Below are 60,948 nucleotides of genomic sequence, written 5' to 3'. Positions count from 1 at the left end.
CTGTTTGGACAGGAGATGGAGAACATGAAACTGAGATGGAGGTTAAAATCAAAACCCGTGGGGGTGGGGGAATGAACTTACGCTTTTTCCTGCCCCGCCTTGTCCCGACCCACGTCTTACCCTGCCCTGCCCCGTCTCTAATTTCTTTAAGGATGACAATCGAAAGAAAACGAGCCCTCATCCCCAATCTTTTTTTTTTTAGGGATGGCAATAGACCGAGGAAAAATGGGGTCCCATTTGGCCTAGCTCAGTTTGGACAGAGGGTGGAGGACATGAAACAGAAATGAAGACGGGGATGAAGGTTAAAATCAAAATCCGTGTGAAGGCAAGATTTTGAGACGGGGCGGATTGGGAGACCGGTTCACTGGCATCCCTACCCATATTATTGTATCTCTCTATGGGGTTCGAAGTTAACGTCCCAACACAAGGTGCTGCTCTCCTGCCAGACAAGCGGAGCCCCCCCGTTGGTTTATTCTCTCTCTCTCTTAACAAAAAATAAGTGGGAGGGTTGGGGTTTTATCCCACCGTCTCTCTCTCATCCCAACTCTGCTTTTTATTTAGTTTCAGCACTCGAATCCAGTTTTTGGTGGTTGAATTTTAATCAGTTGAGCAATGGGAGGAGTGATGTTGGGCATGCCTGGACCATGGGCCGACGACTGCCACGAACCTTCTGATCACTACACTACAAAGATTGGTGGATTGCCCGTTCGTTCTCTCTCTCTCTCTCAATATGGCTAGTGTTGTTTTGAGTTTGTGCAACTGTTGGTCTTTTTCTGCTTATTAGGATTGGCCTCTTCCAAGGGAAAGCATAAAGGATGAGTTGCTAAGGTGTGCCGTATGTAGTGGGCATCTTTCACTCGTTGCACAGGTTTTTGCCATATTCTTATTCGTTTTAGCTATCGGTATGGTTTTGATATCCCATATTATATATTTCCTGGAGTTACATATTGCTAGAGCCATGATTTAACTTTGTAGGTATATGCTCCGATTGGAAGTAGTGATTTGAGTTTAGAGGAACGTGTGCTCTATGTGTTAGCCTGTCCAATGCCAAAATGTGGGAGCAACCCGCTTAGGTAATCGCTACTTCTATTATTTGTTTACCTTGGTTGGTGATGCTTGCAATGGAAATTTATGGTTGAAATTTTGTGAATTTGGGGAAAATGGTAGTTGGCGAACTCTTCGTGTTCAAAAATCCGAATGTGGGACTGAACCTAGTGAGGCGATTAGTACCAGTCAAGTTGCGGTATCAAGTAGCTGTGATAAGTGGGGGGAGGATACATGGAGTTTTGAAGATGATGAAGAAGGTTGTGATGATGCGAACTTGGATATGGGTGAGTTGGGCAAGGCGCTTGCGGAAGCTGCGTCTGTGGCTTCTCGTGTGGAGAAGAAGAGTGATGCCAATAATCACGTTAATTGCCAGGTGAAGCCGAGCACAAGAGTCGTTGATTCCTCTGTCCCAGGTGTGTGGTCTACCTGATGTTGCAAATTTCTGTAATCACATTCATTTTGATATGTTTTCTTTCCATGTTCTAGACTGTTTTCCATTAGACATTGCATTTGTGTAAAATGTTGTCTGTGTTCTAGCAAGAAGCATTTGGTTCCTATTACCACGCAGGCATGTATATGAGTTGCAGTTCAACCTGATGAATATGTCTTTCATATTTGCGTCTGAAAAGTGATCTAACAATAAAATTGGGCAAAACAATCCAGGTAGGTAGTATATGAAATTTAGAGTGATTTCATCTCCCTATCTATGGTTGAGGGTAGCCGAGAACCATGGAAACTCCTCTCCTAAGAAAAAATGGAAGGAAGGTTCCTCGGTTGATAAATATCTAAAAAATTGGTTGTTCCTTCTTGGTTTCTAAGAAATTAGCTGCCTTCGTGGTTTCTACAAGTCTTAAGTTGAACCACTTGATTGTGACTGTTTGGCATGGACCATGAACATATGAACTTGTTTTCGTTGCATAGTATATGATAACACGGTGATAACTCTGACTTTGTTTGAAGAAAAATAATTTGGAGAAGAAGATAATGAATGGATCAAGGATTCAATTCATGTTCCTTTGCTGTCTTCTCCAAATGTAAATGGATGTAGAAAGTGTTTAGGAGTTTCAGTTCTTATACTTTTTTATTGGTGTTTTCTCTGGAAGGAGAGAAGATGTCATGATCCTTGTGAAAGGATTTCAGAGCAACATTTGGCATTGTTGTGTATCTTACACCTCATCGAGGTTAGCAAACTACTACAGCAGGAATCTTGTAGTTTTGCCTCAAATATGCCAATCTTGGGCTATATAAAGAAGAGTATATATAGTATTTCATTTCCTTAAGATATGATTGAACCCTGGTTAAGAAAAATAGCTATTATCAAGAAATGGTTTGATGCATTTGTGCTACATCTGTGCTTATTTAGCAACATTTTGATCACCTTTTGGTTTAGACCATATATCTATGCCTTTGTGAATGCAAATACATTATCTACCATTTTCTTATATTTATGGAATTTTATTACTTGTACAACTTGCTTTTGTACCATGTTATCATTGTGTTCAAATCATGACCTTGAGTATCAAACTTGATAATATATTGTCCATCAGTTTTTGGCAACTTATTTTCTTATCAGAATTTTGAATTTCTGTTTCATTAGTTTGTCTTTTGGCTGCAGTGATGCCTTGCTTTTATATCTATAGCAAGGAAGAATCATCCTCGCATGATGTCAATTCTATTTCTGCTGCATGTTCAACCATTTCTATCAAGGGAAATGAACAACACTTTGATTCTTCTGAAGAGGAGTTATGGGAAGCAGAAGCATATGAATATGATAGAGCCTTGGATGTTGATAGGACATATATGAAATTCAAGAAACGGTTGGATCTCTATCCAGAGCAATGCTTCAGGTGTGCAAGTTTCTAATCCTGTGGTAGTTAAATTTAAATGTTATAATAAAAACTGAAAATAAATGGTGCAATGTGTTTTACCATTTACATATTCTCAACTGTCTACTATGATACTTATATTTTGATTTTCTCTTTTTGGTATTTGCAAAAATGAACATCACATTTAATTTTAGGATATTGAAAGTTCAACTTGTATGTGCTCTATTATTTTATTGAAGATGTTGCAAATTCGGATTGATGATGCTGTACTTTGACATCATTATTAACAGGTCTATTTTGTTCATTTTGCCAATGTACTGTTGTCTCAGGAAAATGTATGACAGTCACAAATATCACAGAGATATTGGAAATCTCATCACAACACAAGATTTTTAAAAGCTCACCTATTTCTGATATATATAAATTTTAATTTTAAATTTTTTACATGTTTTTATTATTTTCTTATATTTTTAGGTGTAATTATAACGAGATTTTCCTGATGTTTTCCCAGGAAAAGAGAAAACTTCAACTTATTGCTAGATTTTCGTTTTTTTTTAAACAATCTGAAAAGTGAGATTTTTGACTGTTTATAAGTTCGGTACTTTCTGTTACCAAATGTATGTATCATGTATTCATGTATGTGCTCTAAAATTTTCTTTCAGTGCTATGAACTCAGACTGATACTAATGTATTTTTGACATTCCTATGTAATGGCTATTCTATTCATTCTATCGAATGTTCTGTTGTGTCAGAGAAATTTACAAGCTGGGTTATTTTGATCTGCTGTTTATGTTGAACTTTTTTGTTATGAAGCTCCAGGCCTACATGCATTAGTGAGTGTGCTTTATTGCCAATGTGTCTTTTTTTCTTGATGCATGAGAATCTTACTGGAATGGGCTGTGAAGCCAAACTGCAAATTTGTCAGTGCCTTCATAGCAAAGCTTATGAGCTAGATATTTGTTTATATCGCACTATTCCTTTTTTTCAAGTGTGGTTTTAAAAGGAAACAAGTCTCATGTGCGTTGACTGCAGTATTGAATGTGTCCATATGCATGAAACATGCATTTTCATATTGTTTGTGAGAATCTGCCACCATGTGTGTACTATACGATATTTAAAAGTTTTGTAAGCATGTAACATGCCTTCAAAGTTTTTTTTTTGACGTAATGCCTAAGATAACAATCTTACTTATCATTTGAATGAAGATATAATTTCATCAGTTAATAAAGATGATGAGTATGAAGGATTGGTTATCCCTAAATGGTTGTGTATGATGTATTTTCTCTCTTTTTTTCTTTGTCTATCCCTAAACTAGATCCCCTTGTTTATTCCACAGAAGTTTGGCATTAGTTGTAGATGGGAAAGACTTAGGATGTATACTTATAGTCTGAATTTTTGAGAACCCCATGTTTCTTAGGGCAAGCGCAGGTGATCGTGAACCTAGCAGCTACGAAATTCGGAGACTGCTGTGGGTGTCTGCATTGCACTTATATAACACTAATAAGTTGTTAAGGTTCTTCAGTTGCTTTGCTTCCCTTACTGTGGCTAGCTCGCCTTGTTGTGTGCTTAGGATGATAGGATCAAATGGTGACAAACATACTGCTCATTAGCCATGTCCGATGAATATGCAACCTCATCCATGATGAACTTTTGGACACAAAATATGTTAAACCCTAGTCTTGTGATTTCGGCTTTTTGGTGTTGGAGATTCCAAGAATGGTATCTACCATTTATCTATCTATATGATGAATGAAACTCTATTTTCTTTATTAACGTCTCTTCTGTTGGGGAATAAATTGCATCCATTCTTCTGTCCATGCGATCACATGAACTAGCCCGAGAACATCTCTCTCATTTTTGATAGCTGGAAGAAACTGAAGTGTCTTCACACTTGCACAGGTACTTTTATGGTGGAAGGCCTCTATTGGCTTCAGGTCAGCTGCAGGAGCCTGGCATTTGTGTGCTTTGTGGTGGGCCTCGGCATTATGAAATGCAGCTGATGCCGCCAGTATTGTATTTTTTGAAGCAGGCGAGTGATACTTCTGCTTCCGTGTGTTCAACAGAAGACTGGAACTGGATGACCGTCATCATATATACATGTGCAAAGGTGAGTTAGCTTGCATTCATGTGTAGGATGAGGCCATATGCTGGAGATTGCAGTGCGGTGAGATGGTGCTTAGGTTTTGAATTTTAGTTGGCTACTCATGAGACGTAACATTGTCATTGCTGGCATCTGAGCACATATATTGAATATGGAAACCTTTTTCGATATTGCAGAGCTGTTCCCTGGATGTTGGTTCAGTTGATCACAAAGGCGGACGCTGGACTGTGGCAGAGGAGACTACCATGATACAGTATGAAGGTTCATTGCATGGCTCTGCTAGATTGGTTGGCCTTCTATAAAAATGTCTTGCCCACCTTTTCCTTTGGGTTCGACTATATATTTGTGTAACTATAGGTTTTCAAACTGAATTTTGAGTAAATACTTAAGGTAATAAGATGTTTGCTCTTTTTTCTTGTACTTTCACAATGAAGAGGTTCATGTGATGTTTATGGTCCTCACCTCACCAATGTGCACCATGGTATGAAGCTGGCTAGAAGGATTCCTGTATGTCCCTCTCATTATTGATTGAATTATTTGCAGAATATGGTAAACCTCTTGCTATGTAGAAAACTAGGTTGTCACTGTGTTGCTGAGCAGTGAGCAAACCCTCCCTGAGCTTGTGCTTATCATTTGTAACAAAAAAGGTTTTTGGTGCCATCCCTGAGCGGGAGATAAGTTGTGATCTTGTCATACATAAACAGAATTTTACTAAAAATAACTGCTGAAATTTGCTTAATGCATGCTAATGTAGGTGATTACTGGTTAAACTAGTCTTTGGGGATAGAAAGGATGCTCTCTCTAGCCCACGAGGGCTCTGCCCACTTGTGAATGCCACCAAGCTGAAAGGAAGCCACAAGTTCAAAACTCACAGGTCCGCTTCCCTTGCCGCAAGGTCGAATCTCGGAGTACTCATTGGTGGGCGAAGGGGATCTGAGGTTTTTACACCAATGAACTTGCGAGTGCAGCCGTTTTCCTTGGTTTCCTTAAAAAAACAAAAATTAAAAAGAATTCTCTCTTTATGGAGGGCATGGAGGGGAGAAAAATTTATGAGCCTTTATGTTTAAGCAAATGGTGCATACTTTGCGCTAGGGCTGCAAATGGCTAAGATATGGTTGGATATTGATATTTTTGGATTTGGATCTTTCAAGTAAAATCCGAATGAACATTCGGATCTGTTCAATCGATCACTTTTGGATTCACATCATTATTTTAATTCGGATTTGAAATTGATCTGGATCAAAATACGATATGTTTGCATATTTTACATGTAAATAGCTTGTTTATTTTATTTATCCAGTATTATCACTTGTAATTTGGATTCAACTTTACTTCATTAGATCTATTTTGGATCCAGATCTGGATTCAGATCTACTGTTTGCATTTCAGATTCAGATTTAACAGGATTCACCCAGAATCTGACCCGTTTGCACCCCTACTTTGTGCACTCCACTTGGAGCAGTTAGACACCTGACAGGTTTCCCGTCGTTAAAGAAAAAAGGGTGGCACCGTATACCCAATAGGTATCTCCCTTCTACTTAAATAAGCTGTTATGTCTAATTTTGATCCAAATACATATTTGTATCCAGTTTAAGAATCCGTATCCTGTTTACTTTCAAGTGTATTTTGCTTGATCTGAACTGATAGATGTGTTTATCATTGTTTACTCAATAGAGAACATATATTTGATTAAGATTTTTTAGGCTCTGATGTGCATTTTAAAGAGGTAAAAATCAATGACTGATATTATATTAAAATCTGATAATAAAATATTTACATTTTTTATCAAAAATTTACAAGAATGCTTTTTATGTAAATAAACAATGATAAACACATCTAACAGTTCAAATCAAGCAAAAACTACAATTTTTTTCCTATAACAGAGCTGGGCGAATTAGGGTGTCCTCCCATTTACAAAGGGCGTTAAGCCAATTCAAACAGGCCCATACTACCAAGCAGTTATGCAGCCACTCATACCCGGTGGGGGTTCGAACTTGCAATGTCCCGTTACATGGTGGTGACCAATGTTTTTTTCTTTTGAAGAAAACTTAAAATTTTATTGAGTGGAATATTGATGATGAGACATCAACCATAAAACAAAATGACATTCGATCGACCTGGTTAATCTTGTTGAGCTAGATGGCAATGTTGATGTAATCAAGGCCGTCTTTAAGCCACTTGATGGAACCATAGTGACAAACGTTTTTATCGGCAGAATCTGTTTTTTCAAAAACTCGCAAGAAATTGATTTTTTTTCATAAATCTCACATTTTTTGGCTAAATCACGGCAATAAAATAAATAATTTAAAAATATAAAAATTATTTGTTATAAGAAAATATTAATAACAAATATTTAAAAAAAAGACAGTTTTTTCATGATAAATAGCTGTTTAAAACATAAATATCGTGTTTAAATCATGGTATTTATGTTTTTTCATAAATCTCACGATATTTTGAAAATCTCGCAAGAAATTGCCGTTTTAAACTTTTAGGCAATTTCTAGTGATATTATCACGAGATTTTCATAAATTTTGCGATATTTGTCACTATGGATGGAACACATGGTTGTCAACGTTGTCAGTATCGGAATCAGACCTGTATTCCGATTCTCAAGTGAATCGTTCTGAATCAGCTAAAAAATAATTTAAAAGCATTAAGAGTCAATCAGAATGTGACACATGTTAAAGCCATTAAAATATTATTAAAATAATAATAAAAATAATTTCAATGTTTTTATATTTATTAAAAAATAGCCGATTCATGTTTAAAAATAATCTTTTTATCACTTTTGAAAAAAAATCAAACTTTCGTGTCGAATCCAAATCCCGCATGCACGAGTCCGTCCATCATTGTGACATATGGCATCAAGGGCTATGAGAAAATCGTGACTCGTGAGACCCGTCTGCAAGGTAAGCAATCCAAGCCGCTTGGGATGCCGTTCATTCGTCGCATGGACGAACGGCATCAGAAGCACCCCCGGTCAGGTCAGGTGCACGGTGCACCCCTGAGACGTCGACCTGACCCGCTTCCAGTGCTCTCCCGTCCGTACCGTTGTTCCTACTCGGCTGACGTGGCCTTACACTCAGAAATCAAAACTTCAGGTCAACTGGAAGGAACGAAATAAACTAACCGATCACGAAACCCTAACGCCCTCAGGGAGTTCGAAAGAAAAGGAGTCGCGAATCGCGTTTCCCCTCCGAAGAGAGATCCCAGCGATTCCCAACAGAGTGGACCCTGAGACTGAGAAAGGGACAGAGGCGGGGACGTCTTCTCCAATCTCTCTCTCTCTCTCCGCCCATGGCGGCTCCCGTCGTCCGCTTCCCGCTCCTCGTCGTGTTGGTTCGAGCCACGGGAGTCCTTGTGGCCGCGTTGGTGCTCGTGTGGGTTATGCATTTCCGTGGAGGAATGTCGCTCATCTCCCAGGACAAGTCCCTCATCTTCAACGTAAGCTCTCTCTGATCCCGCTTGCTTCTTTCTGAGATGCTTATCATACTATGTCTTCTTGGATTTTGAGCTTATTTCTGGTTCTTGATCCTGTGAAGTGGCGGGGGGTAGAGAATGAGTAGATCGGAATCCGAACCGCGTTTTCATTCTGTGATGCTGTGTGGTTTAGTGTTCTCTCTCTTTATGATCCCGCTTGCTTCTTTCTGATATGCTTATCATACTGTTCTCTTGGATTTTGAGCTTATTTCTGGTTCTTGAGCCTGTGGAGTGGCGGGCGGTGGAGAATGAGTAGATTGGAATCTGAATCTTGTTTTCTTTTTGCGATCGCGTGTGATTTCGTGTACTCTCTCTCTCTCTCTTTCTGATCCCGCTTGCTTCTTTCTGATATGCTTGTCATGCTCGGTGTTCTTGGATTTTGAGCGTGTTTCTTGTTCTTGATCCTGGGAAGTGCCGCGCTGAGAATGAGTAGATCGGGACCTGAATCGTGTTTTCTTTTTGTGATCTTTTGTGATTTAATGTTCTCTCTCTTTATGATCCCTCTTGTTTCTTTCTGATATGCTTGTCATGCTCTGTCTTGGATTTTGAACTTGTTTCTGGTTCTGGATCCTGTGAAGTGTTGGACGGTGGAGAGTGAGTAGACCGGAATCTGAATCGTGCTTTCTTTTTCGATCTTGCGTGGTTTAGGCTATGTTTGGGCGCGTTATCCTGTTTCATGTGCTTAGTTTTGACCAGATTCGTTTTGGGTGATTGCCTATTTCTCCTTTGATTCATCTGAATAGCTTCTGCATGCAAGCCTTATTTTTCATGAAGTTCTTTTTTTTTTTTTGCTTTTCTTTTTGAGCTAGTGAAATAAACCCATTTTAGGGTTTATATTTTTGTAGGGAAGATTGACATGGTTGGCACAATTAATTTGTGTTCAGGCTTATTTCAATGAAAGTTCAGAACTCGATGCCCCGCTTAAACCTTAGGGTTGGTTAAATTTATGAAGGTCAACAATTTTTCATGTGATGATGGGAAGAAATTTTCTCCTTTGCCGTCTGAGTGATTTTAAATTCAGATTACCATTAAACTCTTTCTCTATCTTACTTGGTGGTTGGTTCTGCTGTCAATCTAGGTACATCCTGTACTAATGGTTATCGGCTTCATACTTGTTAGTGGTGAAGGTATGGTAGTTTCTCTTCTAGTATATAATGCTTATTGGGTTGAATTTTTAAATTATTTTGCTGTCTATCACAGGGAAGTCTGTAAAATTAAGTTAAATCAAATTGGATAACTTCAGATAAATCATCATGTTTCCTTAATTCTACTCATATCTGGATCCTGAAACCATTTCTTGCCAATCAGCTCCTCTGCATCTTTGTAGATACTAAATCAAAGCAAAACAAAGCAACATTCTTTTACTTGTTCTTGGTCATATATAGTCATTATGGTGAAGTTCTTTCAAACTCAAGGAGGATGACACAAATCTTGTGCCAAACAGAACTTAGCAATGAACTTGGACATGGTGGATATTGGAGGGTTATTTGAAAATTCTGCGACCATTTATCCTAGTTGGTGAATAGCCATGTTAGGGAACATTATGTTTTGTTTCTCTTGCTATTGAAGAGATCATGTTAGGGGCTTCTCCAAATGAAAGACCATAAGGAGTTCAATATCTCATTGATAATTTGATATTGATAGTGATTAGGGTAAGGTACACAGTACATATCTATGATATAAATGTTCAATTGATAGTTTGCAGAAGTTAAATGTATCAATGAGTGACTTCTAAAGGGGATTTGAATTGATCCATAAATCTGTTGAAACATTGCTGGAGCCTATGACATACTTGGCATTGTGATGCAGTGCTCGTCGGGGAGGAGAGAAAACAGATGCCCACCGTGAATCGGTGTGGCTCAAGCTTATTATTATTTTCAATAAGTTTCAATAAACAGGGGAAGACAATCAATAGTAAGGAGTGAAATGAAAGCAGAGTGCAAATAACAAAAGGAATAAGCAAACTATAAAGAATGACGGCTGAATCTTCAATGTCCTCTACGCAACCCTAGGAGAGGGCCTTTTAAAGGCTATTGATGGACCCGGGTCGCGGGTCCAGCCTTGGACCTGATCCGCGATCCGGGTCAACTTCATTTTGCTGCTGGCTCTGCGACGTGCGAACTCCACCACGCCTGGAGTAGGTGCGCAGGGGTACCTCCCTGCGTCGCGGCTCCGTACCTGCAATGGGGTCATACACGTGGATCCGGTCATCTGCCCTTTGAGGCGGATCGGGTGGCACGATGGGTCCAATCGGGTCCTGCCCTGCATAATTCTCCCCTGGTTGGGAAGAAGTCGACTCTGACGACTTGTTGTTTCCACAGTAAGCATATAGATCAATCACGTTGAAAATAGGGGAAATATGCCAATCATCGGGCAGCTCAAGGAGGTAGGCATTCAAACCTAATCGCCTAAGGATCCTAAAAGGGCCATACTTCTTAGGACTTAGTTTGCTATAGGTGCCTACGGGAAAGCGCTCGGGATGCAAGTAAACCCAGACGAGTTGACCAAACTGAAACTGGACATCACGACGACTCTGATCTACGAAAGCTTTGTAGGCCTCATAGTTTTCGACAAGTTTGGCATGGACCTGTCTGTGAATGTCACGCATATATTCGACGGCATCAAAAGCATCTGGAGCTGGAGCTAGAAGATCTGACACAGGGGCTAGATCAACGACATGGGTGGGTGACCGACCATACACCACTTGGAACGGAGATTTACCTGTAAAACGGTTAATGGAATTGTTATATGCGAACTCGGCTTGAGGCAATACGAGGTCCCAAGTTTTGACATTTTCCCCTATTAGGCTCCGTAATAAGTTTCCTAAGGTGCGGTTCACGACTTTGGTTTGGCCATCGGTCTGGGGGTGGTACGCACTACTGAACTGAAGCTAGGTCTTCAATAAGGCCCATAACGATTTCCAAAAATGGCTTATAAAACGCGTGTCACGACCAGAAGTGATTGTGTGGGGTAGACCATGGAAGCGGGCAACGTCCTTGAAATAATAGGACGCGACTAAAGAGGCATCAGTGGTTCGCTTACACGGGACAAAAATAGCCATTTTGGAGAACCAGTCAACAACGACTAAAATTGAATCAAAACGACATGGCGTTCGGGGGAGGCCCACAATAAAATCCATGGATACGTGCTCCCACGGCCGTTCAGGAATGGGTAACAGAGTATAGAGACCACTATTCTGACGATGACCCTTGGACACTTGACACACATGACACCCTTGAATGAACTTGACAACATCTTTTCGCATTTTGGGCCAAAAGTATCCTTCATCTAACAGAGCGAACATCTTATCATGTCCGAAATGCCCTGCTAACCCTCCTTCATGTAATTCAGAAATCAACTGAAGCCTAAGGGAGAAATCAGGCACACATAATTTGTTCCCACGGAAGAGGTAACCATTATGAATGCTAAAACGGGGGTCAACGGTGCGATCTGAAGAGATGCACCCCTCCCAGACTTGTTGAAAATCAGGGTTCGTGGGGTATAATTCCTTGCACTGTTCGAACCCAATGACCTGACATAGTCATCAGGAGGTTGTTCTTCCTTCCTACTAAGAGCGTCAGCCACCTTGTTCAGGGTACCCGATTGATGGCGAATCGAGAAGGTGTACTCTTGCAAGAAACTGACTCACTTGGCATGACGAGCACTCAACTTCTTTTGACTATTCAAATACTTCAATGCCTCATGGTCCGTGTACAAGACAAATTCCTTATAAATGAGATAATGTCTCCAATAACGAAGGGCTTGTACCACGGCATAAAACTCAACATCGTAAGTGGAATAATGGCACCTGGCACCTGGCCTGAGTCAGCTTCTCACTAAAGAAGGCAACAGGTCTACGATTCTGACTCAAGACTGCGCCAATTCCCACCTTGGAGGCATCACACTCAACCTCAAATACTGCACTAAAATCAGGGAGGGCTAAGACAGGAGCACTAGTCATTTTCTCTTTGATGATCGTAAAGGCTTTTCCCGCAGTAGGCGTCCACTGAAAACTAGTACCCTTGAGGCACTCCGTGATGGGGGCCATGAGGGTGTTGAAGTTTCTCACGAAACGTCGATAAAAAGTGGCTAATCCGTGAAAACTACGGATCTCTCCGATAGTCTTTGGGATAGGCCAATCTACAATCGCACGAACTTTCACGGGGTCTGCCTTAACTCCATCAGATGACACAATAAAGCCTAGGAATACGACACTGGATGTCATGAACTCACACTTTTTTGCATTGACATACAATTTTTCTCCTCTTAAAATTTCTAAGACCTGACGCAGGTGATGCAAATGGTCAGATAAAGATGAACTATAAATCAAAATATCATCAAAATATACCACGACAAACTTCTCTATACAATGGTCATCATATTCATGAAAGTACTTGGGGCATTGGATAGCCCAAATGGCATGACTAACCACTCATACAACCCATCACGTGTCTTGAATGCCGTCTTCCACTCATCCCCCTCTCGGATACGAATATGATGATACCCACTTTTTAAATCGATTTTGGAGAAAATGGAAGCACCAGCCAACATATCAAACATATCATCCAAACGAGGGATGGGAAAACAGTATTTGACAGTGATGCGGTTTATGGCTCGACTATCTACACACATGCGCATGGACCCATCTTTCTTAGGGGTGAGCAGGGCGGGTACCGCGCAAGGGCTCACACTTTCACGAATAAAGCCCTTTTGTAGTAACTCCTGGACCTGCCTCAGCAACTCGGCATGCTCCGAGGGATTCATACGATACGCGGGGAGATTGGGGAGACTCGACCCTGACACAAAATCAATAGCATGCTGTACGACACGCATGGAAGGAAGACCATCTGGGAGGTCATCTGGCATAATGTCGCTAAACTCTTCGATAAGGGGGCGGATGTCCGTAGGAACTGGTAACGACGTACTCACTAAAGGCTTAGCCACCACAGCATAACAATAACCATTCTCCTGACATTGGTTCAAGAAAGAGCGGTAGGATAGTCCAGCCAGTCGGGGAACTCGCTCAGGCTTATCTACCGTGGGAAACCCCATCTCCTTGATGGGGAGAAGGATTATCTTATGACCCTTAAATATGAATGAGTACGTGTTCCTACGACCATCATGAATGGTCTTGCGATCAAACTGCCAAGGATGACCCAACAGGATGTGACACACACTCATAGGGGCTACATCACACCACACCTCGTCGTGGTAGTGCTCCCCCATGGAGAAGCGAACTAAACAACGCTGGGTGCTGGGAACCTCGTTTCCTTTCTTGAACTACACCATCTTGTAGGGGTGAGACAGTTTCTCGGTTTTCAGATTCAAGGTAGACACAACGCTTTCGGACACCATGTTCTCACAAGCACCGGTGTCGATAATAACATCACATGCGTAACCCTCATAGTTGCATCGGGTTCTAAAGATGTTGTTCCGTAGCCATTCTGCAGGGTTCGACTCACGGGGTGCGGTCAAGACATGATGAATGGATAATCGATTGTCAACGTTGCCGTCGAACTCTACGACTTCCCTCTCATCCTCATCCTCGACCAAAGACTCACTCTCACTCTCGGATGCTGACTCCACAATACCTTCGACGAGATGGGTGTTTTTGCCCACAGTGGGGCACCTAGACGCGACATGCCCTAGCTCCTGACACCTAAAACAACGGATGGTAGAATCACTAGGTTTGGCTTTAGACCGTGTATTGAATGCGGGTCATGACTGATCAGGTTTGCTAACGTTTGCTCTAGTCTTTGAGTCACTAGGGGAGCTTGCTCCCCTGGTTGGGAAACCTGGCTTAGGTCGACTAGTGGGTTCACTACGAGAGGTCCTATATTCTTGCTTCCTCCTCAGCTTGTCCTCGATGTTCATGGCATAACTGCTGGCCTAATCTATTGTCTCAACTGTGACATAACTAAAATCATCAGAAATGGCAGGACGACGACCTGAAATGTACCTTGTGACCTGCTGGCGGGCAGTTTCCTCGATCTGCACACGTAGGGAAAGACGATGGAGCTTCGCAGTATACTCTGCCACAGTTCGGGTGCCTCGCCGCAGGGTCAAGTACTCCTTGTAGGCTCTTTCTGTGTGATCTGACAGCACAAATTTTGACTACATCAATCTTTGCATCTCCTCCCATGACTGTACGCGCTCTGATCCCTGCCGCTCTCTCGATCGCTGCAGTTCCACCCACCACGTTTGTGCTAGGCCTCTCAGTCGAGTAGACGCTAGCGAGACACAACGGTGTGGTAATCGAAGAAGAACTGCACGACATACGACCAGTCGAAGAACTGCTCTGCGTCGAATCGCCCTGCAAACTCCGGAAGATCCAGCTTCACTCCGTAGGTCGAGGAGTGTTCTGGTACTTTCTGCTGTCGCGACTCCACCATTCCTGCAAGATACTCGTTTCAGGAGGCGTCGTCGTCCCATATTGCTTCATCGTCTGTGGTGCGGCACTACTCACCTGGATGCTGGTGTTGACGAACTCCACTGAGGGGTGGTTGGTGCTCAGGTCGCATTGCTCCCCGCTGATTCTGCCTCGGTCTGTCCTGCCCGTGGGCGGGAGCCACCTGCGGCCGACGTTGGGGCACCAGAAGGATAGGAGGTCCAAGGTAAGCGGTGTGGGACGGGTGGTCTTCAGGTTCTAACTGGGTAGGAACAGGGTAATACGGGTTTGGGCTATGATAGTGTTGTTGGATCGGGTGAGGTATCAGATGTTGGGTAGGTAGGGGTTTAATGGGTTGGTTGGTGTTTGGGTATCAGGTTAGGTTGGGATAGGACTGAGATAATCCGCTCGATTGGATATGGATCGGGCATAATCCTAGACTATTCGTCGGACCCAGATTTGGATAGGTTGGATCGTGGGTCGAGTTGTGGGGATAAGAGGCTCGGTCTGAACTCGATCCGCGATCCATATGGTGATGGGTCTGGTCTTGACCTAGCTCAAATCCAAACTGGAGCTCCGTCCGGGTCCGATATGGGTCTGGGTCGGTAGTGGATCCATCATGGGGATAAAAATTAACGAGTTGGACCTGATTCGGGACAGCCCGCGAACCAGACCCAACTGGGTAAGTCGGATGAAGGGGTTCTGGGTCCAGACCCGCTCTCTGAGACCCAACAGACGGTCCCAGCGACTCGGGCCTGGGCCCTGTAGCCATGAAGGCTGGACCGGACCCTCCTGGGTTCGATCCAATCAACAGGGCCCCCCTGTTCCAGTGCGCGGGTACGCGAACGCTAGGCCTCCGCGCGCTAGGTCAGGGGGGTAGCAGGCTGTCTCCCCGGGTCGGGTCGACAGAACAGGGCCCGATGAGAGACCCAGCGAAACGCTGGGGCCCTGTCGTCCCGTCTCGACCTGTAGTGCAAAGCTATATATATATATATATATATATACACATACACACTATGTGAGAGACACATTATGCATGAAATACTTGCTTTGCATATTGATTCATGTGGTGAAAAATGTATATATGATTTGAATCTTGTGTATAACTTGAACTACGTAAGAGTTATGTATGTTGATGTTTAGTTGTTTCATATTATGAAATGTGCATGTTCACATATACAAAATACAACAACAACAACTACGCCTTCATCCCAAAACAATTGGGGTCGGCGATATGAACCAAAAAAGAAAATCATTTTGGGTCTTCCACATGAATCCTTCTCCTCCAATCATTTCTATCCAATGCCATGTCCTCGGTGAGGTTCAAAGCATTCATATCCTTTCCTATCACCTCCATCCATGTCTTCCTAGGCCTACCCCGACCTCTTTTAACTAATATATTTTCCCATTTCTCCATCCTTCTAACTGGAGCATCATTAGGCCTTTGCCGAATATGTCCAAACCACCGTAAACGATTCTCTCTCATCTTATTTTCAATGGGTGTAACACCTACCTTCTTACGTATCTCCTCGTTCCGAATCTTATCTTTTATTGTATTTCCACACATCCATCTCAGCATACGCATCTCAGCTACACTCATTTTTTGAATATGATGTCTCTTGGCAGCCCAACATTCCGTATCATATAGTAAAGCGGGCCTAATAGTCGTCCTATAAAACTTTCCCTTCAACCGCAATGGCATTCTACGATCGCACAATACTCCAGTTGCACTTTTCCATTTCATCCACCCAACCTTTATCCTATGATTTACATCTCCATCAATTTCTCCATACTTTTGAATGATAGATCCCAAATATTTGAAACAATCATCCACCGATACTTCTTGCTCACCAAGCTTCACTACACTCCCATCACTACTTCGTTGCTTACTAAACCGACATTCCATGTATTCTGTCTTACTGTTACTCAACTTAAAACCTCTTGCTTCCAATGTCTGTCTCCATAATTCTAACTTAGTGTTAACCCCAGCTCTAGACTCATCAATCAAAACAATATCATCAGCAAACAACATACACCACGACACATTTTCTTGAATTGATCTCGTAAGCTCATCCATCACTATAGCAAATAGGAAAGGGCTTAAAGCAGATCCTTGATGTAACCCAACCGTTATAGGAAAATTGGTTGTCACCCCTGCACAAGTGCGGACATTGGTTACTACTCCTTCATACATATCCTTAATTATACTAATGTACTTGAGAGAAACACCTTTCTTCATCATTGTCCACCAGAGAACGTCTCTAGGTACTCTATCGTATGCCTTCTCCAAATCAATAAAAACCATATGCAAATCTTTGTTCCTCTCTCTATTTCTCTCAATAAGTTGTCTAAGAAGATGTATAACTTCCATAGTTGATCTTCCAGGCATAAAACCAAATTGATTCTCCGATATCATGACAATCTTCCTCAACCTAGACTCAATCACCCTCTCCTAAAGTTTCATAATATGACTCATGAGTTTTATACCACGATAGTTTGTGCAATCTTGTATATCACCCTTATTCTTATATAGAGGCACCAAAGTACTCTTCCTCCACTCATTAGGCATCTTATTTGTCCGCCAAATCTTGTTAAAAAGATTTGTCAACCATTCTAAACCTTTCTCTCCCAAGCATTTTCAAGCCTCGATAGGTATACCATCTGGGCCAACTGCCCTTCTTGATTTCATTTTCTTCAAAGCCTCTGCAATTTCTTTCTTTTGAATCTTGCGCATGAAGTCACGATTCATCTCATGAAAAGGAATGGACAAGTCTCCAAGATCTTGAGCATGACTTTCATTAAATAGCTTATCAAAATAATCTTTCCATCTCTCCTTAATCTCCTTATCTTTGACTAAAACCCTTTGTGTTTCATCTTTGATACATCTAACCATACCCAGATCCCTCGATTTCCTATCTCTCATCTTTGCAAGCCTATAAATATCCTTCTCGCCCTCTTTGATATCCAACTTGTCATAAACCTCCTTATATACCTTATCCTTCGCGTTCCGAACTACTTTTTTAGCTTCCTTCTTTGCTATCATATACTTCTTCAAATTCTAATTATCCCGACTCTTACTTAGATTTCTATAACACTCTCTTTTAACCTTAATAGCTAATTTGACATCCTCATTCCACCACGATGTATCCTTACCTAGCGGTGCACCGCCTTTAGACTCACCCAATACCTCCTTAGCCACCTTTCTCATGCCACCCGCTATCTTATTCCACATTGATTCTGAATTCTCCTCGAGACACCAATCAACTGCCTTAATTACCTTCTCTACAAACATTCCTTGTTTAGCTCCTTTCAGTGCCCACCACTTAATTCTAGGATCTATCCTATGTCTATCCCTTTTGTGGCATTGTCTAATTCTAAGATCTAAAATTAAGACTCTATGTTGTGTAGCTACACTTTCTCCCGGTATAACCTTACAATCGATGCAACAACCCCTATCTCTCTTTCTAAGTAGGAAAAAATCTATCTGACTCGTATTAACCCCACTTTTAAATGTTACTAGGTGAGACTCTCTCTTCCTAAACCAAGTGTTTGCTAAGATCATATCATAGGACAAACCAAAATCTAAAATCCTTTCTCCACTTTCGTTTCTTTCTCCTATACCATAGCCTCCATGGATACTCTCAAATCCATCCCTACTAATGCCTACATGCCCATTAAGGTCACCGCCGATGAAAAGCCTTTCTCCATAAGATATCCCTTGTACTACTCCATCTAAATCTTCCCAAAATTGATGCTTAATTGAATCATCTAAACCTACTTGAGGTGCATAAACACTAATAATATTAATAATCTCCGAACCTAATACTAATTTAATAAGTAAAATCCTATCACCCTTCCTACGGACCTCAACTACATTATCTATAAACTCACGACTCATAACAATCCCTACTCCATTCCTATTCCTATTTATTCCTGTATACCAAATCTTATATTCCCAAGGTTCTATCACTTTTGCTTTCTCACCTACCCATTTGGTCTCTTGTAAACATAAAATATCAATCTTTCTCCTACACATAACATCTACTAACTCTACCAACTTACCAGTTAAAGATCCTATGTTCCAAGTGGCTAACCTAATTTTATGGTCTTGGACTAACTTCTTTACCCCCACCCATCCAACAAAGTGAGGGAACCCTTGCCTATTTGACACCACACTCGGGCGTCGGTGTGACGCGTCGCTTCCGGGCGACGACCTAGCAACCCTTGCCCATTTATCACTGCCTCCGGGCCTATAGAGTACAACGCGTCGCTCAGTAGGGAACGCCCCAACAAAATTCTCATATTGATTCATATTCATAAGGTATGACTAAGTTTTTATGCTGGCTGTCACAGGCCTACCGCAACCCTCCTCCTTTATCCGGGCTTGGGACCGACAGTGGATAACTAAACAGTTATACACAAGCGGAGTTAAAACTCATGTTTTGTTTACACGTATGCATGCATAAAACTCATGTTTTGTTTACACATGCTTTGAGACTCAATTTACGAAATGCAATGTTTCTTGTAGCGATTTAAATATCATGCGATATGAAATTATGAATGCATGCGATAAATGCTTAAGTTCAATAGTGAACTATGGTTCATGAAACTTTAATGGTTAAATGTGTGATTTTATGATTTAAGTGTCATATAAAGTGATGTATGATGTAATGCATATTGATTGTATATATGTTTGTGCCCATGTTGGTGGCTATCAACCCTGAGAGTGGTCAATTGTATTGATGCATGCATCAAATAGTTTTCACTGGATATGGTACTTGTTGAAGAACTATTCACAAAAGATTCTCTATGAGGGTGTTCATGACTAGGTCAGGTAATCCGTCTAGAGCGGTAAGTCTCTGTAAGGAAGTACATTGTCCAAGAGCGGGTAGCCCACTAAGACGGTATATTCCTGTGAGGAAATGCATTATCTAAGACCAGACATACCATTTGTGTAGGGTGGTAACTCCTTGTGAGGTTATACATTTCTTATATAGAGGCACCAAAGTACTCTTCCTCCACTCATTAGGCATCTTATTTGTCCGCCAAATCTTGTTAAAAAGATTTGTCAACCATTCTAAACCTTTCTCTCCCAAGCATTTTCAAGCCTCGATAGGTATACCATCTGGGCCAACTGCCCTTCTTGATTTCATTTTCTTCAAAGCCTCTGCAATTTCTTTCTTTTGAATCTTGCGCATGAAGTCACGATTCATCTCATGAAAAGGAATGGACAAGTCTCCAAGATCTTGAGCATGACTTTCATTAAATAGCTTATCAAAATAATCTTTCCATCTCTCCTTAATCTCCTTATCTTTGACTAAAACCCTTTGTGTTTCATCTTTGATACATCTAACCATACCCAGATCCCTCGATTTCCTATCTCTCATCTTTGCAAGCCTATAAATATCCTTCTCGCCCTCTTTGATATCCAACTTGTCATAAACCTCCTTATATACCTTATCCTTCGCGTTCCGAACTACTTTTTTAGCTTCCTTCTTTGCTATCATATACTTCTTCAAATTCTAATTATCCCGACTCTTACTTAGATTTCTATAACACTCTCTTTTAACCTTAATAGCTAATTTGACATCCTCATTCCACCACGATGTATCCTTACCTAGCGGTGCACCGCCTTTAGACTCACCCAATACCTCCTTAGCCACCTTTCTCATGCCACCCGCTATCTTATTCCACATTGATTCTGAATTCTCCTCGAGACACCAATCAACTGCCTTAATTACCTTCTCTACAAACATTCCTTGTTTAGCTCCTTTCAGTGCCCACCACTTAATTCTAGGATCTATCCTATGTCTATCCCTTTTGTGGCATTGTCTAATTCTAAGATCTAAAATTAAGACTCTATGTTGTGTAGCTACACTTTCTCCCGGTATAACCTTACAATCGATGCAACAACCCCTATCTCTCTTTCTAAGTAGGAAAAAATCTATCTGACTCGTATTAACCCCACTTTTAAATGTTACTAGGTGAGACTCTCTCTTCCTAAACCAAGTGTTTGCTAAGATCATATCATAGGACAAACCAAAATCTAAAATCCTTTCTCCACTTTCGTTTCTTTCTCCTATACCATAGCCTCCATGGATACTCTCAAATCCATCCCTACTAATGCCTACATGCCCATTAAGGTCACCGCCGATGAAAAGCCTTTCTCCATAAGATATCCCTTGTACTACTCCATCTAAATCTTCCCAAAATTGATGCTTAATTGAATCATCTAAACCTACTTGAGGTGCATAAACACTAATAATATTAATAATCTCCGAACCTAATACTAATTTAATAAGTAAAATCCTATCACCCTTCCTACGGACCTCAACTACATTATCTATAAACTCACGACTCATAACAATCCCTACTCCATTCCTATTCCTATTTATTCCTGTATACCAAATCTTATATTCCCAAGGTTCTATCACTTTTGCTTTCTCACCTACCCATTTGGTCTCTTGTAAACATAAAATATCAATCTTTCTCCTACACATAACATCTACTAACTCTACCAACTTACCAGTTAAAGATCCTATGTTCCAAGTGGCTAACCTAATTTTATGGTCTTGGACTAACTTCTTTACCCCCACCCATCCAACAAAGTGAGGGAACCCTTGCCTATTTGACACCACACTCGGGCGTCGGTGTGACGCGTCGCTTCCGGGCGACGACCTAGCAACCCTTGCCCATTTATCACTGCCTCCGGGCCTATAGAGTACAACGCGTCGCTCAGTAGGGAACGCCCCAACAAAATTCTCATATTGATTCATATTCATAAGGTATGACTAAGTTTTTATGCTGGCTGTCACAGGCCTACCGCAACCCTCCTCCTTTATCCGGGCTTGGGACCGACAGTGGATAACTAAACAGTTATACACAAGCGGAGTTAAAACTCATGTTTTGTTTACACGTATGCATGCATAAAACTCATGTTTTGTTTACACATGCTTTGAGACTCAATTTACGAAATGCAATGTTTCTTGTAGCGATTTAAATATCATGCGATATGAAATTATGAATGCATGCGATAAATGCTTAAGTTCAATAGTGAACTATGGTTCATGAAACTTTAATGGTTAAATGTGTGATTTTATGATTTAAGTGTCATATAAAGTGATGTATGATGTAATGCATATTGATTGTATATATGTTTGTGCCCATGTTGGTGGCTATCAACCCTGAGAGTGGTCAATTGTATTGATGCATGCATCAAATAGTTTTCACTGGATATGGTACTTGTTGAAGAACTATTCACAAAAGATTCTCTATGAGGGTGTTCATGACTAGGTCAGGTAATCCGTCTAGAGCGGTAAGTCTCTGTAAGGAAGTACATTGTCCAAGAGCGGGTAGCCCACTAAGACGGTATATTCCTGTGAGGAAATGCATTATCTAAGACCAGACATACCATTTGTGTAGGGTGGTAACTCCTTGTGAGGTTATACATTTCTCATACCAGGCGATCCGGCATGGATCTTATGAATATTTGTATGATTAAATAAAATGTTATGATGAATTGTGATGATCTATTGAGTTGATTGAGATAGCCAATTATGAATTTATAGATTTGACTTTTCTGTTGTAGCATGATTATATATTGAACTCAGATGTAAGAATCATATCCTTATTTATTTTAGATCTTGATATAAGGTTATGATTGTGACACTGATGTTAGCGTATAAGTGAATGACACATCAGGCCTACAAATGACTAGTTTTGACTTATTAGGTGAATGATACGTCACGCTTACATAGTTTCATTGCAAATGATTCCATTATGATTGTCTGAGTGAATATATCACACCTATTTATCATGATTGATGTGTATCATGAATATCTAACTAAATTACTTAAAAGGTATATGCTTGTGTTTCACGCTGGAATGGTCAAATGTGATTTGACTTATTATTTATAAGAATTATGAATGCATATGAAAATGATGCAATAATCTGAATGTCTTAGATGCATATATATATATATATATATATATGTATATTTATGTGATGACTTGTATGACTTGAATGTATATAGATTATGCTTTATTATATGAGTTAAGGTTGAATATAATATTAAGTGATGAAATGCTTTTAAATACTTTATATTCGAATGCTTGAAATGAATGACTCATAGGACGTTGTTCCCTTGTCTATCACTTGACTATTGATGAATAATATATCATGTCATTACCTTTAAATGCTTGATATATTTCTTTAAGTTTGAGTTTGGGTTGTTTTACCAGACTTTAGCGAGTCTGACCTCATTTTATAGGGGACAAATAATGTAGTTTAAGTATAATGAGTAGTTGGAGCGAAGGACTGGTCGAGCTGCATCTTCGAGGGTTCACCTCTTACCTTGCGATCTTGGTAGACATGATCTTTTCTAAGTACTTGATCATATAGAGACTGAACTATTGTTTTTATACTCTGATTTGAAATAAAATTAAAATTCTTAATATTTTAGTCTTATATTGTATGTGGTTTGAAATGTGTATATCTCGTACATTTTGATTTGATTGTTATCTTTAGTGTAACCCCGTCCAAAGCTTTAACCGTTTTTTAAAATCATTTCCGCATTATAAGATCTGGTTTATTTATACTTATCAAAAAAAATTTGGTCTCAAAATTTTAATATTTGAACAATAATTAAAGTTAAAATTTTGAGGGTGTTACAGGAAAAGCCTTGCATGCATTGTGATACATCTTGGTCTGATATACCTTATCAAAGATCTACAGAAGTTCCGGCATAATAGCTTGGGACCATGATGGTTTATGCTTTCTGGGTACATCAAATGGACATCTACTGATCAGTCAAACAAGTAGAATATCACTGCATAACTAAGCTTGGGTGTAGCATTACCTGCGGTTCCCCCAGTATGAGAATCCGTCGTGTGGCCGCTGTGTAATCTGTACTTGGTACATAAACATGCTTACCCTTGTGAAAATCTAACCGGTAGTTTCCTTTCTCCTATGCTTTTCTTCATCATTCATGAAGTGCCAAGATCCTCCATATTTTCTTGTGTAGCATGGGTCATTATTGCCCTAAGTGTACTAGTCATTACACAGGTACCAAATGGAAAGCACGATGCTGGAAGTGTTATAGAATTAGTTTCTTTGAATTGTCTTCTGTATTGATAATACTGATGAGATGACTCCTTAGACATGACAGAAAGTTGTAGAAAGACCAGACTGACTTTGCATTTTGGAAGCTTGCAATTGATTTCATAATGCTCATTCTTTTGATTTCTGATCTTCCTCTTTCATTTGGCATGACTGCAGGCATGTTGGCATACAAGACTGTTTCAGGAACAAAAAACTTCAAGAAGGCTGTACACCTCATTCTCCAAGCCCTTGCTTTTAGTTTGAGCTTACTTGGCCTATGGGCAGCTTTGAAGTTTCACAATGACATGGGCATTGACAACTTTTACAGTCTGCACTCATGGTTAGGTGTAGCTTGTCTTCTCTTATTTGGAATCCAGGTAGAACCCACTCTCTCTCTCTCTGTGCAATGTTATTTGATTTACTTATGTTTTCTTATTTCTAATACACCTAAGTTGTTTTTTTAGTGGGGTATTGGATTTGGAATGTTTTGGTATCCCGGAGGTGCAAGAGGTATCCGATCAAGTTTACTACCATGGCATGTTTTCTTAGGTATTTACATCTATGGGATGGCTATTACAACTGCTGTTACTGGCATCTTGGAGAAACTTACCTTTTTGCAGGGCAGCAAAACCATAACACGTTACTCTGCTGAGGCATTGCTAGTGAATTTGTTAGGCGTTTTGATTGTGACTTTAGGAGGAGTTGTAATTTTAGCTCTTGTTACCCCTTCAAATAGCAAAGTCGATGCCCATCGAGGATCCTCTGAGTAGGCACTAAGTTTTTATGGTACTTTCTGGAATTTACAGTGAGATGAGTGATAATCTTGCACATTACCACTGTTATACCATATTATTCATCTTCAACTTTGCTCAGTAATTATTTTGGTGCTCTGTAATTTCTATCACAATTTAGATGCACAGGATCATTGTGACAACTAGCTTATCTGTCAAAACAAATGAAATTTGTTTTAAACACTATTTCTGCCCTTGTATAAGAGGACTTGATCCTTGTACATGAGAAGAGAGAAAGAATGACCTTTTATTGGATGCTGATGGATTTCTTTCATTTTCTTTTGTTTTTCTGCCATCATAATCTTGCTAAAATTTTATGCTCTAACATGTATATTGTATCCAGTGATATTTACAGTTTTATGATCATATGATTTTTGCAAACCGATTTGAATTGGTAAAATAACATTCATGATAAACTCAGAATTATAAGCAGTGCAGGATGCCTTATGCCCTATGCTGGATTTCTGGTTCTCTATTGGAATGTTTTGTTTGCTGGAGAAGTGTTGTTTAATCTGTTGGATGTTAGTCTGTTCCACAGTAACCAAGAAGTTATTTGACATAAGCAATTAAAGTGGTTGTTTTTAAAATCCAATCCAGAAGTGGCTGCTGGTGCAAATTTGTATGACCATCTTCTAAGTTACAAATCAGATAGGTTTCTTTGTTCATGACCAGGAAACCCAATTTCTTTTCCTGGACCTTCAACTTCTATCATCTGTTACTGGGTTCAGGTTGCCGATGTTATGGGTGAAATGATCAAAGTGACCACAAAATTGTGAAGCATCTTTTCTGATAGGGCGAGGTGGCTACATTGTTGGACTCGTCCCATGTGCTCATCTGGCACATTGTTTTGTTTACAATGTTGTCAGTATCCTTGCGAAACAGCCTGAATCGGCCGATTCTTATTGTATTGACCCAAAATCGATAAGAAACAGGCTGAATTGACTTATTTTTGTAAAATGCATAAAAATAGTTTTTAATATTTAATATTATTTTATTATTTTACTGTTACGTGTTATCTCCTTGTTGAAAACTGGTTGATTCAGGTCAGAATCGTAATCGTCTGACTCCCTTAATCGTTTTGAGAGATAATGACAACATTGCTCCATCAGCAATGAGTCCATGACCAGGTAAGGGCATTGATAGAAAATGTCAAGGGTTATTAAAAACGGAAAATGATCGTAGTATCCTTGCAAAGTGGCGTATTTTTTTTAAATAGCAATTTGACAAAATTTTTTGCACACCCAAAACTGTTGATTCTCGATTTTTTAAGACATTTTTGCCCACGCATGCAAACATACTGAGGTTTAGGTGATATAAAGTCATGTTGTAGGAAGTTTGCTGTCACGGGCTTAGAAGCAAAGGCCCTCGCGATGTACATGCCTCACTCTGAAGGCTCGGTCTGGGACATTCACAACCCTTCAATAAAAAGAAGATTATGCAAATATTTACAAGTACAATACACCATTTATAAATACAACACAAACTTCGTGAATATAACTTGCAAACTTTATCTAAGTAAATGCTCTTTGAGGAGATCTACAAATGTGTGTAACATTCACGAATGCCTGCTGTGAATGTCTTTAATTTTTGTGTTTTGACGAGACCTTTACAAATACAATACGACTTTCGCAAATATAGTACGACATTTGTGAATATAACCTGAGAACCTCTTTGAAATAAATGCTTTTTGAGGAGGTTCGCAAATGCATGTTGACATTCACAAATACTTGTGAATGTTTTCGACTTTTGCAAAGTTTGCAAGTAGGACCCTCACAATTAAAGACAAACTTCGCGAATATAGCCTGCAAACCTCATTTGAGTAAATACTGCTTGAGGAGGTTCACAAATATTGTACTCCATTAAATAAGTACTTATCGATGAGATCTGCAAATGTATGCTTATATTTATAAATATTTTTATACGTGGATCTTGTATCTCATTTATGAACTTTTCGAACATTCACACATTGGATATGATATTCACAAAATTTCTAAAGACTTAAATGCGAATATCTCTATTTTTTTACGAATGTTCGTACTAGCACTAAATGCGATTCTTCAATATTTAAAAAATAACGGTTTACATTTTAGTTTTTTTTTTGTGCATTTTAGGGTTTTGTTTGTGGCCCCCAACTCTTTTTACCCCATTGTGTTTTTCCAAAAAAAAAAAATTCGGTGTTATTCCGGCAATTATTTTTTACCACACTTCATCGATGACTTTTTACGCATTCGGGATATCATCAACAACGGAGACATTTTGGTAAGCATATCTTTAACTGCTGATACGATTACTTTTTGAAAATTTTGGCCTGAACATATTATTTTAACTTAACATTGGCATGAATAAGTTATTTTGGCGTTATGTTTTCCTGTTCAATAAATAGATAAATGTACAACTCGATTCCCAAATGAAATGTGTGTTGGGATTGAATGTAGCCAACAATCGGTTATGCACAATATGCCCAGCTCTCCACCCAAGCCACTCATTTTTGGCTTTTTGTGTCCTGTGAGCCTCGTTGGTTCAAGGGAGGATCATGTCCAATGTGATTGCACATTTTTAGCGTGTTGCTGCATCTGATCACAAAGTTTGCAATCGCATTGCACCTGATCTCAGTTCCTTCGCTTCAGCCACTGTGTTGAACCCGAGTTCTTTGTTCATTGCAGGTCTTGTTCTAAAGCTCAAGGTTCATAGACAGTTGGTCAACATTCCATAACAAGGGTTATGCGTTCTTAATGACGACGATTGCCACCTTCTTTGACAGGTCAAAATCAAAGTAATTCATGTTGTTTCCACACCTAAAGAAATTTTAAGTATTCAAATGAAGATACTAAAAGTGAAAAAGAAGAGCGGATACTGCATAGTGAATTGTAAAGTCTAACTCCAGTTTAGTATTTGACTGTATGCCAACCATTTTCCTTAAAAAAAAAAAAAAAGACTATGCCAACCATTAATTAGTTCTGGGTAGAGTTATGCTGGAGCAATAATAGACAAAAGCTAATGAGAAGAGGGCTATAAAATACATATAAATGCCATGAATTTCTGGGCTTTACAAAACGAGAGAGAGAGCAACGGATAAATCTTGTCATATGCAGTCGTGTAGAAGCTCATGTCAAGGTCATGGAAAGTGTCAATTTACTGAACTTTGTGCTTTGTGGGTAACACGTTTATGCCACCATTGCAATGTGGGGATATGAATCTTTCTCTCTCTCTCTCTCTCTCTCTCTCTCTCTCTCTCTCTCTCTCTCTCTCATACACATGCACATGCACATATAACAGACACAACACATGCCATAAGCACACACGTGTACACACATGCGCGCGTGGATACAGGGCATCAAATACAAAGTGAACAATGGAATTCATCAAATACAAAGTGATACACTAATTACATGTTAGACGTAGTGGTTAAGAAGCTCAGTTTTGCTAGAAGATATATGGTTATCTATCTAGTTCTGTTGGTGCTGGCCCACGCAACTACCTTTTTTTTTTCGTTACCATTGGTTGGCTTTTTATGATAGTCCATGAACATATCAAGCTACTTTTTGCTTTTTCTCTTCTTTTCCTCTAATCTTTTTTTATTTTGAAATTGTTTATCAATTTATTAATCAACCATTGGTAGGAAGCCATGATTATATGACCTTAACATGCATGTTAAGATCTAAGCGCATAAGGTGTAAAGAGTAAATCGTTACATGAAAAGGTGATGTAAAGTGTAAATCGTACAGGAAAAATGTGTAAATTGTTATATAAGGAGGTGGTGTAAAGAGTAAATCGTACAGGGTAAATGTGTACAGGGTAAATCGTTACATTAGAACAAATTGTGATCATCTCTCTTCCACTCATCGTGTAAATCACTACCCATAAAATTCAAACGAATCACAACTGTCATCTTCAAAGAATTACAGGAGCTGCAAATTCAATTTCACGCTACCATAGTGAAATTGGTGCAGAAGGAAAGGCTCACGATGGTGATAGGGTTGCAAGTTCAAGCTCAATAAGTCCTTCATTCACCTTAGAAGAATATCATCAGCTTATGTCTCTTCTTCGTTAGAATGTTACACCACCTCCTTATATAACGATTTACACTTTACATCACCTCCTCATGTAACGATTTACTCTTTATAACACCTTATGCGCTTAGATCTTAATTTTTTTTTTTACATCCCATTTACGACGATCTACTAGAGAACGTCAACCATCTACTCGATTAAAGGATTTTTACTGTGCATCAATTCATTCCTCATCTCAACCATCATCAAAATCGATTGGAGGTATGCGTTTTTCTTTGTCCAATTTTGTTTCCTTTGATAAATTTTCTCCCTCTCATAAACCTTTTCTTGCTAACATATCCAATGATGTTGAACCCACAACCTTCACCCAAGCTATGAAACATTCTTGTTGGAGAGAGGCAATGGCTGCTGAAATTCAGGCCCTTGAAGCAAACTGTACTTGGACTATCACCGATTTACCATTAGGAATCAAACTCATTGGGAGCAAGTGGATTTATAAGATTAAATATAAATCCGATGGATCCATTGAACACTATAAGGCTCGGTTGGTCGTTAAAAGATATTTTTAACAAGAGGGTCTAGATTATCATGAAACATTTGCTCCTGTGGCGAAAATGACTATCGTTCGATGCCTTCTCACTGTGACATCCACACAAAATTGGATTTTACAACAAATGGATGTTCATAATTTCTTCCTTCATGGAGATTTAAAAGAAGATATTTATATGTCTATACCTTCTGGATTTGCACGACAGAGGGAACATCGAGTGTGCAAACTTCACAAGTCCTTGTATGGGCTTAAACAAACACCCAGAAATTGGTTTGCAAAATTCTCCTCTGCACTCCTTGACTTTGGTTTTCATCAATCTCCAACGGACTATTCTCTATTTACTTTTCAACAGGATGATGCCTTCGTTGTATTACTTGTATATGTAGATGATCTCATTCTTGCTGGAAACAAGGAGTCTGTCATTCAAACTGTCAGGAAATATCTACATAATCAGTTTCATATGAAGGATCTAGTTAACTTGAAATATTTTTTGGGCATCGAGGTGGCTCGTGCAAAATAGGGTATATTCCTCTCTCAAAGGAAATATGCTCTAGAATTACTTGATGAAACAGGTTTATTGGGAGCTAAACCTGTTAATTTCTCTATGGAGCAACGACAACATTTCACAAGTATCGAGGGAAAACTATTGCATGATCCAACCATCTATCGACGTCTCGTTGGGCATCTTATCTATTTGACTATAACTCGACCAGATATTTTGTTTTCAGTATATATCATAAGTCGGTTCATGCATGCTCCATGGCAACCTCACATGGTTGCAGCACTTCGTGTTGTCAGATACTTGAAGTGTCATCCCGGTCAAGGATTGTTTTTGTCTTCTTCGTCTCCTCTTCAGATTCATGCTTATTGTGACTCTGATTGGGCTGCTTGTTCGGAAACTAGACGTTCAATGACTGGCTATTGTATTCTTTTGGGTTATACACCGGTGTCTTGGAAGACCAAAAAGCAGCCTACTGTGTCAAGATCCTCAGTCGAGGCCGAATATAGAGTCATGTCTAATGCTATGTGTGAAGTCACTTGGATTCATCTTCTTCTCTTATCCTTAGGCGTATCTCATGTACCGCCATCAATGCTATACTGCGACAATCAAGCTGCGCTGCACATTGCTGTCAACCCCATTTTTTTATGAACGCATAAAGCACATTGATATAGATTATCATATCGTTCATGAAAAATTGTGTCAAGAGCTCATTCAAACTGCTTATGTACACACATCTAAACAGTTAGCTGATTTATTTACTAAGCCTCTTAGACATGATCTCTTCGCGAAGCTGATTTCCAATCTGAGCATTCGTGATCTCCATGCTTCAGATTGAGGGGGAGTGTTAAGATCTAAGCGCATAAGGTGTAAAGAGTAAATCGTTACATGAGGAGGTGATGTAAAGTGTAAATCGTATAGGAAAAATGTATAAATCGTTACATAAAGAGGTGGTGTAAAGAGTAAATCGTACAGGGTAAATCATTACATGAGAACAAATCGTGATCATCTCTTCTCCACTCATCGTGTAAATTGCTACCCATAAAATTCAGACAGATCACAACTGTCATCGTGATTTCAGGATCACAGTTATTTCTGGAAGGCTCTATCATCCTCAACCGAATATCTTAGACGGATCTTTTTCAGTTGTTGTGTTTTTGGTCTCTGTAACTTTCCTTTTCTGAGTTGCTTATCTTGTAATCTCCAGACTGTATATATTGAGTGTTGAGAATACAAAGGATGAACTTTTCATTGCAACTCTCTTGTCATCTCTGCATATGATAACATAGTTGGTTATTTCACAATGAAGACAAACTTACATTGGCTCATTCAATAGGAGATTTTGAGTTTGTTATTGATGCAACTAGTTTTTGTTGTTTCGCTGCATCAGATCGTGTGCCTGAGTCAAATCCATTTGAAGCTATTTTTTTAATATGTTTTAGATTTTTACTTAATTTCTGTAATCCTTTTAGGTTTAGTTCCAATGGCCTCTTAAGTTCTGTTTGGGCTATTGGCGGATGTATGTGGTTCACCCTATTTTTCTATATTTTTGGGGATTTCATATTTTTAGAGCTTTATTTAATACTTTAGGTGTGTTAATTGGGTTGAATTCAAGTGGAAGATGAAAGCTTGTCTCACATTTTTAACCTATTCTTCTTCTATTTAAGTAAATGTAACCTTAAAAAATACTGTGTGACTTGGAAGTCTTCTTTTTTCTTTGTGCGTGTTCTTTGTAAGAGATACCTAAGAATGGGAGAAAGTGCTGTTATCAGTGGGATTATGTGTAGATTGCAGGCCGGTTCACTTGCACTGCCGAGTGCTACTTGTTCGCGTGAAACTTTGCCAGCCTATGCTTGGAGTTAAGCCATTGCTAAACACTTGGCCAGTTGCCCTTCCATCAATCTGTGTGCTATTAGGGTGCAGCTGCATCTTTTGGCCGAAAATCGCTGACGAAGGACTTCCCTAGGTGTCGATCGTGTTACTACCAACATAAATTTGATGTCGGTCATGAGCCCCCTTTGTTATTATCGGCCTTTTAGGTCGACATTTCTTCTTAATTGCCACCAAATTTCTTTTAGCTAGGAGAATCTCATGAGTTGACATGCCTTTGTATTAGTTCTACTTAGAACACACACACACACACACACACACACACACACACATATATATATATATATATATATATATATATATATATATATAAAGTCAGCAATTAGAGTCAACATTGCAAAACTTAAATAAAAAAAGTACATCATCCTTGGAAAGGTAATAGTGATAATCATAACCAAGTGGAAGTTTAAGACTCAACAAATAAGCATTTCATTAGTGTTTGAGAGAATAACCCATAACATTTTAGTTTTGCCAGGTGTTTGAAATATTATACAATACTTAAAGATGATACCTAGACTTAATTATGAATTTCTTTTCCTTTTCCTAAAAAGATCACTAGATAATAGACAATAGAAAATACCAAACTTGAAAGAGATTCCAATGCAAATTTATATTAGTTCTTATAATAGGTGCAAATTTCACCTTAAGATTTGGTTTATGCTTAGCATGAAACTTATTATATACTTCAGACTGTGGTGCATATGATGACTTTTCTACAGTTTTTCTACCATTTGATCTTTTTGTTTGAAAGAATACTACAATTTGAAGTTAATTAAATGCTTTTCTTGTGCAATTTGCCAAAAACAAATTATTAAGAGGAAAAGAAAGTCCAAGTTTTCTCGTATGTTTTTTACATTGAAATGACAAAACTGCCTACTGTGTAGTGAAGAGAACCTGTTAAGCACATGCAAAGTTTTCTTGAAAGCGCTTACAATGCAACCATAAAACGTTATTTCTTAACTACGTATACCTTCATAAAGCTTTCCATCTGCATTTTCACCATAGTGATTGATATACTTTTTCTACCAAAGGCTTTTCCTTACAATTTGGACAGTGCAGGCAGTCGATATTCCGCCCTTACTGTCCTTGTTCTTCATGTCATTCTGTACGTCACACTCCAAAGAGGTAGCATTTTACCATACATAAGAAGTTTGTTAGTGGAAAGTAATTAATCAACCATTTACATCAGTTGTGTTTTATACAAAGTACTCATATCTTGATTTAAAGAGTATCAAATTGAATAAAAACGAAAAAGAACACGTGTAGGGGGGGGGGGGGGTTGGAGAAATAACATGTCACCCATATTTACTATAGTGGCAGTAGATTAATACGTTTATTTCTTTTCCATATGAGAGAGAGAGTTCTTTGCTTGGGGTTGAAGCCTTGTCACCCACATTGACTGTATTTACAGACATTAAATAGTTACAGTATACTAATTAATATATGATTGTTTTTTTCATGTAAACACACACAGAAAGCGAGAGAGATAAGAGAGGGGAGGGGTGATGTCTTACCACCCATATACACTGTAGTGGCACTAGAATGATATGATTAATTCAATTTTTTCTTTTCCATGAGAGAGAGAGAGAGAGAGAGAGAGAGAGATAGAGAGAGAGAGAGAGAGATAGAGAGAGAGAGAGAGAGAGAGCTTTGGCATCGATCGGGTGATGCCGTGTCACTCATAATGACTATAGTTAGACATGAGCAGATCTAATTTTAGTAGATTAATTAGTATGATTGTTTCTTTTAGAGAGAGAGAGCTTTGGCATCGGGTGATGAGTTGCGACGTCTCATATTGACTATAGTTGGACATAAGCAGATCTAATTACAGTAGATTAATATGATTGTTTCTTTTCAAGAGAGAGAGAGAGAGAGGGCCATGCACCTAGACATACGCATTCACAAGCGTCGTTACACACCCACAGACATGCTATTACCGCCCCACACACGCATCCACACGCTCGATCAGTGGCACGCCACCCCTCCAATCATATCTAGTACGGCTCTCTCTCTCTCTCTCTCTCGACCAAGTAGGGCCGTGACTCTCGCCGGTGTAAAATTTACCTTCTCTCTCTCTCTCTCTCTCTCTATATATATATATATATATATATATATATATATATATATATATCCCTCACCACATTCGATAGTTGGGTGAAATCTCCTCCATGTGCTCTCATTCTGTCGTACACTAGTAAACAACTTGATCGTGTTGCATCACTCATTTAAATAAGACTTACACTAGCTCCTCCCATATCCCTCTTCAACCACACACCTACACGTGCATTGTTTCTTAAAATAATCTGCTCAAAATTTGTTACTCTTTCTTTGAAATGAATGCTGATGAGAGCTTCTGAGATGAAACAACCATAGTTAAAACTCTGAACCGTGCTTTTAAAAAAAAGCATCACAAGGTACGTGCTGATAAAAGCTCAGTAATTCGTGCATGGCATAGATATCTGTACGTGTCCATGTGTTTCAGGGCATGTATGTGTGTGCTTTCAGTTTCAATGTTTTTACAAACAATAATTGGATCTGAAGCAAAGTCAACACTTTCTTGGTACTTGATCTCGACAACGAGGTCTTTTTCCAAAATGAAAAAACATAGAAGATACTGACAATGAGGCCAATTCAATTTAGTGTGTCAACCGGTGGGTCCAAACCTAGATATGACAAAGACAGGATTTGGGTCTGATAGAGTCTACTATAAAAAAAACCATATCCAGATCCTATAAGGATTACAAGAACCAGACCCGGTCCATGCCTTATAAAATAATACATATATTTTATTATTCTCTTTTACATTGAAAAAATAAAGCACGCCCCATTCTGAAGGCTCAGTTCGGGACATTCGCAACCCTTCAATAAAAAGAGGATTTTGCAAATATTCACAAGTACAATACAACATTCATAAATATAGTACAAACTTCGTGAATATAACATGCAAACTTTACCTAAGTAAATACTCCTCAAGGAGATCTACAAATGTGTGACATTCACAAATACCTGTTGTGAATGTCTTCAACTTTCGTACTTTGATGAGATCTTCACAAATACAATACAACCTTTGCAAACATAGTACTATATTTGTGAATATAACCCGAGAACCTCCTTTAATAAAGGCTTTTCGAGGAGGTCTGCAAAATTTTGTTGACATTCACAAATACTTGTAAATGTTCTTGACTTTTGCAAAGTTTGCAAGTACGACCATAAGAATTAAAGACAAACTTATCAAATATAGCTTGCAAACCTCATTTAAGTAAATACTACTTGAGGAGGTCTGTAAATATTGTACGAACTTCGCAATTATAGTACGAACTTCGTGAATATAACCTGTGAACCTCTGTTAAATAAATACTTCTCGATGAGATCTTCCAATGCATGCTTACATTTATAAAATATTTGTATACGTGGATCTTGTATCTCATTTATGAACTTTTTGAACATTCACACATTGAATATGATGTTCGCAAATTTTTTTAAGACTTAAATGTGAATATCTCTATTTTTTAAGAATGTTTGTACTGGCATTAAATGCGATTCTTCAATACTTAAAAAATAATGGTTCACATTTTAGTTTGTTTTTTTTTGCATTTTAGGGGTTTGTTTGTGGTCCCCAGCCCCTTTTACCCCATTCTGTTCCACCCTCCACTCCCCACCCCCCCCCAAAAAAAAATCATGTTATTCCAGCAACTATTTTTTATAACACTTCATCAGTGACTTTTTGAGCATCTGGGACATCATCAACAACAGAGACATTCTGGTAAGCATATCTTTAATGGCTGATACAATTACTTTTTGAAAATTTTAGCATGAATATGTTATTGTAACTGAACATTGGCATTATCTTTTTCTGTTCAATGAATTGATAAATGTACAACTCGATTCACAAATGAGACGCGTGTTGGAGATTGAATGTAGCCAACAATCGGTTATGCACAATATGCCCATAACTGCTCTCCACCCAAGCCACTCATTTTTTGGATTTTTGTGTCTTGTGAGCCTCTTTGGTTCGAGGGAGGATCATGTCCAATGTGATTGCACATTTTTAGCGTGTTGCTGCATCTGATCACGAAGTTTGCAATCACATTGCACCTGATCTTAGTTCCTTTGCTTCTGCCACTATGTTGAACCCGAGTTCTTTGTTCATTGCAGGTCTTGTTCTAAAGCTCAAGGTTCATAGACAATTGTTCAATATTCCATAACAATTGTTATGCATTCTTAATGACGACGATTGCCACCTTCTTTGACAGGTCAAAATTAAAGTAATTCATGTTGTTTGCACACCTAGCACACGAAAGAAATTTTAAGTATTCAAATGAAGATACTAAAAGTGAAAAAGAAGTGCAGATACTCCATAGTGAGTTGTAAAGTCTAGTAACTCTAGTTTAGTATTTGACTGTATGCCAACCATTTTCCTTAAAAAAAAAGACTGCCAACCATTAATTAGTTTTGGATAGAGTTATGCTGGAGCAATAAATAATGATAATTAATCAATAAACAAAAGCTAATGAGAAGAGTGTTGAAAAAAATCATGTAGGCCTACATATGATAAGTCACACGCTATATGCTGTCTATGGTTTAGGCCCTCTTTATCTCTTTATGTGATTTAATTTGGTTGGGCCATGCGATATCTCATATGGTGTGGTGCTATTATGTGAAGAGACCTCTTATATAATTTTCTGTCAATTTTCAATTCCATGATGGGCTGAAATAAAAATAGACTCTCAGGCGGTTACAATTAGGTTATGGTCTCCAAACCTTATATAGTGGCTTTCTCTTTAGGCTCCCCATCATCATCAAGAGAAATCAATCACTCTCTCATTAGGTTTAGATAAAGAAAAATGACCACATATACATGTTCTGAAAGATCATACTCGTTAAAGATCTGGCGGAGCACCAATGGATTTAGGTCCGCTTCTACATTAAGATTTAGTTTTAGTTTTTTATTTCAATGATTAAGCGCAGACAATATTGACAGTCCTTTTAGTTTTTTGGTGGATTCAAAATCCAACAATGGGTATCAGAGCAACTTATTCTCGATGAATCATTGAGATATTCGATTTCAATATATATTTCAATTGATTGAAACAATATATTGCCAAAGTAACGTCTATTGTGTAGATTAGTTCATTTTAGAATATTGTGATGTTTATATGTTTATGGTTCATGTAAATAGTGATTGACCCAAAGAAAGATTACTATTTGGTTGTGCCCAAATATATAATTTTTCAGTAATAAATATGTGATAATTATACAATTTTCTATATGAATAACGAGTTGGTCCAAAGAAAGACTCATTGTTTGACAAAATTAGTTATCCATGTTTGATTACTGTATTGAGAGTACCACTTACAAGTTGACATTTATGTCCAAAGACTAAATATCAATGTTATGCTAAGTATCTTGTGAAGGGTTTCACCACAGTTTAAATATGTTATTTTATGTTAATGCATGTAAAAATATATGTTAATTGTGAGCTTGTTTATTCTTGATTCAGTTAATACTTCTGCTTCTATGATATCTGCAACATTAATTTTATTCATATTTTGAGTGGTTCTAATTTCAAAAACTGAAAAAAGAATGTTATAATCATTCTTGCATGTATGGATTTAGATGTTGCACTTCGAGAGGATCAACCACATGCACTTTGAGATACGAGTTTCGCCGAGGATAAAAGGAACTCCAAGCGATGGGATTGATCCACTCGCATGAGTCTCATGATCATAAAGCGTGTAATTTTTGAATTCTTTAAGAGCACTATGTTGGAAGAGGTAAATGTCAAGAGGTTCTTTGAAGAAATAGAAAAATGTTTTACAAAAAATGAAAAGGTTGAAACAAGCACTCTCCTTTCGAGTCTTGTTTCTATGAGGTATAAAGGTAAAAAGAACATTAGAAAATACAATATGAAAATGTTTCATCTTGTTTCAAAACTAAAGGCACTAAAGTTAGAGTTGTCTAAGAACTTGCTCGTGCACTTGGTTTTGATATATCTTTCTGCACAATATAGTCAGTTTAAGGTAAGTTATAACTGCCAGAAGGAGAAATGAACTCTTAATGAGCTCATTTCATATTGTGTGCAAGAAGAGGATAGGATGAAGCAAGAGAAGATAGAAAGTGCCCATTTGGTAGTAGCCTCTAAGGACAAGTTTAAGAAAAAAAATAACTAAAGAAGTTGCAGTTGACCCTCAATCATAGAAGAAACAAAAAAGATATCAGTATCCAAAGTCAAGTTGTTTCTATTGCAAAGGGGAGGGTCACATGAAGAAGGACTATTCCAAATATCATGCTTGACGTAAAAAAAAAGGTACACTCCTTGCTTTGGTTTGTTCTGAGGTTAATTTAACTTTTATACCCAAATACACTTGATGGGTAGATTCTGGTACTATCACTCACATAAGTATGTCTATGCAAGGCTGCCTAAGTTGACGAACGCCAATTGATGTTCAAAGATTCATTTATGTGGGCGACAATAAATTAGTTAAAGTTGAGGCAATAGGGACATTTAAGTTACTTTTAAAGACTAAAAATTATTTTGATTTGAAAGAAACATTTATTGTGCCATCTTTTAGATGGAATTTGGTTTTTATTTCTACTTTAGACAAATATGGTTATTCTTGTCTATTTAAAAATAATGAATTTAAATTATTTCTTTAAGATTGGTTCTTTATCTGTGGTTGATAACCTATATTTGCTTAATACTGTTGCCTCATATAATGAAACCTTGCGTTATAGTTCTCATGATACAAAACAAAAATTAGCTAATGAGAATTTTACTTTATTATGGTGCACACACTTAGGTCATATTTCTAAACAAAGAATTGAAATGCTTTTGACAAGTAAAATTCTAGATTTCACTAACTTTCTGGTTTGTGTTGAGTGTATAAAAGAAAAACAAACAAACACAAGGAAATTAGGTGCCGAAAGGAGAACAAATGTCTTAGAACTAATTCATACAGATATTTGTAGGTCATTTCCTACGACTTCTTTGAATGGTCAATAATATTTTATTACATTCATAGACAACTATTCTTGTTATGAGTACTTATATCTAATTCATGAAAAGTCTTAGTCCCTGGATGTGTTCAAATCATTTAAGGTTAAAGTTGCAAAATATCTTGGCAAAAGTATTAAGGTTGTCAGATCTGACCGTGGTAGTGAGTACTATGGTAGATATGATAAATCAGGTGAACAACGTCTAAGGCTCTTTGCTAAATTTCTAGAAGAATATGGGATCATCCTTCAATATACCATGCTAGGCACTTCTAGCATGAATGGTGTTGCTGAGAGATGAAATAAAACCCTAATGGATATGGTAAGGAATATGATTTCTGATTCTACCTTATCAAAGCCCTTCTGGGGAGAGGCATCAAAAACTATAATTTATGTATTGAACAAGGTACCATCTAAAGCAGTAACCCATACCTCATATGAATTATGGACAGGCAAAAAGCCTAGTATGAAACATTTTCAAATTTGGGGATATCGAGTTGAGGCTAGGCCCTACTGACCATATGAAAAGAATCTGGATTCGAGAATGGTTAACTGCTATTTTGTTGGGTATTCTGAAAGATCGAGGGGCTATAAGTTCTATGATCTTGAAAATAAATTCTTTTTTAAAATAGGAAACACTTGTTTCTTTGATGGTACTGAGTTTGGGAAAAGTGATAAAGTAAAATATATTGCTTTTGAAGAAGAGTCTCCTTCTCTTCTTATAGTTATCATTGACAATGATCAGATTTCTATTTCTGACATCGTTCCCACAAATCTGGATCAAGGCAATGCTTTAGATCTCCCTATTCAAAATTAAGCTTTTACTCTTAGAGTACGGACTCAACAACCTCAAGAAACACTTCAAAAATAAGTGTTATTAAAAGAATCTACTAGAGAGAGGAGAAGGGTAATTTTTGATGATTATATTGTCTTTCTATAAGAACATGAGGGTGATACTGGCCTAAGAGAAGATAATTCAATAAACTTTCATCATGCCACACAAAGTTTTAACTCTTAAAAGTGGATTGATGTAATGCATGAAGAGATTAAATCCATGAGGGACAATGACGTGTGAAATCTTGTTCCATTACCTGAAGGTGTGAAACCCATTGATTGTAAATGGATATTTAAAACCAAAAGATATTCTAAGGGTAATGCGGAAAGATATAAGACCCATCTTGTTGCAAAAGGCTTTACTCAAAGGAAAGGCATTGACTACACATAGACTTTATCTTTCATTTCTACAAAAGACACTTTTAGGATTATGATGGCACTTGTGGCTCATTATGATTTGGAGCTAGATCAGATAGATGTAAAAATTGCATTCCTTAATGGTGATAAAGATAAGATAATATATATGGTGCAACCAAAATATTTTGCCTCAGAAAAGACCAATAAAATGGGTTGCAAATTAAATAAATTCAGCTATAGACTTAAGTAGACTCCCCGTAAGTGGTATCATAAATTTTATCAAGTTGTCATATCATTTAATTTTGAGATGATTGTGGTTGATGAATGCATATACCATACGTTTAGTAGGAGTAAATATATTTTCTTGGTTTTATATGTTGATGACATATTGCTTGCCAGTAATGATATAGGCATATTGCACAAAATCAAGATATTTTTGACAAAAAAATTTGAAATAAAAGATCTTGGTGATGCCTCTTTTGTATTAAAAATATAAATGCATCGAGACCGTTCTTAAGGTATTCTTGGATTATCGCAAAAAACCTATATCAAAAGAATTCTGGATAGATATGGAATGAAGGACTGTAAACCAGGTGATACTTCTGTTGCTAAGAAAGACAAGTTTAGTCTCGCTCAGTGCCCCAAACACTTGTATAAAATTAATGATATGAAAAAGATTCTCTATGCATCTACTGTAGGAAATCTTATGTATGCTCAAGTGTGTACATGTTCGGATATAGCGTATATTGTTGAGATGTTAGGCAGATATCTTAGTAACCCAGGTATGGATCATTGGAAAGCAGCCAAACGGGTTATACAACATTTACAGAGAACAAAAGGTTACATGCTCACACATAGGAAGTCAGATCAGTTAGAGATCATTGGCTATTATGATTTTGACTTTAATGGATGCCAAGACAGTCGTAGATCCATATCAGGTTATATTTTTTTGTTGGTCGGGAAGCTATTTCCTAGAAGAGTGCCAAGAAGATACTCATTAGTTTTTCCACTATGGCACAGAGTTCGTAACCTCTTATAAGGCATCAAATCATGGAATATGGTTATGTAATTTTGTCGTAAGGTTGCAAATTTTGGATAATGTTGAGAGATTATTAAAGTTATTTTGTAACAATAATTTTACAGTGCTATATTTCAATAACAATAGGAGCTCATCAAAGTCAAAGCATATTGACATTAAGTTCCTTGTTGTTAAAGAAAGAGTGCAGAATAGTCAGATATGGATAGAACATATTGGCACAAACTCCATGACTGCGGATTCACTTACTAAAGGTTTGTCACTCAAGGTCTTTTATAGGCATACTACTCAAATGGGTGTTTTATCATTTTATGATATGCAAGTTTAGTGAGAGTATGTATTTGGACGTTCTATGATATAGTAAAGTTTTTTTTAGCACTTCATAATAAAGTTTTGGTTTTATTCTCTACTCATATGTTGATCTCACTAAAGTTTAAGGAAGGACAAGTTGAAAATAGGCATGTTTGACCACATTGCATGTAATTTTTATGCTTCACATCCATACTTGATCCATGTTATTTGGTTATGTCAATATACGTGATCATTGATGGATTCAATTACGTTATTTATAATAAAAACCGCTTTAGTTTTATATTGACATGATCAATGAAACAAATTGATAGAGATATCAAATGATAAGAAAATGTTTTTGAACTCATAAGCTTATAATGTGTGATTATAAGGTTACATATGTGGCCCAAGTGAGAGATTGTTGAAAAAAATCATGTTGGCCTACATATGATAAGTCACATGTTATATGCTGTATATAGTTTAGGCCCTCTTTATGTGATCTAATTTGGTTGGGCCATGTGATATCTCATATGGTGTGGTGTTATTATGTGAAGAGACCTCTTATGCCCTTTTTTGTCAATTTTTAATTTTGTGATGGGCTAAAACGGAAATAGACTCCTAGGTGGTTACAATTAAGTTATGGCTCTCAAACCTTATATAGTGGCATTCTCTTCAAGCTCCCTATCATCATCAAGAGAAACCAGTATCTCTCTCATTAGGTTTAGAGAAAAGAAAATGGCCACACATACAGGTTCTCTAAGATCATAACCGTCAAAGATCTATCAGTGCACCAATGAATTCAGGTACACTTCCGCATTAAGATTTAGTTTCTATTTTTTATTTCAATGATTTATTACAGACATGATCACTACAAGAAAATATGGAATTAGAGACAGAAGTTAGCAACGAAATTATTCTGTCGCTAACTAGCGACAGATTAACGAGAGAAACAAATCCGTCACTAAAATGAATACTATTTAAGAAAATAGCGACGACATAGGTTTCATCGCAAACGCCGTCGCTATTTAGCGACGGAATAGATTCCGTTGCTATTTTTGTATTTTGTTATAATAGTCGCGCCATTCAGTGACATATTTTCTGACAGAATCTATTCCGTCGCTATTTAGCGACGAAATAGATTTCATCGCTATTTTCAAATTTTTGATTTACGATGGCGCAGTGATGAAATAATTCCATTGCTAAGCCGTCGCTAAATGTCACGTAAATCCCTAATCCCAGCCCTCTTTCTCTTTTCCTGTTTCGCTGCCTCTTCCACTGCTCCCGCTTGCCGCCCTCTCCCTCCCGCCGCCCTCTTCCTCCCACCGTCCGTCGGCCTCTCTCCGCCCCCACCGTCCATCACTCGTTGCTCCCCATCAGCCTCCCACCGCCATTCAACGATGCGCAGGTAAACCTTTCCGTCGGTAGGGGGTCGACCCCCTTGCGTTTCTGGCAGGGGGTCGACCCCCTATGTTTCCGACAGGGGGTCGACCCCCTGCGTTTCCAGCAATAGGGGGTCGACCCCCCTGCATTTCTGGCAGCTGGGGGTCGACCCCCTGCGTTTCCGGCAGCAGAGTGCAGGGGGTCGCCCCCACTGCGTTTTCGGCAGGCAGGGGGTCGACCCCCCTGCGTTTACGGCAGGGGGTCGACCCCTGCATTTTCGGCAGGCAGGGGGTCGCCCCCATGCGTTTCCGACAGGCAGGGGGTCGCCCCTCTGCGTTCTGTGAAATTGCGAATGACTCATTAAATCAGTTATAGTTTGTTTGATGGTTTCTGCTACTTGGATAACTCTAGTAAAGCTAGAGCTAATACGTGCACCAAAGCTCGACTTCTGGAAGGGCCACATTTTTTAGATAAAAGGCCTATGCAAGATTTTTTCATTTGCCTCGTTTTTTTTTCGGCAGTTGGTGACTTCATTTTAACACAGTGTTTTTTGCAAATTTCTCAACGGAACTCGCTTGTGCCCCGCCACCCGTGGTAAGTATGTGACAAAAACAATGCAAATCGGGTAAATACCCGTGGTGAGTAAGTGATGCAAGCGCATCACATGTTATTTAATTTATTGGATATAACACTTTATTGTTCACACACTCACTTAGTTGTTGATATCTAGGACTGCTTTGTTGGATTTCAAGGATCATGCTGAGCATGATTTTAATATATGAGAATAGAAGTGTTCTTATTTTTGCAGTACGGATTCCATGCTAGGCATGATAGTAGTTAGCGGGATATTGAAGTGTATTTGCTGCAGGTACATGTTTGACATTTGTTTGATATGAATGATTTCGATGTATTGTAATGTTTGATGTGATTGTATCCATGATTGCATGTAGTTACTTTCAATTTGACTATGACTTCCTTGTGAAATTGTATAATGAAAGCATGCTTCAAATGAATGTATCGTGTCATGAATAGTTTGCACATGAAAATATTAAGTTATCAATGCATGCATCATAATTCTTGTGATTGTATGACATCATATATTGCATGATAAATTTGATATTTTCTTCATCATAGCATTCTGATGGTTCTCTTTTAACTGGTTAGGATATTATTCGTAACATCATACGACAAAATGACTGTAAACCGTAAATGGATGTACCGTAGGATAGTGGACAATGAGTTATCGCATGAATATATAGATGGTGTTGAAAGTTTTATTGAATTTGCAACGATAGTGTTAGTACAGTGGATCCCATAGGTCAGATTAGGTGTCCTTGCAAGACTTGTAAGAATAATCGATTTGTAGAACCTCATGGCGTTAGACATCACCTATACAGAAAGAGTTTTGTGAGTGATTATCAGAATTGAACGTTTCATGGAGAAGAATTTAGAAACAATTTTGATACACAGGTGAATGTGGTGCACGATAATCCATATATGAATTTAATACTTGATGTGAATGATTTGAATTATTTGAATGTATTGTAATACTTGACGCGAATCATTTGAATGTATTGCAATACTTGCTGCGAATGATTTGAATGTATTGTAATACTTGATGTGAATGATTTGAATGTATTGCAATACTTGATGTGAATGATTTGAATTATTTGAATGTATTGTAATACTTGATGCGAATTATTTGAATGTATTATATGCCATTTTTTATTTGTTAGAATATGGTTCGTGGAGCTTACAGTGGTCGTTCATCCAGTAGTAGCCAGGCCCAACCTTTATCTTCATGGGCTCCTGTGATAGGTATATCATTTAACTAATTGGATGCTTGATTAGTTGAAATGCGCATTCTGAGAATTCCTAACATATTTTTTTACAGATGATGTTTCGCCTGTACATAACCCACCTACACCAGTTGATCACACAAGTCAGGAGCCAACACAGGATGCAGGGTCTTTTCAGTCTGGCACAAGAAGACTCATTCAAATAGTGTATATCGATAATCGACCGTAAGTATTTCTATTTCACTTATTGCATATCTTATAAATATTTTATATTGATATTTATGGTGTACCAATTCATGTGCAGCACGATGTTTGAGCCACAAGAAGTAGTACGCGAGATTATGAATTCACTTTTTCAACATCTACCAGGATCGGTCGCTCAATGAAAAGAGTATCCAAAAGAGGTGATAGACAGATTGTGGTCCTCATTCACGCTATACAGTTGTTTGTCATAGTTAATGTGTTTCATATTTAAAATTTTTTTATAGTCATGTTTACTAACCTTTTGAAAATATATATAGGCTTCGAATTGCTTCACGACTACGGTGGAAAAACATGATGCAAGGAAGGTGTGGCAGAAGGTGGCTGCCAATCGATTTGCAGACATGCTTCATAATATGAACACTGCAGCAAAAAAAGCATCTGGCGGAATAGATGATCTACTACAGTGGAAGGGCCATGACCCAATTACTATCAGGAGAGATTATTGGGAGGGAATGTGTGACAAGTGGGCGGGGGATGCATTTCGCAATCGCTCTGCGAAGGCTGTATAAAATCGAACGAAAATGCCTGAAGCCGATCTACACACAAGTGAATCTAAGACTTTTGGGAGCCACCTGAAGAAAATGGTAACTCATCAATATATAATATCAATTTTATAAGTATTGTTGCAAACCTGTTAACTAAATCTTTTATCATTTAACTTTGCAGAAAGTAGAAAAAGAAGACATTGTATCATATAAGGATGTGTTTGTTGAAACACATAAACGGAAGACCACGGGAGACTTCGTATTAAAGAAGGCGAGAACGACAATATTATGTATTTATTCTATTAATAATCATTGCAATATACAAGTTACCATTTTCTTTGTAATTCTTAATTATTAATGCATACTGTAAACATTATTTTGTAGGAGGCATATGAGCAACAGATGGTAGAGGGATAGGTCGATGACTCTACTCAGCATCCATCATTTGATCCTGCAGCATGGGTGACTGCAGCAAGTGAACCCAAAAAGGGTCGTGTGTTCGAGTTTGGCAGTAATATGAACACCTCACCTGTCATTGCTTCCTTCAGTCACGGCTCACAGACTTCTTCCGTCGACATAAAGCTCCAAGCAACATCCTATTTTTTTGGTGATGATGTACACTAGATCGTTAAGGACACAATGCGTGACTACTTCCATGAAACCATCGCCGATGTTCTTCGATCTGAGTTCAACAGTTTTTTGCTGAACAGGGAAACTTCGATTGCAGGTGCCTCTCAGGTATGAAAGTTTCATGCAATATATTGCATGTCGTTAGATTTCATGTAACTTTGATTGCCTTAACTTAGGTGCATTGGATATAATTTATTTCAGTATATTTTGTTTATCAGTACTAACCTTTTATATAATATTTTAGTATAATATTTTTACTGCCTTAGAACACATATGAGCATGATAGAATCACATATACAGCTTTTTGCCTGCCTTAGAGCACATATGAGCATGATAGAATCACATATAGAGTTTTTCTGACTGCCTTAGAACACATATGAGCATGATAGAATCACATATAAAGTTTTTTGCCTGCCTTAGAGCACATATGAGCATGATAGAATCACATATAGAGTTTTTTTGACTGCTTTAGAACATATATGAGCATGCTATAATCACATATTCAGTTTTTTGACTGCCTTAGAACACATATGAGCATGCTATAATCACATATTCAGTTTTTTGACTGCCTTAGAACACATATGAGCATGATAAAATCACATATACAACTTTTTGTCTGCCTTAAAGCATATATGAGCATGGTAGAATCACATATAGAGTTTTTCTGACTGCCTTAGAACACATATGAGCATGCTATAATCACATATTCAGTTTTTTGACTGCCTTATAACACATCATTCATGATAGAATCACATATAGAGTTTTTTGCCTGCCTTAGAGCACATATGAGCATGATAAAATCACATATAGAGTTTTTTTTATTTCAATATATTTTGTTTATCAATACTGACCTTTCTTTTCTTATGTAGGTTGCTGGCGATAATCAGCGTAGCGGAGCTGAAGGGACAGATCAAGGCAATGAACAAGAAGACACACAAAATCTTGGCGATGATTAGATTAATGTGTTGAATTTGTTCTACTTTTTTTTTTCGAAAATGTAATTGTTGAATTGTAAATAATTAAAACTTGTGAATTTTAAAGTGGAACGATTAATTGTTTTAGTTTCCTTTTATATGTAATTTTATGTGTACTTTGTTTTTTATTCACAAGAAATATAAATTGTAACGCGAGAAATTTTTTCTCGATATTTAATTTTCAAATATTTTTTTTAAATTTTTTTTCTTGTTTGCGATAGATTAGCGACGGATATATCCGTCGCTAGATGTATAAGTTAGCGACAGATTAGCGACAACTGTACTGTCGCCAAATTGAGGTCGCCATTTAGTAACGACGGCTTAGCGACGGACGTTGTCGTTCGTTATTCCGTCACAACTTAGCGATGAAACTGACGACGGATATACGTCGTCACTTATTAGCGTCAAAAAATTCGCGATAGAAGATATTCGTCGCTAATCCGTCGCTAAGCCAGTTAGCGACAGATTTAAGTCGTCGCTAATCCACTGATTTGTTGTAGTGGATTGACGATCCTTTCAATTTTTTGGCAGATTTAAAATCCAACAAAGAGGGTTATGAAATACATATAAATGCCATGAATTTCTGAGCTTTACAAACTTGAGAGAGCAACAAATAAATCTTGTCATATGCAGTCGTGTAAAAGCTCATGTCAAGGTCATGGAAAGTGTCAATTTACTGAACTTTGTACTTTGTGGGTAACACGTTTATGCCACTCACCTTCTTTTATCAATTGTTCTTACGTCATTGCAACGTGGGGATATGAATCTCTCTCTCTCATGCACATGCACATATAATGGACACAACACATGCATAAACACACACACGTTACACACATGCACGCGTGGATACTGGGCATCAAATACAAAGTGAACAATGGAATTCATCAAATACAAAGTGAACAATGAAATTCATCAAATACAAAGTGATACACTAATTACAAGTTAGACGTAGTGGTTAATAAGCTCAGTTTTGCAAGAAGATATGGTTATCTATCTAGTTTTGTTGGTGCTGGCCCACACAACTACCTTTTCGTTTTACTTTTTTTTCTTTACCATTGGTTGGCTTTTTATGATAGTCCATGAACATATCAAACTACTTTTTGCTTTTCTCTTCTTTTCCTCTAATCTTTTTTATTTTGAAACTGTTTATCAATTTATTAGTCAACCATTGGTAGGAAGCTACGATTATATGGTCTTAACATGCAGACAAACTTACATTGACTCATTCAATAGGAGATTTTGAGTTTGTTATTGATGCAACTAGTTTTTGTTGTTTCGCTGCCTCCGATCGTGTGCCTGAGTCAAATCCATTTGAAGCTATTTTTTAAATATGTTTTAGATTTTTACTTAATTTCTGTAATCCTTTTAGGTTTAGTTCCATTGGCCTGTTAAGTTCTGTTTGGGCTATTGGCGGATGCATGTGGTTCACCCTATCTTTCTATATTTTTGTGGATTTCATATTTTTAGAGCTTTATTTAATACTTTAGGTGTGTTAATTGGGTTGAATCCAAGTGGAAGATGAAAGCTTGTCTCACATTTTTAACCTATTCTTCTTCTATTTAAGTAAATGTAACCTTAAAAAATACTGTGTGATTTGGAAATCTTCTTTTTTCTTTGTGCGTGTTCTTTGTAAGAGATACCTAAGAATGGGAGAAAGTGCTGTTATCAGTGGGATTATGTGTAGATTGCATGCCGGTTCACTTGCACTGCCGAGTGCTACTTGTTCGCGTGCAACTTTGCCAGCCTATGCTGGAGTTAAGCCATTGCTAAACACTTGGCCAGCTGCCCTTCCATCAATCTGTGTGCTATTAGGGCACAGCTGCATATTTTGGCCGAAAATCGCTGACGAAGGACCTCCTGAGGTGTCGATCGTGTTACCACCAACATGAATTTGATGTCGGTCATGAGCCCCCTTTGTTATTATCGGCCTTTTAGGTCGACATTTCTTCTTAATTGCCACCAAATTTCTTTTAGCTAGGAGAATCTCATGAGTTGACATGTCTTTGTATTAGTTCTACTTAGAACATATATATATATATATATATATATATATATAAGTCAGCAATTAGAGTCAACATTGCAAAACTTAAATAAAAAAGTACATCATCCCTGGACAGGTAATAGTGATAATCATAACCATGTGGAAGTTTAAGACTCAACAAATTAATAAGCATTTCATTAGTGTTTGAGAGAATAATCCATAACATTTTAGTTTTGCCAGGTGTTTGAAATATTATACAATACTTAAAGATGATACCTAGACTTGTGAATTTCTTTTCCTTTTCCTAAAAAGATCACTAGATAATAGACAATAGAAAATACCAAACTTGAAAGAGATTCCAATGCAAATTTATATTAGTTCTTATAATAGGTGCAAATTTCACCTTAAGATTTGGTTTATGCTTATCATGAAACTTATTATATACTTCAGACTGTGGTGCATATGATGACTTTTCTACAGTTTTTCTACCATTTGATCTTTTTGTTTGAAAGAATACTACAATTTGAAGTTAATTAAATGCTTTTCTTGTACAATTTGCCGAAAACAAATTATTAAGATGAAAAGAAAGTCCAAGTTTGCTCGTATGTTTTTTACATTGAAATGACAAAACTGCCTACTGTGTAGTGAAGAGAACCTGTTAAGCACATGCAAAGTTTTCTTGCAAGCTTTTACAATTCAACCATAAAACGTTATTTCTTAACTACGTATACCTTCATAAAGCTTTCCGTCTGCATTTTCACCATAGTGATTGATATACTTTTTCTACCAAAGGCTTTTCCTTACAATTTGGACAGTGCAGGCAGTCGATATTCCGCCCTTACTGTCCTTGTTCTTCATGTCATTCTGTACGTCACACTCCAAATAGGTAGCATTTTACCATACATAAGAAGTTTGTTAGTGGAAAGTAATTAATCAACCATTTACATCAGATGTGTTTTATACAAAGTACTCATATCTTGATTTAAAGAGTATCAAATTGAATAAGAACGAAAAAGAACACGTGTAACAACAGTAGGGGGACATATTTTGAGAGATAGGGGGGGGAGGGGGGGGAGAGAAATAACTTGTCACCCATATTTACTATAGTGGCAGTAGATTAATACGTTTATTTCTTTTCCATATGAGAGAGAGAGAGAGTTCTTTGCTTGGGGTTGATGCCTTGTCACCCACATTGACTGTATTTACAGACATTAAATAGTTACAGTATATTAATTAATATATGATTGTTTTTTTCATGTAAACACACACAGAAAGCGAGAGAGATAAGAGAGGGGAGCGGTGATGTCTTACCACCCATATACAGTGTAGTGGCACTAGAATGATATGATTAATTCAATTTTTTCTTTTCCATGAGAGAGAGAGAGAGAGAGAGAGAGAGAGAGAGAGAGAGCTTTGGCATCGATCGGGTGATGCCGTGTCACTCATAATGACTATAGTTAGACATGAGCAGATCTAATTTTAGTAGATTAATTAGTATGATTGTTTCTTTTAGAGAGAGAGAGCTTTGGCATCGGGTGATGAGTTGCGACGTCTCATATTGACTATAGTTGGACATAAGCAGATCTAATTACAGTAGATTAATATGATTGTTTCTTTTCAAGAGAGAGAGAGAGAGAGGGCCATGCACCTAGACTTTCGCATGCACAAGCGTCGTTACACACACACAGACATGCTATTACCGCCCCACACACGCATCCACACGCTCGATCAGTGGCACGCCACCCCTCCAATCATATCTAGTACGGCTCTCTCTCTCTCGACCAAGTAGGGCCGTGACTCTCGCCGGTGTAAAATTGAGAGAGAGAGAGAGAGAGAGAGAGAGAGAGAGAGAGAGAGAGAGAGAGAGATCCCTCACCACATTCGATAGTTGGGTGAAATCTCCCCCATGTGCTCTCATTCTGTCGTACACCAGTAAACAACTTGATCATGTTGCATCACTCATTTAAATAAGACTTACACTAGCTCCTCCCATATCCCTCTTCAACCACACACCTACTCGTGCATTGTTTCTTAAAATAATCTGCTCAAAATTTGTTACTCTTTCTACGAAATGAATGCTGATGAGAGCTTCTGAGATGAAACAACCATAGTTAAAACTCTGAACCGTGCTTTTAAAAAAAGCATCACAAGGTACGTGCTGATAAAAGCTTAGTTCGTGCATGGCATAGATATCTGTACGTGTCCATGTGTTTCAGGGCATGTATGTGTGTGCTTTCAGTTTCACTGTTTTTACAAACAATAATTGGATCTGAAGCAAAGTCAACACTTTCTTGGTACTTGATCTCGACATCGAGGTCTTTTTCCAAAATGAAAAAACATAGACGATACTGACAATGAGGCCTATTCAATTTAGTGTGTCAACCGGTAGGATCTGGTTTGGACTCAAGTGGGTCCAAACCCAGATATGACTAAGTCCGGATTTGGGTCTGATCGAGTCTACTACATGAAAAACCATATCCAGATCCTATAAGGATTACAAGAACCAGACCCGGTCCATGCCTTATAAAACAATACATATATTTTATTATTCGCTTTTACATTGAAAAATAAAGCACGCCCCATTCTGAAGGCTCGGTTCGGGACATTCACAACCCTTCAATAAAAAGAAGATTCTGCAAATATTCATAAGTACAATGCAACATTCATAAATATAGTACAAACTTCGTGAATATAACCTGCAAACTTTACTTAAGTAAGTACTCCTCAAGGAGATCTACAAATGTGTGACATTCACAAATACCTGTTGTGAATGTCTTCAACTTTCGTACTTTGATGAGATCTTCACAAATACAATACAACCTTCGCAAACATACTTCTACATTTGTGAATATAATCTGAGAACCTCCTTTAATAAATGCTTTTCGAGGAGGTCTGCAAAATTCTGTTGACATTCACAAATACTTGTAAATGTTCTTGACTTTTGCAAAGTTTGCAAGTACGACCTTCAGAATTAAAGACAAACTTATCAAATATAGCCTGCAAACCACATTTAAGTAAATACTACTTGAGGAGGTCTGTAAATATTGTACAAATTTCGCAATTATAGTACGGACTTCATGAATATAACTTGTGAACCTTTGTTAAATAAATACTTCTCGATGAGATCTTCCAATGGATGCTTACATTTATAAAATATTTGTATACATGGATCTTGTATCTCATTTATGAACTTTTTGAACATTCACACATTAGATATGATATTCGCAAAATTTTTAAAGACTTGAATGTGAATCTCTCTATTTTTTAAAAGTGTTTGTACTGGCATTAAATGCGATTCTTCAATATTTAAAAAATAATGGTTCACATTTTAGTTTTTTTTTTTTTTTGCATTTTAGGGGTTTGTTTGTGGTCCCCAACCCCGTTTACCCCATTGTGTCCCCCCCCTCCCCCCCCCCCCCCCCAAAAAAAAAAAACATGTTATTTCGACAACTATTTTTTACAACACTTCATCGATGACTTTTTGAGCACCTGGGACATCATCAACAACGAAGACATTCTGATAAGCATATCTTTAATGGCTGATACAATTACTTTTTGAAAATTTTGGCATGAATGTGTTGTTGTAACTGAACAATATTGGCATGAATAAGTTATTTTGGCGTTATGTTTTCCTGTTCAATAAATAGATAAATGTACAACTCGATTCCCAAATGAAATGTGTGTTGGGATTGAATGTAGCCAACAATCGGTTATGCACAATATGCCCAGCTCTTCACCCAAGCCACTCATTTTTGGATTTTTATGTCATGTGAGCCTCTTTGGTTCGAGGGAGGATCATGTCCAATGTGATTGCACATTTTTAGTGTGTTGCTGCATCTGATCACAAAGTTTGCAATCACATTGCACCTGATCTTAGTTCCTTTGCTTCAGCCACTATGTTGAACTCGAGTTCTTTGTTCATTGCAGGTCTTGTTCTAAAGCTCAAGGTTCATAGACAATTGTTCAATATTCCATAACAATTGTTATGCATTCTTGATGACGATGATTGCCACCTTCCTTGACAGGTCAAAATTAAAGTAATTCATGTTGTTTGCACACCTAGCACAGGAAAGAAATTTTAAGTATTCAAATGAAGATAATAAAACAGAAAAAGAAGAGTGGATACTCCATAGTGAGTTGTAAAGTCTAGTAGCTCTAGTTTAGTATTTGACTGTATACTAACCATTTTCCTTAAAAAAAAAGGCTATGCCAACCATTAATTAATTTTGGATAGAGTTATGTTGGAGCAATAAATAATGATAATTAATCAATAAACAAAAGCTAATGAGAAGAGTGTTGAAAAAAATCATGTAGGCCTACATATGTTAAGTCACACGCTATATGCTGTCTATGGTTTAGGCCCTCTTTATCTTTTCATGTGATTTAATTTGGTTGGGCATGCAATATCTCATATGGTGTGGTGCTATTATGTGAAGATACCTCTTATACCATTTTTTGTCAATTTTCAATTCCATGATGGGCTGAAATGAAAATAGACTCTCAGGCGGTTAAAATTAGGTTATGGTCTCCAAACCTTATATAGTGGCTTTCTCTTGAGGCTCCCCATCATCATCAAGAAAAATCAATCACTCTCTCATTAGGTTTAGATAAAGAAAAATGGCCACATATACAGGTTATGAAAGATCATACCCGTCAAAGATCTGTCGGAGCACCAATGGATTTAGGTCCGCTTCTGCATTAAGATTTAGTTTTAGTTTTTTATTTCAATGATTTAGCGAAGACAATATTGACAGTCCGTTTAGTTTTTCGGTGGATTCAAAATCCAACAATGGGTATCAGAGCAACTTATTCCTGATGTATCATTGAGATATTCGATTTCAATATATATTTCAATTGATTGAAACAATATATTGCCAAAGTAATGTCTATTGTATAGATTAGTTCATTTTGGAATATTGTGATGTTTATATATTTATGGTTCATGTAAATAGTGATTGACCCAAAGAAAAATTACTATTTAGTTGTTCCCAAATATATAAACTTTCAGAAATAAATATGTGATAATTATACAATTTTCTGTGTGAATAACGAGTCGATCCAAAGAAAGACTCATTGTTTGACAAAATTAGTTATCTATGTTTGATTACTGTATTGAGAGTACCACTTACAAGTTGACATTTATGTCCAAAGACTAAATATCAATGTTATGATGTGTATCTTATGATGAGCTTCACCACAATTTAAATATGTTATTTTATGTTAATGCATGTAAAAATGTATCTTAATTGTGAGCTTGTTTGTTTTTTATTTAGTTAATACTTCTGCTTCTACGATATCTGCAACATCAATTTTATTCATATTTTGAGTGGTTCTAATTTCAAAAACTGAAAAGAGAATGTTATGATCATTCTTGGATGTATGGATTTGGATCTCACACTTCGAGAGGATCAACCACATGCTCTTACAGATACAAGTTTAGCTGAGGATAAAAGGAACTCTAAGCGATGGGATCAATCCACTCGCATGAGTCTCATGATCACGAAGCATGCAATTTTTGAATTCTTTAAGAGCACTATTTTCGAAGAGGTAAATGTCAAGAGGTTCTTTAAAGAAATAGAAAAATATTTTACTAAAAACGAAAAGGTTGAAACAAGCACTCTCCTTTCGAGTCTTGTTTCTATGAGGTATAAAAATAAAAAGAATATTAGGAAATACATCGTGAAAATGTTTCATCTTGCTTCAAAACTAAAGGCACTAAAGTTAGAGTTGTCTAAGGTCTTGCTTGTGCACTTGGTTTTAATATCTCTTCCTGCACAATACAGTCAATTTAAAGTAAGTTATAACTGCCAGAAGGAGAAATGAACTCTTAATGAGCTCATTTCATATTGTGTGCAAGAAGATGATAGGATAAAGCAAGAGAAGACAAAAAGTGCTCATTTGCCAGTAGCCTCTAAGGACAAGTTTAAGAAAAAAAATAACTAAAGAAGTTGCAGTGGACCCTCAATCACAGAAGAAACAAAAAAAATATCAGGATCCAAACTCAAGTAGTTTCTTTTGCAAAGGGGAGGGTCACATGAAGAAGGATTGTACCAAATATCATGTTTGGCATGAAAAAAAATGTACAGTCCTTGCTTTGGTTTGTTCTGGGGTTAATTTAACTTTTGTACCCAAATACACTTGATGGGTAGATTCTGGTACTATCACTCACATAAGTATGTTTATGCAAGGTTGCCTAAGTTGCCGAATACCAATTGATGCTCAAAGATTCATCTATGTAGGCGATGACAAATTAGTTAAAGTTGAGGCAATAGGGACATTTAAGTTCCTTTTAAAGACTAAAAATTATTTAGATTTGAAAGAAACATTTATTGTGCCATCTTTTAGATGAAATTTGGTTTTTATTTCTACTTTAGACGAATATGGTTATTCTTGTCTATTTGAAAATAATGAATTTAAATTATTTCTTTAAGACTGGCTCTTTATTTGTGGTTGATAACCTATATTTGCTTAATATTGTTGCCTCATATAATGAAACCTTGCATTATAGTTCTCATGGTACAAAACAAAAATTAGCTAATGAGAATTTTACTTTATTATGGTGCACGCACTTAGGTCATATTTCTAAACAAAGAATTAAAATGCTTTTGACATGTAAAATTTTGATTTCACTGACTTTCTAGTTTGTGTTGAGTGTATAAAAGAAAAACAAACAAACACAACGAAATTAGGTGCCAAAAGGAGAACAAACGTCTTAGAACTAATTCATACAGATATTTATAGGTCATTTCCTACGGCTTCTTTGAATGGTCAATAATATTTATTACATTCATAGACGACTATTCTTGTTATGGGTACCTATATCTAATTCATGAAAAGTCTTAGTCCCGGGATGTGTTCAAATCATTTAAGGTTAAAGTTGAAAACTAACTTGGCAAAAGTATTAAGGTCGTCAGATCTGATTGTGGTAGTGAACACTATGGTAGATATGATAAATCAGGTGAACAACGTCTAAGGCTCTTTGCTAAATTTCTAGAATAATGTGGGATCATCCCTCAGTATACCATGCTAGGCAATTCTAGCATGAATGGTGTTGCTGAGAGATGAAACAGGACCCTAAAGGATATGGTAAGGAATATGATTTCTCATTCTACCTTATTAAAGCCCTTATGGGGAGAGGCATTAAAGGCTGTAATTTATGTATTAAACAAGGTACCATCAAAAGCAGTAACCCAGACCCCATATAAATTATGGACAGGCAAAAAACTTAGTATGAAACATTTTCAAATTTGGGAATATCCAGTTGAGGCTAGGCCCTACTGGCCATATGAAAAGAAACTGGATTCCAGAATGGTTAGCTGCTATTTTTTTGGGTATTCTAAAAGACCGAGGGGCTATAAGTTCTATGACCTTGAAAATAAATTCTTTTTTAAAATAGAAAACACTTGTTTCTTTGATGGTACTGAGTTTGGGAAAAGTGATAAAGTAAAATATATTGCTTTTGAAGAAGAGTCTCCTTCTCTTCTTATAGTTATCATTGACAATGATCAGATTTCTATTTCTGACATCGTTCCCACAAATCTGGATCAAGGCAATGCTTTAAATCTCCCTATTCAAAATTAAACTTTTACTCTGAGAATACGGACTCAACAACCTCAAGAAACACTTCAAAAATAAGTGTTATTAAAAGAATCTACTAGAGAGAGGAGAAGGGTAATTTTTGATGATTATATTGTCTTTCTATAAGAACATGAGGGTGATACTGGCCTATGAGAAGATAATCCAATAAACTTTCATCATGCCACACAAAGTTTTAACTCTTAAAAGTGGATTGATGTAATGCATGAAGAGATTAAATCCATGAGGGACAATGACGTGTGAAATCTTGTCCCATTATCTGAAGGTGTGAAACCCATTGGTTGTAAATGAATATTTAAAACCAAAAGAGATTTTAAGGGTAATGCGGAAAGATATAAGATCCATCTTGTTGCAAAAGGCTTTACTCAAAAGAAAGGCATTGACTACACATAGACTTTATCTTCCATTTCTACAAAAGACACTTTTAGGATTATCATGGCACTTGTGGCTCATTATGATTTGGAGCTGCATCAGATAGATGTAAAGATTGCATTCCTTAATGGTGATAATGATGAGATAATATATATGGTGCAACCAGAATATTTTGTCTCAGAAAATATCAATGAAATGGTTTACAAATTAAAGAAATTCATCTATAGAGTTAAGCAGACTCCCCGTAAGTGGTATCATAAATTTTATCAAGTTGTCATATCATTGTTGCTAAGAAAGACAAGTTTAGTGTCGCTCAGTGCCCCAAACACTAGTATAAAATTAAGGACATGAAAAAGATTCTCTATGCATCTATTGTAGGGAATCTTATGTATGCTCAAGTGTGTACATGTTCGGATATAGCGTACATTGTTGAGATGTTATGCAGATATCATAGTAACCCAGGTATGGATCATTGGAAAGCAGCCAAACAGGTTATGCAGTATTTACAAAGAACAAAAGGTTACATGTTCACACATAGGAAGTCACATCAGTTAGAGATCATTGGCTATTATGATTTTGACTGTACTGGATGCCAAGACAGTCGTAGATTCATATCAGGTTATATATCTTTTGTTGGTCGAAAAGCTATTTCCTAGAGGAGTGCCAAGAAGATACTCATTACTTTTTCCACTATGGCAGCAAAGTTCGTAACCTCTTATAAGGCATCAAATCATGAAATATGTTTACGTAATTTTGTCATAAGGCTGCAAATTTTGGATAATGTTGAGAGATCACTAAAGTTATTTTGTAACAATAATTTTGCAGTGCTATATTTCAATAACAACAGGAGCACATCAAAATCAAAGAATATTGACATTAAGTTCATTGTTGTTAAAGAAAGAGTGCAGAATAGTCAGATATCGATAGAACATATTGGTACAAACTCCATGACTGCGGATTCACTTATTAAAGGTTTGTCACTCAAGGTCTTTTATAGGCATACTACTCGAATGAGTGTTTTATCATTTTATGATATGAAATTTTAGTGAGAGTATGTATTTGGACATTTTATGATATAATAAAGTCTTTTTTAGCACTTCATAATAAAGTTTTGATTTTATTCTACACTCATATGTTGATCTCACTAAAGTTTAAGGAAGGACAAGTTGAAAGTAGGCATGTTTGACCACATTACTTGTATTTCATGCTTCACATCCATACTTGATCCATGTTATTTGGTTATGTCAATATACGTGATCATTGATGGATTCAATTATGTTATTTATAATGAAGACCGCTTTGATTTTATGTTGACATGATCAATGAACCGAATTGATAAAGATATCAAACGATAATACAGTGTTTTTGAACTCATAAGCTTATAATGTGTGATTATAAGGTTACATATGTGGCCCAAGTGAGAGATTGTTGGAAAAAATCGTGTAGGCCTACATATGATAAGTCACATGTTATATGTTGTCTATAGTTTAGGCCCTCTTTATGTGATTTAATTCGGTTGGGCCATGTGATATGTCATATGGTGTGGTGTTATTATGTGAAGAGACTTCTTATGCCCTTTTCTGTTAATTTTTAATTTTGTGATGGGCTGAAATGAAAATAGACTCCTAGGTGGTTATAATTAGGTTATGGCTCTCAAACCTTATATAGTGGCATTCTCTTCAAGCTCCCTGTCATCATCAAGAGAAATCAGTCTCTCTCAAATTAGGTTTAGAGAAAAGAAAATGACCACACATACAGGTTCTGTAAGATCATACTCGTCAAAGATCTATCAGAGCACCAATGAATTCAGGTACACTTTCGCATTAAGATTTAGTTTTTGCCTTTTATTTCAACGATTTATTACGGACATGATTGACGATCGTTTCAGTTTTTTGGTAGATTTAAAATCCAACAAAGAGGGTTATGAAATACATATAAATGCCATGAATTTCTGAGCTTTACAAACAGGAGAGAGCAACAAATAAATCTTGTCATATGCAGTCGTGTAAAAGCTCATGTCAAGGTCATGGAAAGTGTCAATTTACTGAACTTTGTACTTTGTGGGTAACACGTTTGTGCCACTCCCCTTCTCTTATCAATTGTTCTTACGTCATTGCAATGTGGGGATATGAATCTCTCTCTCTCATGCACATGCACATATAATAGACACAACACATGCATAAGCACACACACGTTACACACATGCACGCGTGGATACTGGGCATCAAATACAAAGTGATACACTAATTACAAGTTAGACGTAGTGGTTAATAAGCTCAGTTTTGCAAGAAGATATGGTTATCTATCTAGTTTTGTTGGTGCTGGCCCACACAACTACCTTTTCGTTTTACTTTTTTTTCTTTACCATTGGTTGGCTTTTTATGATAGTCCATGAACATATCAAACTACTTTTTGCTTTTCTCTTCTTTTCCTCTAATCTTTTTTATTTTGAAACTGTTTATCAATTTATTAGTCAACCATTGGTAGGAAGCTACGATTATATGGTCTTAACATGCAGACAAACTTACATTGACTCATTCAATAGGAGATTTTGAGTTTGTTATTGATGCAACTAGTTTTTGTTGTTTCGCTGCCTCCGATCGTGTGCCTGAGTCAAATCCATTTGAAGCTATTTTTTAAATATGTTTTAGATTTTTACTTAATTTCTGTAATCCTTTTAGGTTTAGTTCCATTGGCCTGTTAAGTTCTGTTTGGGCTATTGGCGGATGCATGTGGTTCACCCTATCTTTCTATATTTTTGTGGATTTCATATTTTTAGAGCTTTATTTAATACTTTAGGTGTGTTAATTGGGTTGAATCCAAGTGGAAGATGAAAGCTTGTCTCACATTTTTAACCTATTCTTCTTCTATTTAAGTAAATGTAACCTTAAAAAATACTGTGTGATTTGGAAATCTTCTTTTTTCTTTGTGCGTGTTCTTTGTAAGAGATACCTAAGAATGGGAGAAAGTGCTGTTATCAGTGGGATTATGTGTAGATTGCATGCCGGTTCACTTGCACTGCCGAGTGCTACTTGTTCGCGTGCAACTTTGCCAGCCTATGCTGGAGTTAAGCCATTGCTAAACACTTGGCCAGCTGCCCTTCCATCAATCTGTGTGCTATTAGGGCACAGCTGCATATTTTGGCCGAAAATCGCTGACGAAGGACCTCCTGAGGTGTCGATCGTGTTACCACCAACATGAATTTGATGTCGGTCATGAGCCCCCTTTGTTATTATCGGCCTTTTAGGTCGACATTTCTTCTTAATTGCCACCAAATTTCTTTTAGCTAGGAGAATCTCATGAGTTGACATGTCTTTGTATTAGTTCTACTTAGAACATATATATATATATATATATATATATATATAAGTCAGCAATTAGAGTCAACATTGCAAAACTTAAATAAAAAAGTACATCATCCCTGGACAGGTAATAGTGATAATCATAACCATGTGGAAGTTTAACACTCAACAAATAAGCATTTCATTAGTGTTTGAGAGAATAATCCATAACATTTTAGTTTTGCCAGGTGTTTGAAATATTATACAATACTTAAAGATGATACCTAGACTTGTGAATTTCTTTTCCTTTTCCTAAAAAGATCACTAGATAATAGACAATAGAAAATACCAAACTTGAAAGAGATTCCAATGCAAATTTATATTAGTTCTTATAATAGGTGCAAATTTCACCTTAAGATTTGGTTTATGCTTATCATGAAACTTATTATATACTTCAGACTGTGGTGCATATGATGACTTTTCTACAGTTTTTCTACCATTTGATCTTTTTGTTTGAAAGAATACTACAATTTGAAGTTAATTAAATGCTTTTCTTGTACAATTTGCCGAAAACAAATTATTAAGATGAAAAGAAAGTCCAAGTTTGCTCGTATGTTTTTTACATTGAAATGACAAAACTGCCTACTGTGTAGTGAAGAGAACCTGTTAAGCACATGCAAAGTTTTCTTGCAAGCTTTTACAATTCAACCATAAAACGTTATTTCTTAACTACGTATACCTTCATAAAGCTTTCCATCTGCATTTTCACCATAGTGATTGATATACTTTTTCTACCAAAGGCTTTTCCTTACAATTTGGACAGTGCAGGCAGTCGATATTCCGCCCTTACTGTCCTTGTTCTTCATGTCATTCTGTACGTCACACTCCAAATAGGTAGCATTTTAACATACATAAGAAGTTTGTTAGTGGAAAGTAATTAATCAACCATTTACATCAGATGTGTTTTATACAAAGTACTCATATCTTGATTTA

The 60,948-nt window shown here is 37.4% G+C and overlaps 2 protein-coding genes across 3 annotated transcripts; both read left to right on the top strand.

Moving 5' to 3' along the window:
- The first annotated feature begins 496 nt into the window (after positions 1 to 496).
- Positions 497 to 5,547, top strand: LOC149841468 (uncharacterized). Of its 2 annotated transcripts, none has more exons than XM_090004809.1 (7): positions 497 to 705; positions 785 to 868; positions 976 to 1,073; positions 1,168 to 1,460; positions 2,663 to 2,894; positions 4,773 to 4,980; positions 5,151 to 5,547. In XM_090004809.1, the coding sequence occupies exons 1-7, from the start codon at positions 613 to 615 to the stop codon at positions 5,274 to 5,276; spliced, it is 1,134 nt and encodes a 377-aa protein (XP_089860935.1). In that variant the 5' UTR covers positions 497 to 612; the 3' UTR covers positions 5,277 to 5,547. The 2 variants fall into 2 exon arrangements, with proteins under 2 accessions (XP_089860935.1, XP_089860934.1); XM_090004808.1 differs by having other exon boundaries at positions 2,645 to 2,894.
- Positions 5,548 to 8,116: 2,569 nt separating this feature from the next.
- LOC149841467 (transmembrane ascorbate ferrireductase 2-like) lies at positions 8,117 to 24,988 on the top strand. Its single transcript, XM_090003865.1, has 4 exons — positions 8,117 to 8,418; positions 9,533 to 9,581; positions 24,120 to 24,319; positions 24,407 to 24,988. Exons 1-4 carry the CDS (start codon positions 8,272 to 8,274, stop codon positions 24,710 to 24,712), a joined length of 702 nt encoding a protein of 233 aa, XP_089859991.1. The 5' UTR covers positions 8,117 to 8,271; the 3' UTR covers positions 24,713 to 24,988.
- Positions 24,989 to 60,948: the final 35,960 nt, after the last annotated feature.

The sequence above is a fragment of the Nuphar pumila genome, chromosome 4, assembly GCF_984573655.1.
Source record: "Nuphar pumila chromosome 4, dmNupPumi1.hap1.1, whole genome shotgun sequence".
NCBI lineage: Eukaryota > Viridiplantae > Streptophyta > Magnoliopsida > Nymphaeales > Nymphaeaceae > Nuphar > Nuphar pumila.
This window is presented reverse-complemented; position numbering and strand designations above follow the sequence as displayed.

What these genes read in the sequence shown, in the direction of transcription:
- LOC149841468 (XM_090004808.1), top strand. Translation starts at nt 613, where the DNA reads ATGGGAGGAGTGATGTTGGGCATGCCTGGACCATGGGCCGACGACTGC. An exon ending in TGTGGGAGCAACCCGCTTAG is followed by an intron (nt 1,074 to 1,167) that starts GTAATCGCTACT and finishes GGAAAATGGTAG; the next exon opens with TTGGCGAACTCTTCGTGTTC. An exon ending in TCATATATACATGTGCAAAG is followed by an intron (nt 4,981 to 5,150) that starts GTGAGTTAGCTT and finishes TCGATATTGCAG; the next exon opens with AGCTGTTCCCTGGATGTTGG.
- LOC149841467 (XM_090003865.1), top strand. Translation starts at nt 8,272, where the DNA reads ATGGCGGCTCCCGTCGTCCGCTTCCCGCTCCTCGTCGTGTTGGTTCGA. An exon ending in ACAAGTCCCTCATCTTCAAC is followed by an intron (nt 8,419 to 9,532) that starts GTAAGCTCTCTC and finishes CTGTCAATCTAG; the next exon opens with GTACATCCTGTACTAATGGT. An exon ending in CATACTTGTTAGTGGTGAAG is followed by an intron (nt 9,582 to 24,119) that starts GTATGGTAGTTT and finishes GCATGACTGCAG; the next exon opens with GCATGTTGGCATACAAGACT.